Raw genomic sequence first — 71,578 nt, 5'->3', positions numbered from 1 at the left:
TGAGAGCGGTACAGTAAAATTGATTAGTAAGGTGCCTTGCCTGTCAAACAATCAGAAAGAAACAAGTGGTAGACAAGAACTAATGTGCAATTTCTTTGAAAGATTTCAAAAGCGAAGGAAGTGTTACAAATACCAACTCAGTATTACTTGTGTTACGTAGGGCAGAGGAAGCTCTTTACTAGTCAGTGTTTGCTAGCAGGTCATGTTCTGATTGGTTTTTGCTGTGACTACCTCACTTGAGTCAAAAAAACTCTTCAGTGAGTGTTGACAGATCCCAAGGAGGAGTGGCAGCAGGCTTGGTATGCAGAAGGGAAGGTGCGGATGTTAACCAAAGATGTACTGGTCTCATTTCCATGCATTTGCTTTGTACTCCTGCTTATTGCACATCAAACACATTTACATATCCAGGGATGGAGGAAGGAGGGTAGAAACAAGTTTACTAATTACAGGACTGGTTTTACTTCTATAACTGTGTGAGGATAAATCATGCAAAGCTTTATTGTCATTGATAAAAAAGTAGTAGTGGGTGTTTCATCATTACTCTTTTACCTCTTCCCAAATTAGCTTCATTTAGATGCAGTTCAATGGACAACAGCAGTTGATCAGTTTTACTGTTGCCAAGTTCTGGCATTCTGAATCTGTTCAGGGTTGTAAGTGTGACTAAAAACCCATAAACACCTGAGCTCCTGTAGAGCCATCTCTTACTTTGTTTGCTAATACAAAAGGAAAACAGCCTTAGCTAGAACTTAAGAGGGTGCAGTGTACTTGTACTAATGCACCCCTTTCACCTTATAGTGAAATTGTGCATGTGATAGAAAGGAAGTGAGAAAACAGCTATTCCAATTTTACTGGTGTTTCATCTTCTGTCCCTTGGCATGGTTAAGCCCCCTTTGCTCTCTAAGCCCTACACAGTTACAGGCTTTGGCTGTAAACAGCTGCTTAATACAGAAGCCTTTAGGAACACAGGACAGATTACTTTGAAAATTGAAACTATGGCTTTACTGATGTTGCTCTAGGAAATAAACATTTTGTGCTCTGTATATAAATATTTGTTAATATTCAACTAGATCTTAGTAGGGGAAATCTGGAGCTTGATAATGGAACTTTGATAAAATTGTGAGAAATAGAAGTGGTTATTTTTTTCAGGGGTTTGTACTTCTTCAGCATAACAAATGCATGGCATTAGCACCATCAGTCAATGCTGCATAGACAACTGGAGGACAAATGGCTTTCATCACAGCATGCAACATACAACTGGAACTATTAAACCAAATTAATGAAACAACTGCAGCACAAACTGGTACACTTTCACAGCAGGAGTAATTAAACTTGTGCTTTGACAGAACAGTGGCAATACCCATATTGGTAATTTGTGTGCTCTCTGGCTCTGGTCAAACAAAACAGGAAACATCTGATTAACAAGAAGGCTGGAGGAGGCAAACACTGATGTTCAAATTAATCATTGTCCATTTCTAACCACTGGCAAGTAAAGGCCTGGTGGTATGTTTGGAAATGAGGTCCACAGAGCCCTGCTGTTCATGCTCCATGACTCCTGGGAAAATGCAGGGTTCACCACGGGAGGGCAACATCTGCCCATCACTGCCATAGCAGACTGCATCTGGGTTTCTTAAAAGTGAGCTGAGGCAGCCAGCAGGTCTTTCCCAACATCACTGGCACGGCACACATGTCAGCAATAAGACATGAATCTTTACAACTTCCCCTCAAGGGCTCAGTTACTTCGGGTAATTTTGTGACTAAGTTCCATGTGTCCTTTTAGATCCAAGTTTTACATCTTCCTAGGACTCTTAACCTGGCCCTGCCTGTGTGTCCTGCTACTTTTAGTTCCTCTGTTACCAGCTGCCTTTTCCCAGCCTGGTCTGTTGCTCTCCTGCTGCATTCCCGAGCCTGGGCTCCTTTCCTCCTGATCTCACACCTCTGTGTGACACACTTGTCTTTGCCAGGGCACAAGGCAAGGCTGCCAGGAGCACAGCACAGCATACAGGCTCCTCTCACTCCCTCACACTGCAGCAGCTGGGGGAGCTGTGCATTCATGACTGAGCTTTTGACTTCAGATGCATCACAGTCCGGATTTTTTTCAGGAATAGAGTTAAGCAGAGCTGAAGCAATTTTCTCGTTTCTCTACAGACACTTTTTAATACAAATGCATTCTTCCTCTGTTGAGGAAAAAACTCACTTTTTGATCATTTCTGCATACTGAGTGGGAAAAGACGCCTTATAATGGGAACAGTTCCCATCCCAATGATCCAATGTGACCAGTTTAGTGATAGGATCTTAAGTGGAGCAACGAAGCAAGTCAAGCAGGTCTTGCCAATCTGCAGGTCTGTTAGCTCTCCCTCTAATATCAAGACATTTGGATATTAGGATACCTACTTAGCTGATTTACTTGAATGGCTCCAGAACCTACCTGGGCTGTATGTCCTTATGGTAAGACAAGAGGGCACCATGGTAGCTGCTCTACTCTGTGGTAGGATGGCAGGACTATCCCTCACAGTATTAGAAATTGCTGTGACCTAGGCTGTGGGGATGGTTATTACACCCTCTGGTCTCATCATCATCTGAGGAGCAATGATTCTGTTGTGAGGTTTGGGTCTGCCGTTGTTGGTCCTCCCAGTGCAGAAGTACCTCTCCATGTCATGTCTTGGAGGGTTTCCCAGGAACTCTGCTGGGGAACATCTCTCGCCATGTTAAAGAGCTAATTAAGTGGGCTGACAGTGTTTGCTTTATAAGCAGCTCCTCTCTCTGACACAAGAGAGACACTTTGCTAAACTCCAATGACTCTGGAGTAAAGCTTTAGTACATGCTCTGTATGACACGGGCGCTGTGATTCCTGTCTGGTGTACATGCACTGGAGTACGTGTGCCTTGTGAAATTCCTCCCTGAGCTATTTGGGACCAGTAGTTCTGTTGTGGTGAGGCTCTTGGCTCACAGCAGCACAGGCATGGAGAGGAAACAGGTCTCTGCCAGCTCTCTGGTGCCTGGGTGCTCACTGAACATGGGAAAATGCTGGGGGTAAGAGAAAGCTGGGGAGAAGCTCTCCCTCTTCTGCTCCAGAGCTGCATTTAAGCTCAGCCCATGCCCTTGCTCCTTGCCTGAACTATGTCTCAGCTATGCCTGTGCCTTGATGATGCTGATGTTGCTTTGACTTTCTGGCTTGTCCTCAGTCCTGCCTTATCAAGTTGCCTAGTGATCTTTCACTGACCCTGGTCACTGTGACTGAACCTGCTCTGCTTTTCTTTGTTTGGGTACATTGAAGCCGAGGAGCTCTGGAAGAGTACAGTGGCCAGAAGTCTGGAAAGAGAATTTCAGACAGCCATTGAAGGAGTTGTTAGTCTTTGGCATGGGTGGCTCTCCTGCAGTGTACAAGCAAGATGGTCTGTTCAAGCAAAAGTAGAGCAAGCAAAGGAAAAATGGGAAACCTTAAGGAAATCAGCACAATCTGATCACAGGGAATGGTAGACACTTGGAACTTTAGTAATGGTAGACACTTGGAACTTTAGTAAGGATGTAAAGAAATATATTAGAATTAGGAAAATGTCAGTATTAGTAATGCTATCATGGACTGCTAAAGACAACAGCTCTGAGGGACGGGATATTAGCAGAAGCACTCTCTCCCTCACAGAAAAGTCATGCAGCTGAGTAACACAGGATTTTAAACACTTGGTGTGTATTCTCTTTTTCTGTATGAAGTAGGGCCTGTAATGAGATGCATTGGTTTTTGACAAGAAAAGATAATGACTTCAGTATCATCTTCAAAGTATTCCAATACCATGGCTAAAGAAAGCAGCAATGAGGAAGTTCCTCCTCTGCATGAACCAGCTGTGCAGCCAAGGATGATATATTCCCTTCCCTGGACTACAATATGTAGTGTCATTCTCAAATCCATGGGGGAGGAAAAAATCTGCTAAGGACTGCTACACTTAAAGTCTCCACCTATCTACAGACTCCTCCTAAGTCAAAATCTGCTGAAAGCTGGGAAGCGTCTTGGAGGAATTGTGACTATATGCTTGCCCTGTACTCATAAACATTTTTTTAAGAGACAGGATATTGGATTAGGTTAAACCTTTGGTAAAATGTGAAATTATAACTGTTGAAACAAGCTCTTCAAACTTTGTGCTGTGCATAAAACTAGCTGATGTAAAGAGCAAGGAGTAACTGGCCAACACTGGTGAACTGGCAGATTGTTTCTGATTCTCACAAGGCAAATGTCAGAACTTTGAAGCTAAGACTTTTAAAGAGGTATATCTAAGACATTTCGATGTACCTCTTTTCCTGGACCACAGTCCAAAGTTACAGGATGAGTCCATCCTGCCCATACCCTAATTTCTGTGACAAAAATTAACTTTTTTATTTGGGTCAATCTTATACAAGATCAATAACAAAAATAAAACTTTAACTCATTAAAATTTACAAAAATGTCAGTGAAGCAGTGTTTTTCCCTCTTTAAATATTTTGATTAGTTGGATATTAAATGAACAGTCTTGAAAATATTTCCTTGAATGCACATTTAATTTGAAATTATTTGGTTTTAAAAGAAAAATAAATATAACTCAAATAATTTAAAATCTGGTTTGAATTTAAAGATTTTGTAATTTCTGATGCAGTCTGGTGCCTTTTTATAACGTGAAGAAAATCATCTGTTTCTCTAAAACTCACAAGTAACCAAGCTGATTCCTAAAAAAGTCATTTATCTTCTCACTCCAGATCATGAGGGAGTGGTTTCCCTGCTGGCACAAACAGAGCCCATGTACTCAGGGAACTATCTAGTGTCACCTCAGCTGCTCTGATCTCAGGGCATCAGGGTCTCACACTGTCTCAGTTTCAAGATTTGATTTATGTGCCTTATGGCACCTAGTTCTCAGAGTATCATTAAAAAACTGCCCAACATTAAAATTGCTGAGTTCCCACTCTCTAAACTGGACTGTCTCGTGGTGAAATTCTCTACCAGCTGCTCGTACTCATCACTCACTGACCATTCTCATCACCCAGCTCATAAGTGAGAAGTCCTCTGCAATCTCCAGACCATTCCCCCACATGTGGACCACTAAGTCCCCAGCTGCCTGCTGCCAGGTGTGTGTACCCAAAACCCACCAGCAGGAGCTGATGGTCCCCATCCTTAGCTGGCTTTTCCAATGAAAATAATGCTTCTCCAAGGACCTTTGAACCATGTCTTGATGTGCTCGCCCCCAGTCGTCATGGATTCTCCCTGCTCTCTGCTGCTCTGAATTTGAGTCTTGCTCTGAGCTGACATTAGCTGGTTTCTGTTTTCCACATCCAGCTACTGTGCTGGCTGGCATTTTGCAAGTGCCTTGACTAGACAGTTAGATATGAGGTCTTCTCATTAACGCGTCCGCTGTAACTGGAAGAAGGCCAAAGGCTGGGAAAGGCAAGTGTCCAGCACTGCCTTTGATTTAAGGGCAGCACTAATAGTTAAGGTTAAGTGAGTGCAAGTGCTAGTGACTGGGAGTGAGCACAGAGGGACAGAAGGTGATGTATGGTGAGCAGTGGGAAAGAAGGAGTGACTGAAATGACTGAAAATCCACTTAGGAAACATCCTTCGCTAAGTAACTTCAATATAAGGTGGCAGTGGTGTATCTTCTTAACACTCACTATGCTGCCTTGCTTTTCAGCTACCTTGATTCACTCCTAAGAAAATCTACTGCTACAAATCCCATGGGAGGTCCATTTCTGACTCCTCAGGATCTGGGTCAAGCTCTCTGTCTTGCAATTTCATGCAGGGATCATGTGAGATCATGCCCAGGAGATGGACAGATCATCACAGCCTTGCCTTCTTTTCCTTGACAAAGAAAGTTTGCACAATTTCTTCTCTTTTGCTAATATAGAAAGTATGTAACCTCCAGCTCCTGATTGTTTAGGAAGAGCAGAGAACAGAGAATGTATCTAATCCAAAACTGAGCAGTGAATATTAAAGCTTTTGAGTAGAAGTGCAGAAGTTAACAGGGACAACAAATTTCAGAGGCTGTCACAGTGATTTCATTCCTTGGCTGAAACTAAGTATGAGAGAAGATGAAACTCAGTTCTGGAGGGAGCACTTTAGAGCTGGTGGAAAACAGGTCATGTTACGAAGTCCCAGGCAAATCTGGATTCCTGAGGCAGGAGTTATAGTGGGTATGAGTGTTTGAATCCTTGGCACCCCCCCAGCACTGGAAGCTTCAGCTACTGCAATGCAGCAGTGCGAGCATCCAAGGGACTGAGATGTGGCAGTGAGAATTCCTGTAGTGAAGCAGTCCCTTTAAGGTAATGCAAAAAGCAGATCCTGCCTCACTCCAAGAAATTACTCTGCAGATGAGGCAGAATGGGGACAGGACCACACACCATCAGTAGTTGGTGTGGGAGTCTAATCCTTTCTTCCAGGTCTGAGTTGCAGTCTCAGCTCCAGCTCATTGAAAGAAGTCAGGCCAGCTCCTGTGAGAGTTTAAGTAGCATCACAGATGAGGTAGCAGAGGTCTGGTTGAGCACAGGGAGGGTAATTCAGTGGATCTGGTGTCCTGACTGTCCACAGCAGAGATCTGGTCCTGTTGGCTTCTGCTCTGTGTGCCAGGATTTCTGTGGAAGTCAGGACCTGAGTGACCAGTAACAGTGCACACACAGGCTGTGCTCCATCAAGGAGGAGGGATACAGAAAGGGTGTGCAGGAAATCATTTACACATACCCCAGTTTACATGCTACCACAGTTTACCAGCTTCTAATCTAATGCTGAATTTATCTAGGGTTCAATTTTCTCACCTATAGTGAACATGTACATTTTTCCTCTCTACATACTTACATAACTAAATCTTGGGGCAAAACTGTAGGCCTGAAAATTGAGAAGGTTTGAGAAGGCTGTAAATCCCTTTCTCAGCAACTATTCTCAGTTATTCCCTTATCACTAGCCTAGTGACAGCACTACAGGGAACGAAAATGTGTGAGGGTGAAGAAAATCCAATAAATTCTTCTTCTCTGAGGCTGTGAAGTCTGTCTCAAGACGTGTATTGCCTTCTTTTCTGTTTTTAAATGCTTCTTTTCAGCCCCATGACACAGGCAAGAAATTGTCTGCTTTAGTGACTGCTCATATATGACAGGTGTGCTGATGCTTGCCTGACAAGCTATACAGAAGGGCGAGATTTACTCCTCTAATCTAAGCAGTATGTGTCTTCATAAGCTCTTCCCGTGTCTGCAGCATGCCAGGTAGTAGCCCTTGCCTCCTAATTGCAAGAAAATTATCTGTCAATGAAATGGTGACCAGATTCATCTCTGAAGTAAATACATGTTCAAATCACAAAGACAATGAAGCTAAGGCTAATGAGGGAGATTTACAAAGCAACAGCTTTGTGGACAGAATGGAGATTTCTTCCAGTATCCCAGGAGACCCCAGAATAAAGGGAAGAGCCAGAAAAAAGAGCAGAACAGTATCCAACTTCAAGTGAGCCAGCTTTGCAAATGCTCTGGTTTTGCTCTTGGTAAGGAAATATTCCTCTCCTCTAGCAAAGAGTTGCTAATTTATCTTTATTTTTCTTTAGCATCTAATTAGCATTACCTATGGGAAAATAGTTTCCCCGTGCCATTTTCCTCAAATCTTAAGAAGAAGCTGAAAATTTAGAAGCTGGAATGAGAAATCCAACGTAATCCAATCTGAGCATTGGTCCTGACCTGTTACTCTCTGCTGCAGAACTCTAACATAAGGATGATACCCAGCCATCCTCCCCTTGCTAGCAAGTTGAAAACAGTCCCAAGAGCCACTGAAGAACAACAAAATCTTTATCAGAGCTTAGGAAAATGAGTAGCCATGCCAAGAACTGGAAACACAGGAAACAGGACCTGGGTCTATACAGACATTATTGCCCGTACTTTCCCTAACATGAGGTAGGAAGGGAATGATTGGAAAGGAAAATGAGCAGTCAGGGTCAGGACTAGTAATTCTCTGCCTAACTCTGGAAGAACAGTGATATGCCTAATGATTAATGACAGCTGAAGTCAGGATTACTAAAATATTTTTTCCAGCCTGATGAGTGACCCACATTGCTTTGCTTTGTATCCTAAGTACTTATCAGCAAGGTTTCTACTCATTGAACCAAACAGATCTGTGGTGGTGGTGGCAAGCTACCCTCTTGAGGTGCCACCATTCCTTCCACCAGTGCCACTTGGCAGCCCCCACACACCACATGCCATAAACTCATCTCTCTCCTGTCACAGAGAGAAAGGACACGACAGGGGCATCCTGTTACAGCCAGGTCTCTGCCAGCCCTATCCAGTTCCTGACATGCCCTTGTGTAGCCAGGAACCAGTGGGAGGGTGGCAGGCTGCGCAGGGGTAGGGCAGAAGGGCTGCCTATCATGGCTCCCCCTTTATCCCCAGATTTCCATTATGGAGCAGTACAGAAAAGACCAATCAGTTCAGCAGTTCCTGGGGCAGCCCAGCAACAGTAAACTCAAACAGAGATTGGCAATGGATGCCTTCAAAAACATGCAGAGAATCACCAGGAGGTCCAGCTTCCCTCCGCACTCACCTCCTCCGGTGCTGGGAATAGAAGCCGCCCAAATTGCCTGCTGATGTCCCCTCCTACCCCACTACCAGCAGTACCCAAACAGCAGCTGCTCTTTGTGCAAGTGTCCTCTTATGTTTCCAGCTGAGGGATAAACAGTCCTGACAGAATAAAGGCACTGCAGCCTCCTCTGAAGCACTATGAACAGTATGGATATAAGAGAGGGGACTCTGAGGACACAAGTGCTGCTGCTACTGAGTGCATGCTGCTGCTTGCTACAGTCCCCAGATGAGTGGGGCAAGGAGGTGATCTGATCCAAATGAGTGGCACCTCTCCCAAATCAGGGAAAGGAACCACTGAGTTGTACAGTGAGTGCCCTGTGTTGCTTCTTGAGAATATAAAATTTTCCAGGTTTTGGTATAAAGGGATATTTCTTTTGCATCAGGATGACCCCAGCAAGGGGGAAATGCGGATGGGCAAATGATGCAGAAACAGGGCTGAAAGAGAGAGAAAGATTGAAAAAAAATGCAAGAAAGGGAGAGCAACTAAACTGCAGCACAGAAGGAAAATCCCTGAAAGTTCCTCAGAGCTGAAGGAGGAAAAGGGTCCCTGGTAACTTGCTTTCTTTCAGTGTAAGAGATGTTAGTCCACAGCAGTGTGAGCACTGTAACTTTACCAAAGCCTCATATCCATGGAGCAGCTCTCACCACTCCCCTGGGATAATCTGTACTTCTGAGGACAGCACAGCTATTCCTCTCATGCCTCCACGACACTCGTGTGGCTGTACACAGCAGTGCTGAGTCCTGGACTAGGACAGGCATGTGTCTGTCTGTAGTTTGATTCATCATGTAAATCTGGTGTATTGTGAAATTCCTGCACTTAATCTGTATTGTTCAGTCCAAAGGCATGGAGGTCTACCATTTGCTCATCTTGCTCACTTCCAGGGCTTTGGACAGGTAAACAAATCCACACCTCAGGGAATTGACCTGTAGGCAACAAAGGGCTTATCAATCATAAAGGTATGAACAATTAAATATCTTTTGGTTTCTTCCAAGAGGGCTCAGCAGCCAAAAGTCATGAAGCAACTGCAGAAAGGGGTGCAGGGTAAAGCAGAGAGAGGATCTGCTGAAGGAATTGTCAGGAGTTAAGCGTGACTAGGATCCCCTGGGGAAGCAATTGTGAGTTAGCTCTGCATTTAGCAATCTCTGTGAGATTTACTGTCCTGAAGAGGAAGATAAAATAATATCTCAAAGCAAATGTCAGCTGCAACAGCTGTTAGTGACAAAACAAGGGGATGTGAAAGCTGCCACTTTTTCTCTAACAGGATTTGGAAAGAGCAGATTCAGCAGATGTCAACCAATGCCTGGAGGTCTCAGTCCTTGCTCTGCTTCCATCACCTACTCCACCAGTGGAAGGGAAGACAACCAGCTGTGCCAGGCACTGGGCAACACTGGGGTCAAGGACACAGGACTGTTCAAGCAGTGTTTTGAAGACATCTGCACCACCTCTAATCATGGTAGCATGACTGCTTTGCTTGAAGCCAGCTCTGTACAGCTAGATGTCAGATGCACACTTAAAAAAACTAGTCTTTTACCCCTTAAGATAAATTTTCTCCCAGCACCTCACTTAAATATATCTGTTCAGTCATGAACATGCTGTCCCCTAAGAAATATGTCAGCAAAGTACAGGTGGAAGTTGCACTCTGAGTTAGCACACAGAAGGTGGCTACCAAGGAAGCCTTGTGTGAGTCTACCCTGAGACAGTGGTGCCAGCCAGAGACACGAGTCCTTGGTGGGGGCCAGCTTGTAAAAAGCAAAGAGGGTTAGAAGTGCAATTAGTCTGTGTGACAGCCGTGACTGCCTTCTGTCACCACCCTGGGCCAGGCCAAATCCCCTTTCCTCCCTCTCTTGCACAAAGCTGAGCCAAGGCTCAGGGCTTATAAACATGCCCAGCTGCCTATCAGCCCAGGGGAAAGAAAACAAATGCACCACAGCAACAGGCAGACCTGTATATGGGCAAGCCCAGGTTATTGGCTGGTGTGCCTGGCTGTCAGACCTCAGAGCACCCTAAGTAGGGAAGTCTAGCATGCTGGCTGATACTGGCCATTAGGGGATTTAGTAGTGGTCACTTCTCTTCTTGTGGTCAGCAGCAACACAGCACAACACAAGGAGAACTAAAATTAAAGTACGGGTACTAAGGTAGTGTGCAAGCTACAGGTTGTGAAAAACATGAGGCAGTTCCTTTGATCTTCTTGTCTGAGGTATTCCCCAATGGTTTCTGCATCTCCACCCAAAGATGCAGGATAGAAGCAAAAAAAGGCTAAAAGCTGAAACTCCAAGTCAGGGACTAGGTATCTTGTGCTCCAGTTCCTTTCAATCCTGCAACTCTTTGGCATGACAATGGCACTTTATTTCTCATGGCTTCTCAGCTACAGGCAGCTCTAGAAGACATCAGCTGGGTTGCAGTTGTCACCAGCATGCCCCTACAAGAGTAAGAATGCAAGGTTAAAAATGCCACCATTTTTATTCCTTAGTTACTTTTTATTCCCATCCCTGTGCTCAGAAGGAGAGTTGCTCAGAACACAGCTATCTTTTATGGCTTTTAACAAAGCTCTGGACTGCTTTGTCTTTGAAGTGAAAGTCAAAACTCAAGAACAAGCAGTGTGGGAAGAGTTAGGCTCACACATCATGCAGTCTTGAATCTGCCCTATCATATTCCCTGGCCTCAGATGGTTTCCCCCACTCATTTTTGGTAACTGGTGCTCAGTCCTTTTGCAGTCTCAAGCCCTGACATTTGCATGCAGAGTGGGAAAAGTCACACAAGGTGGTCAGCATTGTGGTCTCGCTCAGGGAATGCTGGGGAATACCAACCTTCCTAAGAAACTGATTCAGTCACAGTAATCATACTTAAAGGGCTTTAAGTGGGAAGAGATGGAAGTAAGATAGTGTTGGAGTTGACAAGGCAGAAGGAAAGTTATATGCAAGCTTCCAGAAATTACTCCAGAGCCCTAACTGCTAAATCCCTAAAGGCTAGGTCTCTACCCTGCCTTTAATCACTGCTCTAGCTTCCAATACAGTGACTTCCATTTTCCTCCTGTAGAAAGAGGAGATGACATTGACCCCACTATGCAATTTGGTCCTACCCTGCCTTTTATGTCCTGAGTCCAGCCAGTGTAACAAAACAGTCTCTGTGCTGGGGACACTGCTGACCTGTGGTTAGCCCAAATAATTTGCCTAAAGGCAATCTTTAGCATTCAGTATTTCAATTCTCAGATGAGTCATCTGGGGCACTGTTTAACCATTTTCATGACTTAGGTCATCACTTTCAAATCTGCCTGAATTTTCGCATCTCTGTCTCGCAAACAGCCTTCACTCCCACTTCTTCCTTATAACACTTCTAACTGGGAGAAGAGTTACAATCAAACTATCTGTTCAGTTAACAGATCCAGGCTCAATCCATCACCCTTCCACCTGCAGTGCTGGCCCGTACCTTCCCTACACCCTGAAGTGATCTGCACCACATTCCCTGGGCTGCTGCTGAGTCTAACTATTGAGGAGCCATGTGGACTGTACAGTGCAGAAGTGGAAACAGAATCCACAATGAGGTGCACGAGGGGATCCAGAAATATAGAGGATACATCCCATCAAAAGCCATGGGATCCATGCTCCCAGCCTGTGCATGCAGTGTTGTCACCGTCATATTTTCTGAAAAACCCCTTCGCCAGGATTTCTTCTCCTGGGAAGCTGAGAAGCCTCAGAGAAAAATGAAAACAATAATTATCTGATTCGCTTCTCCTGTGTTTTCCTGCTTTGGAATGTGGTTGGGACATTATTTACCAACTGGTCATTGTTTCATTGGTTTCATGTGAATTTTTTTAACTTAATGACCAATCACTGTCAAGCTGTGTCAGACTCTGAGGAGAGAGTCACGAGTTTTTCATTAGTCTCTTTTACTCTTCGGTCTGTATCCTTTCTGTATTCTTTAGTATAGTTTAGTACAGTATTCTTTAATATAATATAGATAATAAAATAATAAATTAGCCTTCTAAGAACATGGAGACAGATTCATCATTTCCTCCCTATGACGAGGGACCCAGAAAATACCACACAGTGTGCTGCAGGCATCAGGGCACCAGGGCCTGGATTCACACTTCTTGGACTGACCTGCAGCCAGAACTCACAAGGTGTGGTGAGCTTGGTAATTACCCGATTTATCTCTTCATTCCATCCCAGAGAGGAGCAAAGTACCACACTTTTCCCTCCTCTTCAGAGCCACCTGATGCTCCTTTGGGGATGACACTGGATCCACCCCATCCCTTGTGCCTACATTAGCTGAAGTGTTGCCCTTTACAGTGCTGGGCACCTGGCCAGCCCTCCTGCAGCCAGAGGCTGCGCGTGCAAAGGGCCGGCGTGCTTGCACACAGCTCCCTTCCATTCAGCCTCTCCCAACAGCTGCTCTGGGGGTGATGGGGCAACAAGATCCTTTTCCAGATCCCCTGGGGATAGTCTTTGCCAGGTCTGTTTATTCATTGATTTAAGAATTCCAGCTGCAATTATGAACAAGCTACTGAGAAAAGAAGCCTGAGTTGAGGACTTGGCTCAGAGCAGGGTTCTTTGCCACTGTGCTCAAACCTGTGCTTGCTTCATTGCAGCCCTGTCCCCACCACCATCACATGCATGACACAGTCATAGTGCTGATTTCATCCCTTCACTATACACCACACAGCTTTCTGGCAGCAGAAACCCCTCCTACCAAAGTCTCAAGGCTCCGTGACAAAGGAGACAGAGAAACAACAGTGGTCATTGCCACTTCTCACTGCCATTAGCCTGTCACATTGCCTTTGTCAGACAGCACAGAATCCTGGATCCTCATTGGCATAATTGGCTCCTGCAAAAAATACCAGCCTGTGTCCTAATGGCATGGAGCAGCTTGATCTGTTTCCCCAAAGATGTCAATTTTCCATCGGTTCAGATTTACTTTAAATTGGAATAAATCCTAAAATCTTGCTAGCCCTTTCTTGTCAAGCCTTCTTTGCATTTGCCACACAGCTTTGCTGAGACCATGCTGAGCAATTCCAAGGGAGAAGATATGTTGGAGCCCTAAACATCCTTAGCTGCAACACAGAGTGTCTTCGAAATAAAAAATGTTGTGGAATCACAGCATGGTTGATGCCTCACAGGACATATGAAGATTGCTTACATGAAGCTCCTTTTCAAAAGAGAGACAACTGGAGAAAGTTTACCAGAGCCTTATCCAATCGTCCTTTGAACATCTCCAAATCCATAGACACAAAACCAATGTTACAAAGTTTGGCCACCATCATCATAAAGCCATTTTTCTGTTGTTTAAATGCCTCCCCTCTCTCTATTAATACTTGTGCCTGGAAGTATAAAGAGATATAAGATCCACCCTGACTCTTCTCCTCTCCAGGCTGAACATTCCCATTCTCTCAGCCTCTGCTCATATGATGGTTTCCTTCAGTAAGCAAGAACCTCACTACTGGAGTGTTTGGCTTCAGCCTCTCATAGTTGTTCTTGGATCATTCTCAAATTAACATAGGCCATTAGTAGGTGGTATTTTCCTCTCAGTACTCTGTACCAATAACAATCAATTCATTATCTAGTCTTCCTATGTTAGTTATTTTCACTTGTCATTTTCTTTAAGACTTTCTTACAGCCTTAAACCGCAGTCCCACATGTTTTTTCCTGAGCTGTCTCCAGTTTTCCAGCTTGCCTGTAAGTGTGGCACCATACCCAGGATTTCCCCATGATGGCTCACTCCTACTTCCCACTCATATTTATTTCCCACTCCTACTTCCCTACTCATATTTAGGCCAGCAGGAATCTGGTTAACTGTTTTTGCTGAAGATTTGACCATCCTTACTCTCTACCCCTCCTTAGCCATGCAAGGAGCCCATTTGCCTTTTTTAACAGGACAACACAGTAAGAACTCATGTAATCTTGTGTGTCCTCTGTGACTTGGCAAGTTTTTAGGGATCCTTTTGTAAGGATGCCTTTTATTCTTACGTGTTCCTACCTAATTGTGTTTCTCCTGCCTGTAAGAAAATGTATTTTGTTTGAATATACTTATCCAGTTATCTAGATCTCTTTGAGTAGCCTGTTCCTCTTGCAACCACCCTATTCGTGCTTGTGTCATCTGCAGGGTTTTACCTCCTTTGTACTTTCCTTAAAATCATGGTTGGAAATGTTAACCAGTTTTCGTTTAACAACTGATCCCTGCAGAAACCAAAAAAAATCGAGCATTCCAAGCAGACAATTATCTCTTCTGCCTATCGAAAGTTCTCAATCCACTTAATCTATATTTTATGGACTTTGCATCTTCTGAATCAATACAACATATCATAATTCTCTTTTTATTGATAGGTCATGCCTTACAAAAACTCTGTACCATAACACTATGAATTTACTATATCAAACACGACTTTATTATAAAATTGAATGTCTCATTCCAAAAAGCCACATTCCTATTCCGTAATTCTCCATTAGCTAACATCTGTAACAAATGCTTTTTCCATTATTTTTCACTGGACACTTGCCAGCTACCTGGCCTTTAGATCCATTTGTCTTAAGGCTTCTCCGCTTTAAATGCAGGAACCATGTTGGCATCTTAACATTTCTCTGCTATTCCTATAGTAATTAAAAGAGTAATTAAAGCCAAATCTCAGCAGGCTGGAGTTGAGCAGCATTTATTATGCTTTCAAGTAATGAAAAATTCTAAGAGATGGAAGTAAGCAGAAGAAAACTGTATCTTGGACAGTGTGAGCATAATGCTATTTGGTAAGGTAGGTTGGCGAGTTGGAAGACTCAAGACATAAGTGATGTACAGAACAGGAGCAGCACAAAATAGTAGTACAGAGGTGATGTTGCTGAGAGAGGAGTGAGCAAAAGGTGTTTACCAGGAGATGGGCAGTGTTAGTAGAAAAGTTAAGTAATGCTAAAATGCCAGTGGGCGAGAAGAAGCTGGAAAAAAAAAGCTGCAGGTTAGGGAAGCATAGAAGAAAGACTGTGTACAGGAAAGGGTCTGACATGAAAAAAAAGCTGAAATGCTAGAAAGTATTGTGCTGGGACACTGCATTTTTAGAAGTTATGAAGCCCCTGAAAGTGAAAAACAAGCTGTGAATGTTTCCAGCAAAAGACCAGGTTAAGTGCAGGAAGGGATTATTACCCAGCAAAATCCTGGGGATTGAAAAGAGGTAGAAAAGTAAAAATGGCTACTAACCCCTAATTCCCTCTTTGCTACTACTTTTCAGGATTAAAATGCGCACCTAGGAGGATATTGGGGCATTAGGAGAGGTGTGTGTCTAAGGAAGGGTTAAAGAAGTGATAGGAAAGGGGAAAAGAAAGGTCTTGTAAAGGGGCAGCCAGGCATTTAAAGGAGCATGAAGGACACTGTCTTAGGACCTGAAGGCAGTACAAGAGAAGACATGTGCTTGGGCTGGCATGAGATAACCATGAACGTTACCCAGCCATCATCCATGGCCACATGCTGGGGTCTCCCCAGCCCCTCCACCCCGAAGCCACCCTCCAGGGGTCCTGGTACAGGCACAGGCAGCATTCAGAAATGGCCCCTGCCTTGGACAGCTTGTCCTGAGACAGCTGCCAATTCTGACATGCTCCCTGCTTTCCAACAGCAAGTGGGTCCCAGCAAGCATTTATTATGAGGGAAAACGAGCCACATACAGAAACACAAAAGTACGTATTTTACATATTTACTTTTTGAGGCACAGCAGGTGCTGCAGCCTAAATAACTCCCTGGAGTTCCCGTGGCTAGGAAACAAGTGGATGCTTCACACGCAGTCATTTCCAAGAGAAAGATGTTTCCAAGCCACAAGGAGGCTGCACTGGGCAGCACTGAGTCCTGGGGTGAGGGCCATCCTGTGGGGAAGGAGCTTGGCTTTGTGCTGCAGGTACAGTGCTGCAGAGAAGTTGCTCTCTAGGCCACCACAGCCTCTCACAGCCAGGCCACCATGGTGCCCAAATCCTGAAGCCCCTTGCAGGCTGCGACCCTCCTTCCCTCCTTCCTGCCATGGGGAGCAGGCCCTAGGACTTCACGGCAGCCTCCTCACCACGCCCACCCTCCAGCCTCCAAGGGCAGCTGACGTAGCGCAGCACTGCGCTGACCGGGCCGCGCTTGGCGGGATCCAGAGCCAGCAGGCTCCGCAGCATGCCGGCAGCCTCGGCCGTCAGGCGCCTCCAGTGCCGGGGCACGTCCTTCTCCAGGCCTGTTTCCTGCCACTGCATGAAGTCCTCAAAGAAAGGGTCCTCTGGCAGGCTCTGCTCCCAAGGGAAGTAGCCGGTCAGCAGGCAGAAAAGCAGCACCCCGAAGGCCCAGGCATCCATGCTGGTGTCGATGGGCACCCCCTGGGCATCAGCAGTGTTGCTCAGCTCGGGGGCGGTGTAGGGGATTACCCCGGCCACCAGCTTGAGCTTGGTGCCCTTGGGCCTCGTGAGGCCGAAGTCAGTGAGTTTGACGAGCCGGCAGTCGGGATCAAAAAGCAGCACGTTCTCAGGCTTGATGTCGCGGTACACCAGCCCCCGGCTGTGGATGAACTCCAGCGCACTCACCAGCTGCTTGGCACACTGCTTTGCAGCCGGCTCAGGGATCCCATCCTGGGCAGGGAGAGAGACAGGCAGGATGGCACGCGTGGGGCACCTCAGCAGCCCTGTCAGATGGGCTCTCACCAGAATGCTCTGCACTGGGAAAGATCTTTGGATTTCTCACCTTGCAAGCCCAAGGCTGCTTCAGTGCTGCAGACCCCAGATAGATCCACAGCCATTGCCTTTATCTCCCTCCCTCTGACCCAGCCAGCCTCCAGAGGGGCCAAATGCTACAGCCCAGTCCCCATGGCCTTGTGGCAACACTCACGCGGGGTTTGATGATCGAGATGAGGTCTTTGTGCAGTGCTGGTTCATAGAGGAAGCCATAGTACTGGCTGGACTCAATGGCAATTCCAAACATGCCGATGATGGCTGGGTGGGTGGCGAGGGACAGCGCTACACAATACTCATACAGGAACGTGTGCAGCTTGGTACTGGCTTTGGGTAGCAGCTTGAGAGCCATAGGAGTCCCTGGGAATGGGAAGAGTGAGTTTGACTCCTCTGGAAGTGACACCAAGGCAAGACAGAGCAGCCACAGATCTAGGCAGTCACAGCCACAGGGAGGTCTCTGTTCCAAAGCTTGCATGGGTATATCCTGTGAACACTAGGTCTGGGAACAGGCACTGCTGCTGGTGTGAGTTTTGAGCCCTGGGCAGAGTAGGGACATTCAGGATAAATGGGCCCATCAGTCTGAACTGGGACTACTGGGGAAGATCAGTGTCAGGGCACTCATAGAGCCAAGCCAGGACCTCCATTCACACCCTCTGTCCATGGGCCTTAGGGCACCACTTCCGATCAGGCCTGGGGCTCCTTGACTGAGCCCTGTAGTGGGACTGCTGTTTCCATCTATATCACATGCATGTTGGTGCATATCTGTGAATTCTCTTGATCCTGTCTTGTGGATTAACTTCCCAGCTTGACCTTGGACCTGTCTTATCAGTATAACTTTGCCAGATAATCTGGGCTGCCCCCTGACATCCCCTGTCTCCTGGCTGGATGTCATGGGATGGTCCCTAGGTGGGGAGGTCCCCATCCTGCTGGTCTCCCTGGGGATCCTCCCTGCCATGCCTGGTGTCTGTCCCCAACATGCCACCAGCCCATCTCATGCCACCACTGCCCTGGTGAGCGGAGAGGAGACAAGGCACAGTAGTTCTCAGGGCACAGTCAGCTCCTTACCTCTCTGCCTGTGAGTCACTAGCATCACATGGCCATACTTGCCCCTGCCCAGCTCCCGAACAACCTCATAGTGCTCAGCCACCTCGGCGCGCACCAGGCTCTGAGCGGTGATCTCCAGGAGCTCCTCCAGCTTGGTGGGTGCTGCTCTCTCTGGCACTGCTGCGGTCACAGCTGAGCTCTCGGCCATCGCTGAGTGCTGCAGGAACACCACAGCCAGAGTCAGGAACATCACAGCATGCACAGAGAAAGTCAGATCAAACATGCAACACAAACCATGCCATGGCAGGGCACATTTCTGCCACTTGGAGCCCGAGCACTCTTGCTGCTGTGCTAGAATTGAATTTGCACTTTTATACAGCACATCTCTGGGCAAAGCCTCTCATCATAGAAAAGGTCTCTGTACCTCCTCCAGCCCCCTAATCCTTTTGCCTAACATTAGACAACAGGAAAAACATTAGCAGAGTCCCAGATTTTCAAGTGTGACCCAGTCATCCCCCCTTGCACTCCTTAGCCTACTGCAGCAAGACCTCATCTCTCTACTCAGTATTCCACCTCTACTGTTTACTGGAGAAAGTCCTTGAGGCAGCAGATGAGACAGACATGTCCCTTAGGCACAGGCACGTGACAAAAGGCAGAGTGCCCTGGGGAAGCCAAAGGGAGCTCAGTACCTCACATGCCTGATGACATTTCTGACCAAAAGTCATGCCTCTGTGCAGCCAAGTAACTTATACAGGAAGTAACCTAGGACATCAATGGCATTTTGAGCTCTAGCCAGCTGCTTCAGACCCATTTCAGAGAAGTGTTTTTTCTTTTTTCCCAGCCAGCTACAAGGCATCATTTTAAGGCCTCTGTGGCAGCACTCCCTGTCTACATCCCTGTGCTCTGAACAAGGCACTTTGGGCCTGGGACTTCCTCCTGGCCTTGGAGCAAGGTCACAGAACCAGAGTCACAGGATTGTGAATTCCAGAAGGTATTTCTGGAGACCTCTTACTGCAACATCCTGCACAGAGGAGGTTTATCTACAGCAGGTTGTCTGGTGCTTAGCCCAGTTTTAAATATCTACAAGGATGGGGACTCCACAGCTGCTGTGGGTAACCTGTTTCAGTGTTCAATCACCTTTGTGGTAGAAAAGATTTTAACTTATGCTTAAATAGAAATTGTGTTTCAGGCCCACTGCCTCTAGTTCTGTCACTCAGTATCATTTGATACTGTGATACACCTGGTTGTGTGTTTTTGCAGGTATTCATATGCATCAATCAGATGATCCCCTCAATCCTTCTGTTCTTGAGGCTGATGAAGTCCCAGCTCTGTTACCCTCTCCTCCTATGAGAGATGGTCCCATATCCTAACTGTCTTCACAGTCTGGCTTTGTTCCAGTATGTCCACATCTCTCTTCTGCAAAGGAACCCCACTGCTGCTAAATCCAGCCATTCTTCAAACTAAATTTGAAAAAAAAGGAATTATTTAGACCTGGGATATCTACAAGGCTGAATTTCTATAGGAGCCTGGGACTATTTGTGGGAAAGTTCCTCTTCTCTTCCCTTCCCTCCCTCCTAGACTGCCTTTCTAAATCTTATCCACTTCAGAAGTGCCAAGTAATTGGCCCTACTTTTCTGCAAGAGCAGAGTAATAAAGTGAATGAGCCATCTTGGAAGAACAGATCATCCAGAGGATATGGGTAGAGTTTCTTGAGGGCCTGTGACCTGCGGGTCTGATCAGGGCTCCTTATGAAGGAAGGCCCAGCTGCAGTCACTCCAGAACAGTTTGCAGACTTTGGCCCTTGCTGCCCTTGGAGTCATTAACTACAAGAGAAAGTCCATACTTGAGAAAATAGCTGACATTTTCAGGTCTTTCTTTGAGATGCTGCTGTGATTAGCTAGGAAGGTAAGTGAGGATCAAATTTGGGTCACTGCTGAGTAGAGTGTGTCTGGGTGCTCTGCACCTACTGGCGATACCTTCTAAAGTGTCGTTTTCCCTTTGCAGATTGGCGAGCACTGAAGAGGAGGTCACCAAGGCCCTGGCCATGATGCATTCACCATTTGGCTGTGCTGTACTGAAGGCAGCAGGCAGAGTCCTATTCAAACCTGTTCTTTGCTCCACTATCCTTTCCATGCTTCATCCCTGCTAAAGCTCTTGTTTCCAGGCTGCTGACTGTGAGAAACTGTAATTCCTCAAAAGAATCTCTAATTACAGCACAAAAAGCTCACATCCTTTTCACCATCACAAGATACTTCTGAACCATCTGAGAAGCTGAGGGGGATCTAACCTATGGAGATACAATGTCTTAGTCCAGGTAATGTTATTCTGGTTCTTCAACCGAAATGATTAATATATTTAGTGCAGAGAAACACTTCATACATGTCAAAAGCCAAAGACAGTGTGATCTTTGTGTAACAGAGGCAGTGCTATGATAACAGAGTACAGAGGTGTTTAGCTTGGAAGGGACCTCTTGAGATCATCTAATCCAAGTCCCCTGCTCAAGCTGCAGCAACTGAAGCAGGTTGTCCAGGAAGGTGCTCAGACAGGTCTTAAATATCTCCGTAGATGGACACTCCCATCAATGATCACTGCTTAGAAAAGTCTGGCTCCCTTTTCTTCATTACCTCTCATCAGATATTTATATACACCAATAAGATCCCCTCTGAGCCCTCTCTTTTTCAAGCTGAAGAGTTTCAGCTGTTTCAGCCTCTTCTCATATCAAAGATACTCTATTAAAAATGGCCTTGAGCATATGACATGTGGGGTCCACTGTCTTGTCTGACCTTCTACAGGGCCTTAACACAAACCAAATAACATATCATTTGGGGCATCTCTTTCAAAAAGTCATTCAGGCTTGATCCAAAGACAGTTGGTCAATTATAAATGCCAGTGTGAACATTCTTGCTGTTAGGTATTTATATGATAACCTAATCTGAATTTACCTAACCTGCTGCTGAAGTTTCTCAGATAGAGAAATGAGGTTTCTAATACCTGTTAAATTTCTCCAGACTCTTGCAGGGTTTATATGCACTGTGGTCAGAGGTATGACCACAGGCTATGAGAACATATTTTCAATTAATTAGGTTGTGTTAAACTACCAGACTTGAAGCTCAGGCTATCCATTTAACTGATGCTTTACTTAGGCTTCACAAAGCATCTGTCATGCTGTGCTTCTGTAGTGCCTGCATCATTTACTTAAAAAACAGATGTGATGCTGCCACAAAATGTGGTCACATTTTGAACTGAGAATAAGCATCTTTATGCTCTCTGATGAAAACACCTCTCAGCCTTCTTATTGGTTCAATGCCTTCCAGTAACTTTCTAATTGTCAAACCAAGCTCTGCGATTGTCCAGCCTGCTTGTCCAGCTCTCAGATCTGTTTCATGGCTCTTTTCTAAAGTCTCATCATTTTTGTCCTCCAATCCCACACGTTAAAACCCCAGCTCTCTTGGGGGGAATGCCTCCCATCACACATTCAGCTAGAATTCCCCCTGCCTCATGCTGTGGCCTCAAGATCTCTTTGCAGGACTGACACACAGGCTGCACTACCTTATATGTCCATTATGAGTCCAGAGTTCTGCCAAATTACTGGGGAATGTTGGGGGGAAAAATAACTGCCTCTTCATGTCCCTTTATGGATGCTGCCTACCTGGTTTCTACGTGAATATTTTTGCACCATGTTTAGTAAAGCACATTTTGCTCAAATGGATTTAGTGCACCAAGTAATTCAGATCACTTCACCCAGTTGTTATCAGACTTCTGCTTCAGGGCTGTGTAAGGACCCCACCTGCAGGCACCTCCCACCAATCTCTAAATTGTTGGTTTGAAGCAGTTCTCATCCTGGTATTGGTTCATACAGCAGCTGCCAGAAATGTCCCATTCACTGGTCATTTCCTGAAAGTTAGCTGTACAAATTCACCCTCACATTGGTCTAAACCAAGAAGCCACACATTTTTAATTAATTATTTAAAAGCCCAGTATATAGTGGAAAATACCATATTTTATGGTTGTTCTCACCCCACACAATTAATTTTTTTCAATCCTAACTCTGTTATAATACTTTTACCTTTGTCAATTATGTAGAAGAAAACACTGAAATAATCCAGAAAATATTTGCAAATGGCACAAAAAGGGTTTGGGTAGGCAATGTGTTGCTTGGTAAAACGAGTGCATGCACATACACAGATACAAAAGCATTCAAAATGACCAAAGAAGTCAGGATTTTAGTCTGGCATTGAATGGGTGATAGGGGAAAAAAAACCAAAAAAGGTCATATTTATCAGACACCTCACACATCTAGGTTCTTCATGCTGCTTAATGGGCACTATGTAAATCCAGAAATGCAGATTTGGAATAGCCTCACTACCTTTGCAGGCCTTAAAACATTGGATGATACAGAATTGCAGTAGAAATAATCTACAGTGATATAGATACACATCTTAATGTTACAGATACAAGTCTAAGAGCATAACAGATCAAGGGTTACTGATGTTACAGATTCCACTTTTGCATTCACTCTGCTAAAGAGAATGCTTGAAAAGATTCAGATGCAGGAAACATCAGAAGTGAGAGGCAAACTAACATTTTCCAGATGCTAAATTAAGAAAGTAAGCTTCACTGTAAACAAAACAAACAAGAAAAAAAAGCAGAGACAGCTGTTCAGTTTCACGTAGGCTGAGATGATTGTAACAAAAGAAGAGATCTGTTCTGAGGCCATGTGCCTCTTACAGTGAACTCCAGTTTCTGCAGAGGTTCCTACATACAGATGCAATGAGACAGTCTGAAATTTAATCTCCAAAAATCAGCTGAGTTAGGGAAGCTGTATTTCTGAAGAGCTGACCACCTGTTAACAGCTTCTGCACAACTGAGAATATCACACCAGTGGAATTTGTACTTTTATAATAAATTTATTTTTCCATTTGCTCTGCTTTGTATTCTTTTTTTATCTACCTTTTATGATGTTTCTTGAAATGTTAAAAATACATTGATATGAAGAAAGCCTGGGTAAATTTCCTGAACTCTTCTGGAGACTGATAGATCAACAGAACCAGTTACTGGATGTTTTCTATCTTTTTAATGAGATTGGTGAGCCCACAGTTCAGCAAGCTACCTCTGGTGTCCCCAGTTTGACAGAAAAAGGACAAGAGAAATGCATGGCAATGGCAAGAGGGCTGAAAATTACAGGGGAAACTTCCAGGGGTGCTTTATAACTTATCAAACAGAGAGTGAAGAAGTTACTCTATCATCTGTATACACCTTTCTGAGTACTAGAATTTCACTAAAAAGGGCTCTCCCGGTTAGGCAGAATCATTATTATAAAACCAATAGATGAAGTTGAAGCGAGGCCATTTCAGACCTCCGCTATGGCGCAGATTCTGTGAAGAAGGATATTTGCCCCTAAAAATCTCATCAAACTTGTGGAAGAATATCCTTCCATCTTTGTAACTTTTGGTGCAAGAATGGCATCTTTTTTTCCCTAAAAGGTCCACTCTGGTGCAAACCATGTTTAATACAACAAGCAGTAAGAACAGATTACCACAACGTTTGCTTGTGGCCTTATTGCTGGTAGATTTATGAGCTTCTTTCTAAAACTGGTCAGCAGGCTAGTGCTTAATCTCGCTGCAGAGAACGGCAGGGCTGTGCCCGTAGCAGAGCTGCTGCTCTGGGCAGAGACATCCAGCAGTGTCCCCGGAGAGCCCCGCAAGCCTCTCCGCAGCACGCAGCACACCACGGGCTCCGCACAGGAGCCTCCTGGGACAGAAACCGGGAGCAATCTCACTGGGACCAAGCCACATCACACCTTTCTCCCAACCAACCCGCCAGGAGCACAGCACCATCCCACCGAATGCAAGTGGACACAAAGCGACCTTCCAGGGCAAAGCCACCAAGGAGTTCTCCATCAGCCCTCTGGGGGAAGCGGGTGCGCTCCGCATTGTGCCGCCACACCACGCTCGAGTCTCCAAAATCTGTTTGAGAGGGGTGGGTGCCCCTTTTACATGCCTGTCCAGTGTCTTTCATCCTGCCACTGCTGTAACTTCCCTTCCCAGGCTCCCTTCCGCCTGCAGTAAGCCTCTCACCTTGTCCAGCGGCGCAGGACAGCCAGCCAGCCGCGCCTGCCTCGCTCCCCTCGCCGCAGCCGCCGGGCTCAGCCTGCGCCAGCAGCCGGAGGGGGCTGCCAGGAGCTGCGGGGCTAAGCGTGACGCTCCGCCCCGTCCCCATGGCTCTGGGCCTGGGGGCACACTGCCTCCCTGCTGAAGGTGACCTCCCGGAGCGAAGGAAAGAGGGGGAAAGGGAGAAGGAAAGGACTATCCCTCTACCCCTTAATGGAGGGGGATGTGTTTCAGGAGTCGGGATGGGATTGTTTCTGCTCTAGCCATAGCATTATAAACCCCCGGGGAGCCACTGGCAGACCCACCTTGTTCAGCCCTTTGCTCCAGCTTGGGCTCTTGTTACAGCTGAAGGAGCAAAGCAGCTCCCTGGGCTGGAACAAGGTCCTTGCTCCAGGGCTGTGCCAAGTAGGAGTGTGTTCCTGATGGCCGGGATCAGAACGACCATGGGCTGCCAGTGCTTCTCCTTGGCCACCAAAGGTGCCTGTGCCAGTGAGCATCAGAGACCAGGCACAAACCATGGCTGGCTCAAAACCCCTCTTGGGACCCAGTGGGTCAGGGTCCTCACACACACCGGTACTGCAGAGCATGGTGGTAGAGCTGAAATTATTAATGATTACTGTGATGACTTGTGAAGATTTTACCTATTCTCAGTACCTGCCCCCAGAGTATACTCCTGTGCCAAGGTCTTCCTTCCTCCACTTGAGCATGGAGATGAAAACAGCTCCTGGGTGCATGGACACAATGCAGGCCCTGCATATTGGCTCTTAAACCCTGATTTTTTTTTCTCAAGGAAGTGGATCAGTTTGTGTATCTGTCAGCAGCGGTGACATGAATGTGTCACAGGACTGGCCTCCCTGTTCCCTAGAGCCAGAGCCATACTGGGCACTTGTAGTGATGAGCCTTGGCACTCCCTGGGGTCAGAGAATTGTGAGGAAGGCTGGGAGAGGTGAAAGACAGCCTAAGAGAAAAAAGCATCCCCCAGAAATACTCTGGGTCTCCAGCACAGGACTGAACCTTCTCACCTGATCTCAGAAGAGAGAATAATTATGCCAAGGGCTTGTCACTCAGTGTCTGCCCTCACAGAGGGGCAACAAGGTGAGATGCACTGGACTACTGGCACAGGCCTGTGAAGAGCCAGTCTGCTACCACTCAAAGGAGGTGCAAATCAGAGGGCAAGAGGAGTAGCACAGTCAGGCTCCCAGCTGTCCCTCTGCTTCTGGATAAGAGGTGGGGAGTGAGATTGTTTTGCTGATGACCTAAAGGTCTTGTGCCATTCAAGCCTGTGCCTTCACACACATTCTGAAAGGTGTGATTGGGAACAGCCTTCAACATGCAAAGTCCATATAAGCAGGAACATTACAGCTAGGGGTGATGTGAGTGTACCAAAGAAACCTATCCAATATCCCAGAACTCAGCACTGGGATAAATGGTGTAGTGTAACCACTCCTCTCCAGGAACAGGGACCCTGTATAATCTAGTCTTCCGGTGGAAAGTGTGAGACGGTTGGCTCTACTTGAGAGACAAGTCAGAACTGAAAAATGTCCCCGGGGACTTGCTATAATTTACAGTAACAACACAGTGCTGGGAAAGCAGCCCAGGTTCCCTGACTCCCCCAGTCCCTCTCTCCTTCTCTGCAATCACTATCTTAAATATGCTTCCAGATATAGGAACAAAATACAGTAGTCGTCCTTATTTTCCAGTTAATTTTTCGAGAGACAGAATCCCTACATTATCCATTCCTATTGAGATAGGCATCTGCTGAGGTGTTTGGTTTAGAGAAGAGACCTCTTCCACAGCCTTACCTGGAGTGCACTGAGAAGTAGCAATCTCACTGAGGGCTTGCTCCTGACCTGCCATTCATCCACAGGGCTTGTCCTGCATTCCTCATTACCAGGGAATATGTCACGTACTGTGTATCACATGCATGTTTGAGAATCCCTGACCTCCACTCCCTGAGCACTGGGCACAGGACAGCTGTTGGAGGCCCCAGAGCTGCTGCACTACTAATGAAGTCCACACTAGTGCATTTCAGGACCTCCGTAATTTAACACCTACACCTCTCTCACCCACACTCTACACATTTTGTCCAGCTGGCAAACAAGATGTTGGTCAAAGTCAACACTGAGAGAACATGGAAACATGATGTAACCAAAATTGCCTTAGTGTCTTGGAAAGTTTGGTCCCAGGCTGTGGAGAAGGTAGAGTTAGGAAGGATAGGGGGTTGTGGGGAAGGTGTTTTTTGAGGTCTAATTTTACTTCTCACGATCCTGCTCTGGTTTTTGTTAGCAATAAATTCAATTAATATCTCTCATTCAAGCATGTTTTGCCTGTGACAGTATTGGTGAGTGATCTGTCCTGGTCCTTATTTAAACTCATGAACCCTTCACTATATTTTCTCTCCCCTGTCCAGCAGTGGAGGAGGAGTAATAGAGGAGTTTTGGTGGGTGTCTGACATCCAGCCAGGGTCAACCCACTACAGTGACACACACAAGCATTGGGGATGGCCTATGAAATGTAACAAACACTATAAAAATGCTTATTTGTATGTAATGTATAAAAATGCGTCATTTTCCTCCTCTGAATTATGGTTGGTTTAGCATGATGAATATCCTGTCTCCTGCATGTCTAGCTCAGAATAGGCAGTACAACCAAAAGTAATAGAGCATGAAAATTTCCAAGAGCCAGACATGGCAGCCAGTGTCACACAGTCATAGCAGTGGCAACTGCTTGAGGAACAGCTGGACTAAAGCAACTACAGTAAAGGGACCTAGTAAAGAAGGGCTCTCCTTTTCATCCTTCTGTCGCTCCCCTTATTGCTCATCCTCAGCATACACACAGCAGGCTGTTTCACTCACACCAGAACAGCAGCAGTTCTTCAAGCACAGGCATACACAGCTCTGAAGGATCGGGTCTGATCTCCTAACAGAGAGTGCTCTGTAGTCAGATGATGCCAGATGTATGGTTGCAAAAGAATACTGCCCTTCCAAAGAGAAATCCACCATGTTCCAGCAAGTACCCTAAGAAACACAGAGGGAACTAGCTCTCTCAACACACTTTCAGCAGAACACTCAGTTTCTCAAGTGTCGGCTTTAGTGTGAACCCTTTTTCACAATGTCCCTGGCTAATGATTCTGACCATTTCCACAGCAGCTGGGTGAGGAGGTCTGTACTCCTGTTTCAGGGTTACCCAGCCCCACACAGGTCTTTACTTCCCATTCTATATTATCAGAGGCACCAAAGGATTTAGGGGCAGGAAGATTTGATGCCATTTGGACCCAACAGAGCACTCTTTGAAGGTGTGGAGGCTTATCAGCAGGGGTATGTGTGAAATTGCTGAAATATGAATGCCAGGCTCTTTTACCTAAAGGGCCTAAAATGGCACTGCTCTTTTAATATAGTAGTCTATGTCAATGTTCAGTTTGTCTCTCTATTTTCAAACTGACCACAAGCATTTACTCAGAACATCTGTGATAGCAGCTTTTCAGAGCCGTCACAATCCCTTCATTTCCAGTGCTAAATTTTGCTCAGCTTTTTCAGATCCAGTTCTGTGCCTGATGCTGGGGAACCACTCTTTGACTTTCCCTATTGCCCTTTTGCTTCTTCTGTTAATAATTCTGTGAGCTGCCAGCACTTTCCTCCTGCCCAGCCTCAGCAGGCAGGCCAGTCTGCAAGGTACTACAAGGTGTGGGCTGCCTCCCAGGAGAGCTGGGGCCCTGCACTCTCCCTGGCACAGGCAGGGTGCTCAGAGGAGTCCACCAGCTGCACAGGCCATTTGTGCTCTGAGGTCATTCAGTGCTACCCCATCACTGAGGAATCTGCTGGCCGCCTTCCTGACAATGCCGTACAATGTCCCACCTCGCTTCCCAGCTAACACAACAGTCACACTGAGCCTGGGCCCTGCTCCCCAGAAGTGCTTCCCAGCTATGCTCCCCATCTTCGTCAAAACCCCTCACATCTGAAACCTCTGGTCACCCACTGAACACCACACCTGCTTCAAAGCATTCTGCTCTGTCCCACTTCACCCTACTCCCTTCATGTTGCTGTTAGGTGCATTGGGTGCAGAATGACTGCAAGAGGCAGTGCTAATCCAATAGAATCCATGAGCACTGCTCCCAGTGCCTCAGAGCAATGCTGGAGCAGTGCCCTTCCAGCCCAGCACAGGGACAGGGATCCACAATTGCTGTATTTTTAACCTTTTCTGTCTCTCCCAGCCTGTCCTCCAGTGCTTAAAGCAATATAAAATATCCTGTACCCATGGTGTACATCAGCCTTCTCCCTGAAAATCAATGGTTTATTTGTCACCACAGTTACAGGTAGGGACTGTTCAGGAGGCAACTCAGCTTGCAGCTCCCACCCTGGTTTGGTAAGGTGGTGCCACACCAGGAGGCTGAGTTGGCTGGGGCTCCAGGTGGTTTAATGACAGATACTGTGTTGTCAACTTATTTCAAAAGTTCCATGCCTTCTCGATGATTTCTCATATGCAGCTCCTCACAGCACTGACTCCACCATCTTCACAGCACAAACAACAAACTCCAGCTCTCTCTCCACCCAGCTAACCCACTCTTTTGTAGCACTCGTCTTCTTATTGGACACACCTGTGGCCTATTAAGGGCAGGCCTGTTCCTAATCTTTGGTGATTAGCACAGCTGCAACACCTCAGGTGTGAGACTACCTTCTGCACTATTTTCTTACATTCTATTCCTCCACAATACTGGGAAGGGAAGAGTTGTAGTGAGGTCTTGTGGGAAAAAAAGGACAGACTTGCAGAAGAAGTGGACTTGGGTGGTGGGCCAGGGACAACATGTTTTACTGGGAAAGTTTTCTTCTGTCAGGACAGAGAGATGGGACAACTGCTCCTAAGCATCTGGGATCCAGGACACAACGGAGAAAAGGCTGGCAGGACAAAGTCTCTCCAGCCAAGTCTTGTCCAAGTTTCCTACAAGGAGCATGCAGGCCCAGGGATGGACTTGGGTTCAACTGAGAGTCCAGATCATCAGGCGAGCTTGTGGTGGCAAAACAGGTCCAAGGTCTAGGTGAGAAGTTGGTTTGTAGGTCAGTATCACTCCTGGTGGTGGCAGTCAGTGCCAGTCCAGTGATTGCCAGGCAGGTATGAGGTCAAGCCAGGAAGTCTGTTCAGTTGCCAGGGTCAGATGAACAGTGAATAGCCATGCATAGCTGGGAAAGATAGACCACATTACAGCTCAGGCAGGGACTAAAAGCCCAAGGCTGAGATGAAATGGTTTTCCTGGTCCCATGGGAAGATGTTGCAGTGGGAGATCCAGGAGAGGCTGGTCAGGGCCATCAAAACTTATCAGTACCCTTGAAGCAAGGCAAAATGATGGTTCCTGCCTACCTCTCAACTCCTTGGCAGCTTCTTGCCTGCCTCTAGTAATGATCTGGAAGGCAAAGGCTCCCATTCCCTGAGGAAGGCTGACTCCTTCTGCACTAACCCTACCTCATTTCTACAGCTTCGTCTGCACAGAGAAGAAGGCCAGCACCCTGCAAAACATCTTCCACCAACCAGCTCCTAGGGACAACTGCTGCTGCTGGGACACTGTTCCAAGTGCTGCTCTCTGTCTAATGTCAAGGCATTGCACTTGTCTCCTCTGGGGCTGTCCAAAAGATTGCAAGGAAGGGAGGCAGGGAGTTCAGTCACTCCCCTAGGTCATCCACAAAGCTGCTGAATAAAACCACTCCTAAGAGTAATACATGAGCTATCCTTGGAGGAAAAACTGACTGCTCTCTTGAGGTTCCTGTGGAGGGGAAGTGAAGGGGGAGGGCCTGATCTCTTCTTCCGTGGTTCCAGTGGCAGGACAGTTCAAAGGTGTGCAAGGTTAGGTTCAAACTGGGCATGAAGAAGATTTTCTTTACCAAGAGGGTGGTAAACCACTGGAACAGGTTCCTAGAGAAGTGGCCACTGCCACCAAGCCTGTCAGTGTTTAAGAGGTATTTGGACAATGCCCTTAATAACATGCTTTAACTTTGACCTTGACGTGGTCAGGCAGTTGGACTGGATAATCCTTCTTCTCCTCTCCTCTCCTCTCCTCTCCTCTCCTCTCCTCTCCTCTCCTCTCCTCTCCTCTCTTCTCCTCTCTTCTCCTCTCTTCTCCTCTCTTCTCCTCTCTTCTCCTCTCTTTTCCTTCCCCACCCACTCCATGGAGAAGTATGCCATGCTCCCTTTTTGATTCTTGTCCTTCACTCAGCCTTCATTCCATGAAAGGACGTTTCCTCCAACCCTCTAGTAACTTTCTGTGCTTATTGAGGCCCTCACAGAAACCAGCATGGCAATGATGTGGGATTTCCTTTTAGAGGAGCCACACTGGATCTTTCTCACAAGATTGTCACCAAGATCATTCTTCAGTCTTACCCTTTATAATAGACACCTGTCTCTTACTATGAATGGAAGTCAGACTCACCAGTAATTTTTTGTAGCAAATGGGTTACACCAGCAACCTATCAGTGCTCAGGCACAGAGATACTAATGACAGACAGGTTATGCAGCTCGGCCGGCAGCTCGCAGTTTCACATTGGAATTCCTTCAGGACTTTCAGGCAAATGTCATGCAGTCCAAGTGACTTATTAACATTCAAAGTATCTGTCTGGTCTTACTTCCAACTAAGTTGTTCCCTCTGACCTATCTACTACAAATATGACATCAGGAGTGAAATTGTTCCCACTGAACATTGCACTCCACTGCTGGAAGGTAGATTCTGTATCTACCTTCTTCTACAACTGTATCACTGTCTGTATGTAGCTGGATGTCCGATTTCCAGACTGACCTAAAAGAAAGCTTTAAAAATTCCTCAACTCCTTGAGATAAACATTTAAAGTCTGATGTCTTGACAAATTCACAACTTGAGCTAAATACACCTTTGTCACTTTCCCAGGACCATGGCTGCTGGCATGTCTCTTGCTACATCTGCAAGGTTACTGGGGGGAAGAGGTAAGAAATCAAGACTGGTTTGGAAAAATATAACAGTGGAAACTGGACTCAAATGGCACTAGGGTGTGGCATTAAACTAAAGAAAAGCACATTAATTGAACAGATTAATTTATCCACTTTGAAATTCCGTTCCACAGAAGAGACCTGTTACATTCAAGACTTTCAAGACTTCATTTTTCTGAATGAGGGACTTCTAGAGTTTCAGCTTCAGCTTCCCTTGCCACTGCGGTCCAATGATTGATCTCTGGTGTGAGTTAACACTAAGTGAATATCTAGATACATGAATGTCTGAGCACCTGGGACAACCAGGCAGACATACAGACAGACATACAGGTGATGCCTTGTGAAGGCTGACCAAGAGCAGAGCCTAGACAGAGCTAAGGAATAAAGCAGGTACTTATTAGAAGGCCTCAGTGGATCCATGTTGGGCAGCCCAAGAACCCAACCAGGGCTACACCCAAAATGAACCCGAAAGGGTCACAAAATGGATGACCAGTCACAGGGTCTCACACTTTTATAAATTCTGGTCCATTTGCATACTGGAGTTAATTGTCCAGTTATAGCTTTAGCTTATGAAATCCCATCCTTCTTGTTTTTCTCTCTTCAGTCCACATTGTTTATGCTCTTGGGCCTGAAATTTGGATCAGTTGTCCTTGGTCCCAAGCTGGAAAAGGAATTGGTTTGTCTAGCTACTCTGTGAAGAGAGCTTACCAACACTTAACATGAAGCTCAGAACCATGCAAAAAAGCAGTACAGAATCTGAAAAATATAAAAGCTAAAACCTAAGGCATCACAGGCAGAATCTAAAGAGGCAGAAAAATCTCCTTAACCTGGATGGACACACATGGCAGGGGTAGGGATTTCAAGTTCAACATCCCTGCAAACCACAATTCTCCTCCACAGAAACAAGGAGGCAGGACAGCTGTGGCTGACTTGGGGACAACTGTGACCTCTGCTAGCTTGGGCTTGCCTTCTTATTATTCTACCCTCTAGGAGCTGTAGGATCTGTCAGTTGCTGTGGGCTCTGGAGACTTTAGGTTGCATAGCCCATCCAGGGAACTGCCTTCTGAGAGATGATCTCTAGACATGACACAAGCGAGGTTACCCAGCTGTACTTCGTTCCTAGGGGAGCCCAGATACAGTTTAAGTCTTCCAAAGAGAGAGTTTAAGTCTTCCAAAGAGATTTCATCAGCCTCGCTGATCACATGGAAACAGGCTCAAGGGAGGCTGAGAGCCTTCCATCATTAGAGCGCTAAAGAGAGCCAGTGGTGTGGAGGTGTTAACAGGGATTGTTCCAGAGATGGAAGGAGCCCCCAAAAAAACCCAAAAGGGCTTTTGACCTTGAGTCATATCTTGTCCATCAATCCATAGTAATTCCACAAACTACAACACAATTGCTTCAACTTGTGGCGTATTTTGGCTCAAATTGTACTTATATCCCAAAGGAGAAAAGTTCAGAATTATTCCAGTGAAATTATGTGTAGTATGAAGAGAAGCTAGACCTAGTATAGCAAAAAAACCACAACACATAAAAACAAAATCAAGCAAAACAAACCAGCCAACCAAAAAAACCCACAACCAATGCAAATTAGTAAGACCTGGAATTCACAGTTAACTTCTTAAAGGATCTTATTTCCTGGACAATTCTAAAGACATGTTTTCAAAAACTGGGGGGTCTGGGGGTCCGGGGGTGAGAGGGGAGCAAGGAGGGGAGCAGGAGAGCAGTGTGCTCAGACTTTCTAAAACCACAGATGTCAGTAATTCCTGGAGGAGCCCAGAGCACCTAGATTGACTGTGTATCATTGCCCAACCATCTAGTTTCCTGAGATGCTAGAGTTCAGTACCAGCTCACTTCTACTGTAAAACCTCATAGCACAGCTGAGCTAGCAGAGATCTCAGGGTTGTACTACAGGACACTTGTCTTCCCATGTGGGCACATCTATATAAATTAATTTAAGGCATCACTATCAGCATCAGTCTTCTGTTCAGATGAAATTCAAAGTGATTTTCTGCACAGCCCCTGATTTAGATTTGTGACCATGGCCAGCTGTCAGTGACAAATCAGGACAAGAAGTAGATAATTTGCTTCATTAGGAAAGACACAGATCAAAGCCTCTTCTATAACAACCACATAAACTCCTTAAAAACCATCTCTTGGTATTCCTGCACTATACTCTGCTATTTCCTTAGAGGAGGAAATGTCTGGGGTATTTGTGATGATCTGGCTGTTCCATGAGTGCTGCCTGTGCAGTGTTGTCCAGTGGCTCTCCACCACAGCTTGGAAAGATGAACATTCACCAGCTAATGAGTTATTTTATTTCAGTGATCTCATGTTTAAAGCATCATTTCCTTAGTCTTAGGCTCTCCCACGGGGTCAGTAAATTCCACATTCAAAGAAGATTTTAATTCCTTGGTGAGTGACAAGCTGGAATGGCAATTTGAGCCCTAATCCCTCTTTTGAGTGGTGACTGAAGCATCTTGTCATTAGTACATCAGACAGATGCTATCAGAGATATCATGGGAATAGCAAACACCATCAATCTGAGCCAGCTGGAAAGCAATAAGGCTTGGAATGGTACCTTCTCCACCCCATCAGCCTGCAGAGAGCTGCCAAGCCCTCCCCACCTCCCTCTTACTGGTATAGCATGAACCAATAGAGACATCTTTCTTTTCCTTTCTCTTCCAGCTCTTTTCCTGACTTCAGACTCACCATTCCCTAATTTACATGGGGGAAAGAAATAATTAACTGTTCCTCTTTATTAATTTCTGATTTACCTCTTGCTTTGAATTGCTTACCTTGACTTTCTACCAAAACATCCTGACATGTTTCTCTTCAGTACCCTTTGCATGCACCACTTGGCATCAGCCCAGCAGAAAAAGTACATTTGGAGAGTCAGTGAAACTAGGGTTCAGGAAGGGAAAGGTGTGGGTGAGAAAAATCCCAGGTGGCAATTTTTCTCCAAGAAGCTTTTGTCTTACTGAGGAGTAACTTCCATCATCTCACCAATTTCGCTTCCTGGCATTATCTTGGGTTGAGCAATTCCTGGGAATTTAACTTTGAACTTTGGCATACAATCTACAAATCACCCAGCAACAGCCATGAAGCAACAGAAGGCCACCTGTCTTCTACAGTGCCATTGCTCACAGTGTGATGGAGAAAGGCTTAGTGACAGCAAGAAGTGTTTATCTCCTCAAATCTCTTGGGCACCCAGCAATAGAAATATGCCCTGCTTTGCCTCTCCAGTGCTGACTCACTGCCTCTCCTTTGAAGCAGATCTCCCTTTATCTCTCTCCACAGGGAGGCTCTATCTCCACTTAGTACAGCTAAATTTTTGCTCCTCTTTAATGGAGACATCTCTGCTAACATTATATAGTGTTCAGTCAGGGCTGATTCCTGGTTTAAGTCGGGAAAGTGGAGCAGAGGCATGGGATACCTGTGACTATCAGGAGACACCATCACTGCCAGTGTTTTTCCCCATCTGAACATCCCACATCTGCATTTCCTGCCTAACCTCTCCCTTTTGCTTTTCTATTTTCTTTTCTATACCATCTTTTATTTTCCTACTTTTCATCTGGCTGTCCTTGCAGGGACAGATTCTTAGTAAAGAAAACCAACAGAGGTAGGATGAACACGGACTAGTGATCTTCAAGGGTCAGACTCAGGTCTCCTTTTCTACTGTTCACAGTGTCACTTCTGCTTCAATCTGAAGTTCTGGAACACTCTACTTTTGCCACAAGTCTGATTTTAAACAACCAACACCACTCTCTGCTCTCTTCAGTGCCTACCTCCCACACTTTTCCTTTTCACAGCCAACTATGCGCTCCCTCCTCTACCCACCAGGTAACTCTTCACTTTTTGTCTGTTCCAGCTTGGTCAGGCTCTTCCTGCTTCCTCCTTCCCAGGCCTGCTGGAAAGATCCTAAAACTCTTCTTGTTCTGTGATCTCTGCTGCTCCACAAGGAGTCACTGGAGTCACTTTGGTAGCCACAGGTAGCTGCTCACAATATTTGATCTGCAAAAGCGACAAATGTGTGAGAGCGAGATGTTATGCATACAGATAGTTAGGTCTGGGCCTCAGCAGTGTTTTGCAGCGGCAAAAAAGACAGAACTTTATGCCCTCTAGCCCTGCTGCCAGTCACTGCAGTACAAGCCCAGTCCCACTTTGCTATGAATAATGATTCCAAGCTGATATAATCTGCTAAGATTGTTTAAGCAAAGCACCCATCTGACAAGGCTATGCAGCTTTAGCTCAGCTCAGGCTGTGAGCAGAACAAGTTCATGGTTTTTTGCAGCAGCCTTGAGACAGCCAGGCACAGCAGTGCTACCCTCTGCCTTGCTGTTACATAGCAAAGGGGCATCAGCAAAGGGTGGGCTGGAAAGGAGCAGCAACAAATAATGTTGCTGCAGGACATTGTTACTTCCCATTTTGGCAGCTTAGAGGGATTTTAATGATGTGATTTCACAGTTATATCAGCAAATAAAGTTCCACCATTTTATTTATTTAGTTTTTCTAGCACTATTTGTTATATGCCACTATAAAGAGAGAACATTTATTCTGGTTATCACATCTGAAAACACAGGTGTGATATACAGCCTGCACATATCAGGAGCACCCCTGAGCAGGAGGCCACCTCTACTCTACTTTGCCTGTGGAGCCAGAAGTTTGTTTCATCTTTAGTAGATAGCACACATGAGTGAGTCTGTCCCTTTAATTTTCACCCAGGGTATATCTGTGTCTCAGAAAGAAAAATTCTGAGTGATTTTAGAGCTAAACCAGCTGGGTGAGGAAAACAGGGGAAGGGCAGGACAATATCAAGCACTCAGTCTATTCAAGCAATCCGACAGGATCAACTTACCTTGCGCTGCTAACCTACCCTGAGCTGCTATCTCACTGCTGTCCTGCTGACAGGGAGAGCTTTCCCAGCTCACTGCTCTCACTGCTCTCCAAAGCAGCATCAGAGAGCATTGCAAACTACAGTTCTTGCAAATATATACAACAGGCAAGCTTATCCCTTCCCCCCACATCTCTTTCTTCTTGCAAACACCCATCCCTAAGAATTACCTTCTGCTTTTTGCTCAAAGGAGTCAGAGGAAAAAGAAAGGTTTTTTCTTTACTGAAGGACATAGTTTTTTTACTTTGGCTTAGCCACCCATCTGAAATTTCACAGCAATTTTCTTAATTTTCTAAGGATTCTGAGGAATAAAAAAAGAACTTTAAAGAAATCGTCAACAATCTATAAGCTCAACACCTGGAAGTAAAACTGAAGAACAGTTTATTAGTGCAGTTGGAATAAGTTGCAATCCCCCTAACAAATAACATTAGGATAGCTTTGCTGAAGTTCTGGGCAAACTACCAGCCCAGATGTGAAATTTCCTCACAAGCTCTTAATACAGCAGTTGCAAGAAAGGAAGGAAAGGAAATGTATTGCCACAGGTGTCACCATCTGCTCCACAGATGGTCTGAAAGGGGAATTTTGTTTTGGAGCTTCATTAGCCCATTCCATTCCTCACTTTCTGAAATTTAGCATTCTGTTATTCACTGGGCTTTGATAAACTTCAGTGCCAAACATTAGAAACCACAAAATAAGCAAAGTGTTCTGGAGGTTTCTGAAGGTATAAAGAACTAAATTCCCATTGCTCTTCCCATGGGAGCTCTGACTAAAGTGCCTTCAGTGGGTCTACCTTTATTTTTTTTACCTCAAATAAAATGAAACTAGATTGTTTTGTGTCTCTGTGACAAAACAACCTACCTCAAAAAATTGTGTCTTCAGTGCACCTTTCTAGAGCCTAAGCTACCAGTTCTGGTCTGTGGCAAAACACATTGAAATCTCATTAGTTAAAGGTAGGGAGTCCAGTTTGATCACAACCAGTCCTAAACACCAAACTTAGTGTGCCTGTGAATGTGGCCAAAATGAGTTACAACAAGGCATTCAGATGGACTGGACCTGAATCTGTTAGTGTAGTCATCTCTATCACATCCTCCATCAATTCTCCAAATTCCATCAAGTTCAAATTCTGGTCAGGCTTCTAGCCCTGAAGCCTCACTAATCCAGCATAGCAATCATTCAGCTCCTTCCCTAGGGCCTGCTTTGAAGAAAAAATTAGACAAAAAAGCCCTTTCAAGACCAAGCAGCAGAGTTTCTTGGGTCAGAGTTTGCAGCTGAGGAAGAGCTGCTCCCCACATTGGTGCAGTTGGTGCTGTACAGAGGGACACATTTTTAAAGCAAGTGCACAGTCTCTTATAATGTACCATAAATCAGATATCCTCCTGCCTGCAGGCCAGAAGGTGAAGGGCACCTTTTATACTGACTGAGTGCACATTATTTTATGGGAATATTGGCACTGCTATGTATATATGTCCAGGGGAGATGGGCGAGGGGAGGGCTGAGGGGAGCAGGAGTGCCTTTCTTTGCTGACTATGGCCTCTACACTAAAAGCCCATTCCAATTTAGGAGTCAAAGAAGCTGAGAAAAATTAACGAGATAAAAGAGTGGCTATCTTGTTTAGGCACCACAGTAAAAAAAAACCCACAACAACAATAAATGTGAACTTGACAAAGAGCAATGCAGAAAAAGGAACAGAGTTGAAGAGGCATTTTGTGGAGTAAAAACTGTTGTCATAAATATTTAACTGAAACCCAGAAAAAAGCTCCCATTCAGCATGTAAAAAAGTAAGCAAATTGGAGTAGAAGTTAAGCCAGTGTGATATTAAACTGATTAAAGATAACAGATGGTACCAAAATGCTTGTGTCAGTATTGAGTTTTCTGAGTCTCATCTTAGACAGTGTATTTTACAGAATCACAAAATCACTGCTAAGGTTAGAAGAGACCACAGTGGGTCATCTGGTCCAACCTCCTTGCTCAAGCAGAGTCATCCTGGATGTACAGGATTGCATCCAGACAGTTCTGGAATACTTTCAGCGAGGGAGACTCCACAGCTGCTCTGGGCAATCTGCTCTAGTCCATGGTCACCTGCACAGTAAAGAAGTTCTTCCCCATATTCAGGTGCAACTTCCCATGCATCACTTTTTGCCCACTGCCTCTTCTCCTATTGCTTGGCACCACCAAGAAGAGCCTGGCTCTGTCCTCTTGACCCCTTCCCTGCAGATACTTAAAGACACAAATGAGATCCCCTCTCAGTCATCACTTCTTGAGGCTGAACAGGCCCAGTTGTCCCAGCCTCTCCTTGTAAGAGAGATGTTCCAGTCCCCTCATCATCTTTATTGCCCTCTGCTGGACCTGCTTCAGGAGCTTCATGTCTCTCTTGTACACAGGAGTCCAGAATTGGACGCAGCATTCCGGATGTGGCCTCACCAGAACTGAGTAGAGGAGCAAGATAACCTCCCGTGACCTGCTGGCAATGACCTTTTCTTATGCACCCATTTTTGGTTTTTTCCTATAAAAACAAATATATAATAAAATGTAACATCTGTCCTACATCAAGAGACTGAATTCTCCAAGGAAAATGAATTTTGCCAAATACTCTTCAGTTTTAGTCTTTCTCCATCTCAGGGAAAATTTGGCAACATTTAGCCCTATTTTCTAAGACATCTGTTCAGTCACATAAAAAACCAAGCTGGACAGGTTTGCCAACCAAGACATTACCTTCAGAGAAACCAAGGCTCTTTTATTTAAAATCCACATGAGAAAATCGTTGTGGAGAGTTTAGTTTCATCATCTCTCTCTGTTCTCATAGCAACCCTGATAAACTGGGCATGAATCCAGAGCTGGGAATTGAGTTTACACTTTACAGATTACCTGAACCACAAACCTACATTGCTCCCTTCCAGGCAGGTTTGTGCATTGTTATGTTCCCAATCCCTAGAGCTGGGCAGGCACACACCTCAGATGTGCCCGTGCCAGTGCATGGAGTGTCTGCAGTTCTCTCCTGGGAAACTGTTCCTCTTCTCCCTACTGAGAACAGAACCATGCCAGGACTGGCAGGAAGCACAGAAGTCACTGTCTGGCTTTTCCCTCTGTCTATAAGTCACTGGGAATCTGCACAGATTGAGCACAAGGGCAGGATCAGGGGAGGCATCATGGAACTTCTCCAGTGTGGAGGGACTATTTCTTCCAGCATGACTGATGGCAACAATGCCCTGCAGACCTGAAGAGGTTTTCCCTGCACTGGCTGGACCCAGTAAGAACTGAAGGCTCATCTCTCCTGAAATCATTGAGCAAGGAGATGGAAACACAATGTGCAGTGTCCAAACCACAGAACAGCAATAACTATAATAAAGCCTCGATCTTGGCCTTATTATTGAGCAATGTAAGGATGGTCTGGGAGCCCAGTCCCTCAGGGAGACAGAGTGCCCGAATACCCAGTTAGCTCATGGCCGTCACCACAGGCTACCCTTTAGCCAGCTTGGTGATTGTCAGCTCTTTAGTGATTATCAGCTCTCTTAGGATCTCAGCTCTTTGCTTGCTAGGTAGGGTGTCCTTGGCTGAGGCTGGAGCAGACGCGAGAGAGGAGAAGGAGAAGGCCTGGGGGTTCCACAGCGATGGTTTATTGGGGAGTTTGTGAAGGGTTCCAGCGACAGCTCTTCTTCTGTCGAATGGGCTAAAACAGCCCCTTTTTATAGGGTATAGGGGATCCAAACTTGTCCAATAGTAAGGGTTAGGGAGAATGACCTATGAGGTTACAAAGATAAGGCTAAGGCGCGGGGGGTCGGAGACAGGAGCTTATTTTGCTGTCTCATCCTGACTCAGCAGTTCCTACTGTTAAGTCTCAATCCTCCATGCAGCTCTCACAAGCTCTATGGAGTCAGCTACAAATAACCACTGACCAAGGGCATGAACCAAGGAGCAAAGGAAGATTTTGCACTTTTGCCTCAGAGGTTTGCATGAAATCTTTTTGAAAGATAGGAGATTTTCTTTAATATCAACCAGTGTGCTGCAGAGACAACTATTTTCTCATGGGACATACAAAGTGCATTGCAGGAAGGAAGGAGTGATGTGAAGAAGGGGGTTGAAATGGAGGGATGGTTGAAGCGCTGCTGGGAATCTGGGACCTGAGGTGGGACCCACATGGTGGGAGACTCTGAAGAGACACTGTGGAGTTCAGACACACATGCAGCTACAATTCCACCACAGACTACTTAGGCCCCCAGCTAGGAAAGAGCCAGACGGAATGTGACCTCCTGAGAGAGCTGTCAGGCATGGCTGGCAGCAGCAAACTCAAAAAGAAAAAATGTTGTTGGGCAATGGAAACCTTGGAGAGGCTGCAACTAGAAAGGCAATATTCCTTGAAAGCTCCCTGGGCTCACACATATTTATTTCCCTGAGAGGAAGATGGGCAATGTTCAGTACAATATTTTAGCCACATCTATTTCCTCAGTATCACAAATACAGGCAAGACCTCACCACATGGTTTTTGGGAATTACACTGGGAGGGTCCAAAGGAGCTGAAACAGGGTAATGTTCCCCCAGCCACTAGGAATGGGCTGTACCTTACCAATAACAATACTCAATTAAATCACAGCAGAGAGAAAACTGATAATAAAGGAACAATTTGTAGAGGTGAGGAGGTAACGTTGAAGATTGGTTTAGCTCAAAATCTGAATTAGGTTCAGTAGGTAGGGCAACTGCCTGAAACCATGAGAGATGAAGGATTTGCATCAAGACAATGGTGAAATGATGTGATTTCCTCTAATTTCTTTACTTTACTCATGGTTCCCAACTTTCTGCAGCTCCCTTTCTGTTCACATACATTTCTTTCCATTGTCTTTCCTCTTCTCTTTTCTAGCTCTCTTTTCATGAATTCTGAAGAGGATATTCTATTTCCAAGAAAATCTCCCAGTCTTACAACCCAGAACTAAAGAATAATAACAATAATAATAATAATAATAAGAAGAAGAAGAAGAAGAAGAAGAAGAAGAAGAAGAAGAAGAAGAATAGCAATGATGATAATAATTATATATATATATATATGATAGACCTAATATAGTTTAGGTAAACAATATTTACCTAAAATCTTGGAGCTGAAAATCTCACAGTTAAACAACGGTAAACACAGCCTTAAGGAGATAACTTCTCAAGCGTGGGCAGAGTTTCAATTATTTTTAATTATGTTGACATTGATATAAAAAAATTAAACTCTCAGGTGCCAGAAAAGATGCCATATAAAATTCCAATAATTTTAAGATATACAAGACCAGTGTTAAAAACCTTCTTTAGATTTATACCTTTCAGCACTTGGAAAGCCATTTCTAAGCCCCTAATTAGAAGGTAAGTGCAAATAAGTAGTGTTATTGCAGAAGAGTTTTACAAAATATTTTTACAGTTGTAAGAACATTTTAAGCAATATAGTCTATTATTTTCTGATTTCCTACAACAATTGATTTTGTTTATTGGCATTAATTTAACCTAAATATATTTATTCAGCCAGTTGATCATATCCTTTCTTCCTTCCTCAATAAAAGGTTTATCCTGAGGATTGATATCTTCTCTTTTGCGATGCACAAACCCATGTGTCTGTCCAGGGTAAATTTTAACTTCATAATCAACTTTACAGTTTTGTTTAAGCTTCTGCTCCAGCAAGGTGACCTGTAACACAGAACATTCTATGTTGGCTGAGTACAAAGTTAACACATTCTATATTTACAGTCCCAAAGCTGTCCTCATTTTTTACTTTTCTGAAAGACAGACATAATTTATCCTTGCCACTGCTTTCTCTTCTACTAATTTTATACCTAAATGCATTTCTGTTACTGCACTTGCTTTATTTAACTAGGCTTTTTTTTCCCCAGTAAAATACCAGCATGTGACTGCATAAAATGTGTAAAAATATTACATGGATTACTATTAACACCTGTAAAGGTAAAAAAACCTACTGCTCAGCATCATAAGATTATCACGTAGTGAACACTGTATGAGTTGCTGCTGATAGACCACACATTAAAAGAATTGGGGCAAGAGTTTGAATTAGAAGTTGAGGGAGGAGGGGCAGAGAAAAAATCAGCCGTTAAAAGTGACTGGAATTTTTGCTAGGAAAGTTAAAGCCAACATCACTCAATAAAAATGTGTTTTCCTTTGATCCCCTTGGCAGATAAACATCTTTCTCCAACCAGTCTCCACTGAGGCTCCAGAAAAAGGCTGTTGACAGAGTAACAGAAAGGAGAATCTATGCAGGACAGGGGGAAAAGGAAAAGGATAGACACAGGATCTTTTTAGTTCTCCTACAACAAGTGATTCCAGTGGAACAGGCAGATTTTATGGACCATTGGTAACACTAGAAAGGGTCTCCTATCTTAAACTTGACAGAAGGCTTTCTTTGGATTCTTGCTCTTTTCCTAGGAACTGAAAATCACCCAAATTTTCAAACAGGAACAGAAAATGCTTTTAGTGTCATGGTAAAACTTTTTGATTTGGGGATAAACAACAAAAATTTGTGTAGAAGTACTCTAAGAGTTAGTAAAAGAGAAAGAGAAGTACAAATTCTTTTTCTACTTTGTGTTCATTAAAACCAAATTATAAAACAAGCCCGAAAAGCATTAAAAAGACAAATATCTGTGATGGGAAACTCACTTGCTCCAATGGAATAATGTTATCCTTCTCACCAAAAATGAAGAAGGTAGGATGCAGCAAACTGTGTTTGTCCTCAAAACGGCTGATCACTCCTAAGGAAGAAGAAAACATACATTCAAGAAGTTATGCCACCTAAAGTAGCTAAAACACTACAAAATTTACACAGTGAAACTTCAGGACATTTTAATCAGTTACAGCTGATCAGTTTGTAGTGGAATTTAACACACTTTGCTTTAAAGTCCCTTTTGTTGTGAAATGCCATTAAAGATAACATCCATTGTGTGAAATCAAGACCAGAGATCAGTTCTGTGGGAAAAATCAGGAAAGAACTGTTACACTTTCTCCATTTTCGCAGGTTGCTTTAAGCAACTGCTTCTGACCACTGTTAGAGACAGGGTTCTGTGAAAGATGGACTCTTTGGGACTGCTCACCTCTGGCTTGGGAAGATAATTTTTAAGATAATTGTGAATCTTGATCATTCCACATACATGGTTACAATTTCAGTGTATATATATTTACACTGATATGATTTCGTAACAACTAGACATAGTAATTTTGACTGTTCAAATGCATTTGAATAAAAGTTACAGAAGAACTAACCAGCTGCCACCCTGGCTACTCTTTTCATTCCTGAGATTATTACAACAAAAAAGTAAAATATAAGCAAGTAACACTGATGAATGGACTCAACTGATCAGCATATCAGCGCGGCAAAACAATCTAAATAATCTTTATGGAAAAATATCTTCAAATTGCTTTCACCTCTAATTAATATAAGTTGGTCTGGGTTCTGTAGAAGTACAGAGGTTAATAAGAAAAATATCAAAGACAGCATAAATGCATTGAGTAATGTGTGAGACTACAGGGTTAAAACAGAGAGCTGAAAATGGGTCCCATTAGTAATGAGGGACCACTGTCTAAAAGATGCAAAAGATGCGCCTAGAAGCCCTTTTGTCATCGCCATAAAATGAATGAGGCCATGGCGTTTGGCACTATGTTCACAGATGTGATCCTCATTATGCCACTCTTTAAATACATAGATCTTTCTGAGTACACTTGAGTGTAAAAATGTGAGTGTGCAAAATCAAATCACTCATAGATTTATAATAAAATCACCTTGTTCCACTAGAAGTCACACTGAATTTTGTTACAGCAATAGCCCTAAAGAATTGCTTCCTGCACTGGTATTCTGCTCAGAATGCAGCAGGTATTTCAGGCTCACCATAGAGGGACACTCCAGTCTTTACATGGGGATTTTTCAGCATCAAATGTTGCACTGCTGCTCCACCCCAGCAAAACCCAATGACACCAATCTTCTCGGCACCACATTGGTCCTTTAGGTACTTGAGGACGACATCAACTTCTCTGAGACATGCAAATGAAAGTGAGTTACAGCTCTACCCTGTTTCTCTGCCTCTTTGGCGGCTGCTGCTCAAAGTCTGGGTGGGCATCAGTCTGCTTCTGGGACAAAGTGACTGTCTTTGCATCACTCCTGGTTTTTCTCTTTCCCTTACTTATCAAATTGTCTTTATCTCAACCCATGAGTTTTCTTGCTTTGTTTCCCATATTCTCCCCCCTGTTCCTCTCATGGCACCAACTGAGTGATAGTCCAGGTTGTTGGCTGCTGGTTGGGGTCAACCCACAACACTACTTTACTATTATTCATTTCTAAAATACAAGGCAAACTCCAGGGGAGAAGACAAAGGAGAAAATCAGTCTTCCTAGATCATTGTTACTAGGACATGAGGTGATTTTATGAACAGCAGTCCAATTATTTTCACAAATAGCAGTAGTTATCATGTAGAGGAACACAAATAAAAGTTTGAGACCCACAGCCAGTCAAGAGCATCCTGTTATCACAAATGTGACTTATGTGCAGAACATCTCTCACAAGAATGAAAAATATTTTATAAAATTATGGAAGCAAATTTCAGACTATTTTTTCTAAATCAGCAGGTACTTTATGCAATCAAGCTACGTGTCAGATAAAAATGGGAAAACACAAAAAAGTGGGAAAGCAGTATGCTTTGAACTAGCTGTGATCTGATGGGGAGCAGAAGAAATGTTCCCTCACTGCATAGTGTTTGCATTTGCACCCTATCTTAAATCCATGGAATTTGTGCCTTCCTGAGGGATCCAAGTGGCAGAGTGAGCTGCATTTTCTAGCCTTTGCTGGCTTTTTTCATTCATTCATTTTGCTTCTACTTTCTGCACAGACAAACACTGGGAACTTTTATGCTTCAAATGTCTACTTTTATCTGTAAAGCACCACTCACATAACCGTGAGCTTGTCCCATGAGCTGCATGAACTTTCTATTTGTGGACATCCAGCTATATTTGACCCACTAATAATTTAGGATCTAATTTTACATTTTTACTGAGGTGAAAATTCCTATGAAATAGGGATGTCCCCTTGGTGGATGAGGAACAATGGCTGTACTTGTCTATTTTGCCGGCATCTCGTGTTTTCACCCAGTCATTGAAAGATGCCCAGTCATTAGAAGGTTTCCAAGCTTCTTGTCCCACAAAAAAATCTGGGCAGATGGCTCTGCAAGAAAAACGAGAATATTTTATGTCCATGAAATAATACTGGAAAGGGATTAAAGGGAAGGCCATATGAACTACACAACAAATTCATTTGCTGAATACATAGTACTTAGCCCACACCAAAGCAGTATACCACCAACCCTCAAAAATTTTCTACATCTAATAAGGAGATTAGTATAATTTCCAGTTACATTTTACCTTGTTAAAATTCATTACTTAATTTGATAAATAGTTAAATGTAACTGAAAATCCTTGGTGGTTTCCTATCAAACTTAAAAAAGAAATTTAAAACCAAACCAAAGAAACTACAATTTACACGGTACATATGTTTAGCCTGGAAGGAACACTAACCCAGTAATACAGGAAAGAGGATACTCAATACACTTTTCACATATTTGAGAATTTGTTTCTCTATTTGGCACAAGCTGGTACACTTTCCCTTTCTAGAAAAAGCTTCAGCATCTTTGGAATTTTTACCATAACAGCCAAGTTGCACAGAGGAAGGGAGGAAGCAGGCTGCTAGAGGCTCATGAAGATGAAAGACGCAGAACAAAATTTTCTGTTTCTCCCCTCTTCTTCTGTGCTTACCTACTAACTCGTTATGGTAAGACTACTCAATTATTTTAGATTTCTTTCATTGTTTTACCAGAAAGCTCCTTAGAGAAAGGGGTAAAGAAAGACTGTGAAATTATTTGTGTTTGTATGGTTTATATGAAAAAAGGGAAACAGTTGGTTCAACAAACTTTCTTATTAAAAAGACATTTCGAAAACAGTAATATTTCTTACATGTATCCATTAGTTGTTAGCATATCAGCAATATATCTGGTGTTTGGGAGTTGCCACCCAAATATGTCGTGAATCACAATGACAGCTTTGTCGGTGTTGGCAGAAGGTTTGCAGATGTACGCCTTGATGTGCCCAACTTGCACCTCCTGCCCACGGCCTCCATAGTCAAACCTGTCCCCAATATCACAGGGGCAGGGCCTTGATTCATTGGCCATGGGTGATACTAAGGAAAAAAAAACATGCAGTAGTGAATACCAAAGCGTGCCACACTGAAAAATGTCAGCAGTATCATCAGCTATTGAATTTTTTAATCATTACAGTAATAGGATGAACATGCTCATTACTGTTTGATCTAAAATGAAGCATTACTCAAAAAGCCCACTGGGTTATTTAATACAAATAAGTTTATTGTTAGAGTTTCTTATGTTATGAAGTCCTCAGCAGGGACCTGGTACATGCTAGGATTTCCATGCCCTACAGTGAGTAGTACAGTAAAAATAAAGTTAGGAGCAAGCAGCAAGGCAACCATCACAAACTATTTACATAGTGATGAAGCCAGTCCTTCCACTCTTCATCATGTGTATTTCCTGCCAAGAATGCATAGCTTTCTTTAGTAGACAGTAAAGGCTTAATACAAGACTCAGCATTTTAAAGAAAAAAACCGACAACTACTGTGTAGAAAGATATAATAACACAGATTAAGCGTTATCTTTTCATCCAGGACTTAAAATATTACATAGCTGAAATTTTCAGTGTCAATAAATCCTTTTTCTACACAGCTTTAGCCTCAAGATTTGCAGACTTTTGAAGAAGAATACTGAGGAAAGATGGAAAAAAAAATGTACCTGCACTGAACATAAAAAACCAAATTCCTAAAGTTGAGCCAAATCTTTTATCAAGAAGGTAAGAGTAGGGTATGGTTAATTTTTTTCAAACTATTGCTTAAATGAAAATAAACAAGTAATTCACAAAGGTCAAAAAGTACCAGCAGAATCTAAGACACCTGTAGGTAGCTCCTTGGACTCAAGTTAATAATTTTCTGCCATCAAGCTTAAATTAACCAACTGAGTGAACAAACCTGAATAATTCCTTTGAATATTCACAGAGCATCTACAAATGATTCAAGAACATGGAAAGAATTTAGATAAAGCCTTATCCAAGCTCTCTACAGATAAATCATGTGTATTACCATAGAAACTTTGCTAGTAAAGAAACAAGGATCTTCAAACCCAAATCTGTCAAAAATACAGACAGAAATAGTAAAAAGCAGATTACTGAACTGTCCCTGGACATGTGGGACTTAAAGATTTGTGGCAGTCAAGGGACAGCTTTAGGAAAGCCAACAAACAACTTGGCAGCCAGAAAATTTGGACACAATTCTAGAGGCCAATATATTCTGGATTTGCAGACTTTAAAATTCAGAATCTTCCAAGCAGCATCACCAAGCTAGATTGCAGATACCAGGAGATGTCATTTTTGCAGATCAGTTCAGATCAGTTGTGTATATTTGAAAGCTGTATTATCTCTGGGCACACACCTATACAAGTATTCTACCTTTTCTTTTTTAGATAAGCCACACCCATAAGTGTACTTTTTTCTCTACAGGTTGTGGTCTCACATACAGGACTTCTAATTTAAAATATGTTTACCAGGAAAAAATGAATTAATAAATGATCATATAAGGCAAAACATAGTCAAATGTATAACAACAAGAAGTTCATAACTAATTTTCCATTCACAAACTGCTTCCTCTTGATTAGACTAAATCAGACAATAAAAGAAAACCAGGGATTAAATATTAAAGACACATATACTTCAGAAGTCCAGAAACAAATACAATGGCCTTACTGGTATATCCTCAAAAGCTTTAATTGAAAACATTTCATACTATCTGATAAAATGTAAAGCAACATATAGAACATGAAATATTTCAAGATGTAAATATATTCACCGATGAAAACATCTCCAGATGCAAGACTCTGAGGGATAGCATTGGCTTGTATGGTTTACAAGCCATGTACACTTGCAAGCTCTGTAGCATAGGCAAGACACTTCAGTGTTTCTGCCCCTGCTGTAGTACATACAAACAGTATCTCTTTCCATTCCTAAGATGCTACTGAAACATTGCTTAAAAATTAATTTCCCCCTCTTACATTTATCAAAGCTATTATTTTAGGAGGATCTGAAAACCCACAGCCTTGGTGTACCACCATTTCCACCTGCAAGCACTTGAGAATTTACTGGAAGACCAAACAAGAATTGATTTTCAGATACTTGAATCTACAAATGTAAAGATATTGCTGTGTGGCACTATCACTTTAAACACACTCTCCTGAGTCTTCCTCCTCAGAGGTCTTCCCCACCTCTGGAGGGAAAAATAACAGGTTTCTGAACCATCATCTCAAAAAGAAAAAAAAAGGAAAAAAAAAAAAAAAAAGGGAATAAAGTAACCCCCAATTGCATTTAAATGAGCCTGCACTCTGCCTGCAAATAAAATGAAAGTCTCCCGAACATGCTGAGTCACACCTCGCAAGCGCTTGTTCTACGTTTCTGAGGGGAAAAGAAGAAAAAAAAGCCACGACTTAAAAAAACAACCCAACCAAACCCGCACATACCTGTAGCGCTGCAGGTGTGCGGGGCTGCAGAAACAGGATGCAGGAGCCCGGCGTGGCTGAAGTGGATCCCCAAACAAAGCGCTCACTCCCAAAACGAAAGGGGAGAGCGCAAGGACCGGGTGCCTTTAACAGAGAGTTACATAACTTCCTGCCTTTATCTTGGTGCCCGGCCGAGGGACGAAGGCCGCTCTTTTTAAAGCTGCTCATTTCACTGCCACCGTGGGCGGGGTGTGCTGCCATCGCTGGGCAACGAGCTTTCTTTTGAACTTGCATGAAATGGTATTCACCCCCGGAGGGCTTTTTCTTTCATGTTTCCAGAACATGTTGATTTAGCTGAACAATCCAGTTAGAAAAAACCCTTTTTTTTTTTTAAGGTTGGGGTCGGTCCACTTTTAAACACTACATTGGCATAATTAATTCTCGAGACTATTTATCCATGGGTAAAAGGCATATTTGTACTCATCAGCAGGGTGAGGTAGTGAAGTAGAAATATCATTTCAAAGCTTTATACTAGACAAAGGTTATACACTACAGGAAAAATATTTTCTCTTCAGAATGAAAATAAGTAGCATGTAAGAAAGTAATAACTTTCTAGATTGCTGTACCTCCATGCTTTTTAATAACTTTCAAATAGAGACATTTTTATCCTACCACAGGATACTTTATGCATTTTGTTTTCTTTTTCATTTTTATTTTCTGGCTGACCCTTGTATCCTTCCCATTCTCCCGATTTTCTTTTTATGGGATTATTAGGATTATTTTGTAAAGGCCTTTAGCTAAACATATTAGCAATCCAAAATTCCCTGTTTCCTCAGAAGTGCATCTATGAAATAGACTAAATGTTCACTAGTCTAACACACTTTTGTCTTACAGTTTAGTCCTCATATATAAGGTGTTTCCTCATATTTTAAGTAACTTCATTAGTGCTTTTTGTTTGCAATCCCTAAAATAAAGTTAGACAAATGAAAAAAAAAAGCCCATCCATTATTTCCTTTCATAAGGCTCAAACCCCAATTCTTTTGTTTTATGGTTTTTGGCTCTTCCCGTTGTGTGCCACAAATTACAGTACACAAGGACATTAGGTACTCCATATCAACTTTAGAGAACAGCAGTCAAATAAATGAGAGAACAATTGTGAGTTTTCATCATTCCCAGAGAACAAAAATGGCAGCAATGCTTGCAGAACCTTCTCTCCACTTGAGCTGTTTAACCACATTTCCACTTTCTTAGTCATGTGGAAATATGTAAGACTATTCCACTTTACCTTAAAATTAAGGTTAAACTTTGGAAACTGTTTTTGATTTCCTGTTGTTTCATGTTCCTTGATAGGCAATCCATGCTGATTTTTCACTTAGAAGTCAAAACTTAATTCAATGCATCCACAATCTCTGTACATGCATTTGGCTGCACTTCACAATGTAAACACTTGCCTCTCTCAGATCTCACATTTCCAGCTCCTACTCAGAGACTTACAGTTTTATCATGAATATTTGGCTGTACTTGTAGGAACTATAATAATATATGTTATATATATTATACATATATAAAAAATACACATATATAAAATACACATTTATGTTCAGTAGCTGTCTACCCTTTCATTTCACAAAAATACTGCATGTCAGTTTGTTTTTTTTCTTTTTGCTTAGTCACAGTGTTAGTGTTGCAGTTCACATGCCATTCCAGAATTTATGAATGACTGCTGTTCTCTAAATAGATGTCCTGATCGTCCTCTCCCACATTAACAAACCTTCTAACACTAATGGAACACCATTAATGTGGAGTTATCCATGTTTGACACTGGGGCAAATTAAGGCACAATACACTTCCAGATTTCTGCATTCTTCTCCTGGAAAATAAGTGTTATGACAGCTGTATCACCCAGGAAACAGCTGCATTTATATATTACATATAGGTGGTGTCACACAAAAAACAACATTAATCAGCAGTTTCAGGTCAGAATTCTCTGAGGATCTCCCCATGAGAAAGATGGAGGGACATTAGCAGCATATAAAGTAGGAACACCTTAACAATCCCATTAAGAGAAATACAGGTCATTAGAACTGTTGACTATCTTTATGTGAGAGACACCACAATAAATATTTCTCTGATGGTGTATTTAATTGGAGAGACTGTCATTAGTAAAATTAAGACTTCCCTAAATTACATTTTCTCCCCATTTAAATGATATGCAGCCATTCTCTGTAGCACTGAAAAGGTGAAAAGGGTCATAGATACACTCAGGTTTGGTTTTCTAATAGCTTTAGGAGTGCCTGATGAAGATATGAGGCAGCTGGGTTCAAACTAATGATCACGAGCTTTTCTCCCTCTTTAATTATGAGGCATAATTAAACCATAGAAGTCACAGTCACAAGGTGAGCTAGAGCTCAGCAGCTCTAGCAAGTTCCAAAAGGGTCTGGCAAATCCACAGACTCTTGGTCCACCAGTGGCCATTTGACACAGCTGCAGGAGTGGCATTAGAAACTTCTAGCTCAGAAATCCCCTGAAGCACAGGTTGCCAGGATGTTTAGCAAGGGGGCATATTCCTTACTGCTGGCCACAAATGGAGGATGGGTGCTGAGGAGGATACAGTCTTGAGCTGATGAGACATGGAGAATTGTGTCATATCACTGACAGAAAAACTAATGGACAAGATACATCATGCAAAAACATGGATTGTTTTTGAAATGTGAGATTTCTTTTTCAGGGAGCAGCCATGGTTGTAAGCCTCACATTGAAATGTCCTGTCTGCACATTGCAATGCACACTTCAATTCCTGAACTGGTCAGTTTAGGAATCTACGGTGTTTCACTGGACCACAGGGAATCCAAGAAAGTAGAACCCCCTCTGAATAACTTTAGCCACAAATTTTGAAAGATGTGTGCTCCCTTACATCACCTGCTAAACACAACTCTGCCACCAGGCTACAAGTCAAAAAAGCTTCATCTCTCTAAATGAGCTTCACCAAGCAATGTGTTTGTGTTCCTAAATTTTGGGCTTGTGATTTGTTTGGAACATAGATGAACAAGGGCCATACTACACAGATTAATTTACCTTTAGTCTGACTTCAAACACTAATATGAATCTCAAGGAACTGGAGAGTATTTCAAAGCATGTTAAAGCATGGCAACCACTTTTGCATTCAGGTTCTAAAAAAGTTGCTAAAAGGAGGCCTCCCAATTGCAAAGACATGGACATAACAAAGGTATTTCCTATGTGAAATATATGGCAGTGCCACATACACTATAACTGAACAAGAAGCCTCTAACAGGCACGTTTGGATGCAATTTATCACATCCTACATGGTTTATGGGTTCCTAGACCAGTAGAAAAAAATGTCATACAGTAAAGGATAGGTCCCTGAGTAGAGTACTCCAAAACAGCAGTGGAATTCTTACAAAACTTTTCTGCTTGGGTTAGTAACCATACTTTTAGAAAAGAGAGAGACTTAAAAAAAAAAATATATATATATATATATATATTATTCTTTGCCTAGGTTACATTAGCCCTTCTATGTCTAGTTCTATTTTTCTTCTTGGTTTTTTTGACCTTCATGCACTATTAGGAGGCTGAGTTTTAACTCACAATTTAGGATGGAAATTAAAACATGCAGAAATCAAGATGATGGAGGCTATTAGCATATTTGATGAAGGGGAATTAAGTCATCTTTTGCATCAAAAATGAAAGATTTAGGGTTCATGTGGTTGAATATATCATCAAAATCTTTGATTAGTCCTAGAAAGCATGAAAACAAAATCTCCAATTGACATTTTAGGGGAAATACAGACTCAAATAGAGCATTCTGCTTCTGCAATGAGAAATTTTCGTATCTCGCATAATATGTAGCCATACATACTAGCTTTATTTTCAGGCTACTGGTATCATGGCTCCTCAAAAGATACATTTCTAGAATAAAACTCTATTTAAGGCAGTTTCTTAGTATAGACAGAATATCTGAATTCAAACTCCAAAGATATCTTCTGTGCATACAAGCTTGAGTTCTTTCAAAATGCCTGGGAAAAACAATGTTTAATAAGCGGTCCAAAATGTACATTCTGAGAACATCAGGAAAGGGCAGCTCAGCTATCCCAGCTTCTTGAGCAGAGCACAAAAGGAAAGCTGTTGTTAAAATAAAGGAAAGCTGTTGTTAAAATAACTGCAGTCCAACTTTACAGAGCAGCTACAACAAAAAAACCACTCTCTGCTCCTGGGTGAAGTTCTGACTCTGCAGTATGCAGGGCACTAGTAAACAGGAAAAAGGAAGCTAAATTGGGAAAGTGACCCAAGGACAACATGTAGGTCTGTCCAGATCCAAATTAAGGACATGTCTGCTATGACCCTTCCAAAACTAGGAACGAATATCCTCACCACCCTCTTCTTTGCATAGTATCCTTCCAACTCTGCTAAAAATATCTCTCTTCATCAGGTGATAGCCTCATTTGAAAAAATGATGCTGCACCAAGTGTTTAGGCTACACAACATGCTTATGCATGTGTACCTGCTTGTAGGACACATTCCTGGATTTACCTACCATAGAGAGATGCACCGGCCTTTAATTCCAAGTGTGTGATCACCAGGTGACCTACATCAGCACCACCCACTGAAAAACCAATGCCCCTAGTTTCTTTGCACCACACTGCTCCCTCAGGTGTTTGAGGGCAGCATCAACTTCTCTGGGACATGTAAGGAAATGCAAATCGAGCAGCCATAGTAAAACCAGTATCTGAAAATAGGAAAATCCAGAGGTGCAAATGTGACTGTCAATATTGTGCTGCTACTATATTTTCTTTTGCATACTTTAAAAAATTAATTATTTCAGGTAAATGTTAGAGGTTGCTAATATGATATCATCAGAAAGATAAAAAAGATATCTCAATGGGATTCAATAAAAAAAAGCAACATAACTACATCCAAGAAAACCTAATAGGATGGATTGGAAAAGGATGGATATTGATTACACACCTACCTAAGAGTTAAAAAAGCTTGCCATTCTGGGAGAAGCTGGACCAGTTTTTGCTTTGCAAATTTTGATAGAAAAGTAGTAAAAACCTCTCTAGAAAATACCACTTATTGGCCAGTGAAAGTGCTGACGGTAACTGTAAGTTGTCATCTGGGATATTTGTTGCAGGGAAGTCAATGTAACAAACATGGTAGGTGTTTTCAGAACCTACAAGGTAGCCTGAAATATATCTTGCTGAGATGCTGTGCTCTGAAAACACCCGTTTACTCCTGTAGCATGTGTCACCATGCAGAGACAGTAAAGAGAAAGTATTGCTGGGAGCTGGGTGGCAGTTCAGGCTTTTATATCACCCCCAGGCTGTTCCCAGCCCCAGTTCCTCACCCCCTTGGGCACCAGTGAAATTCCCCAATAAACCAGCCTGGAAAACACAGCGTTATCTGCCAACATACAAACACACACAACAAGCAAAGTGCCAAGAAATTCCTTCCTGACTGAAGCTGACACTTGAAACGTGTGAATTGCCTGTAAGAAATGCCAAGCAGCGCCCAACCCTGTCTTCCCATTGCAGCAGACAGGGGGCAGATTCCAAGCTAAAAAGTTTCCAAGAGAACTGACCCCTGTGAGACAGAAGCACTCTGGAAATGGTCCAGTTATGTCTCCCATAACCTTCTCACCAAATACCCAAGCTCAGCAACGTTCGATGCAGCTACTCCCAATAATCCAAGATATTTGCTCTCCCAGGAAAGTTAATTAGTTTGGCCTCTAATTAGTCTGACCCCTTCTCAGGGTTGTCTTGCCAGCAGCTTCCCTCTCTGTTATTAAGGCAGCAGAGCCTGCTAGTGACAAGTCTTGGCTGATAAATGCGCAGGCAGTGCTGCACACAGGAGGGGTGTGATACTGCTCCTGGCTCCCAGCTCCATGTTCCTAGGGAGCCACTGGCCCTCACTCTGCCTGGTGATGCAGCCATCACCTCCCTGGGGGCAATTACACGATGCTGGGAAAGTTCTCTGGCACAATCAATAACTCCTTTCTTCTTTCCACACAACACCTTAAAGGATCAGTCTGTTAAACTCAGTGAGACATCAGATCAGAATTATGGTTTCTCATTATTTGAGTCAATGAGCACTTTTAAACTGGGCTTTTTGAAGCAGAGGAAGCAACTTTTGTCAGCAGCAGATGACAAAAATTCTTCACCAAGCCACTACTAAGAAAGTTGTCCTTGAATTCTCTTCAAGGCAAATCATTGATTCCATCCGCTTCTAGGAAATAATTTCAAAAGGCCACTTTTGCTAGTGTAGCTAAAATAGCTGCATCCAATCTCAAAGAAAACAAAACCAAAAGAAAGCCCAAACCAAACCAAAAACAAACCGAACAAAAAAAGTGGGAAAAGGCAGTTCCTGACAGCAGCAGGCAATGTGATATCCAGCTCCCTGACATTTTACTTGGTATTTTCCTGCCATCTCAAGTTTTCAGCCAATCCTCAAATTCAGATCACACATCAGAAAGCGTCTAAACTTCTCTTCCTCAAAACAGTCTGGGCAGCTGGCTCTGCACATATAGACACAAAAATCAAAATTGAATTAATTAATCAAACACTGAGATTTTTTGGGCCCTTCATTGCATGGAAGATTTCTATCCAGACATAGTCTTGATCTCTTTTTTCCTGAGAAAGTAATGTTTTTAAATAACATTGTTACCTATTCCACAGAAATACCTATGAGCAATAGAAAACATTTAAATGTATCTATAAATGCTTTTTTCAATGATTAAACCACAAAATACATTCTGTGATACAAATCTGGAAAATATTAATACTCTTATCTGTAGTATTTAACCTGTTCTTCCTGGGTTTGAGTACATAATTTGAAACTATACACAGTAAAACAACGCATGATCTTGTAAAAGATGATAAAACTCTGTCCTGATTACAAAAAATTTACATTTTGCATACAGCATATAGCATTTAACCTAAATCCATCATTGATGGGTTCCATGTAAACCAAGACAATTGCATAAAATAGTTGTTTACTACATGGCACGTGGTGAGGCTTACTTATGAGCTAGGAAAAAACCAAAACAACAGATGCCTGATGGACTGAGGTCAGCAAAGAACAAGTGAAGGGGAACTGTGTGGGAAGAAGGGCAGCAGTGTTTTACTCATCTGGTGACTGGAAAAAGGGAAGTGCAGTAAGAGTCCACTTAGTACTGAGTTCCTGCATCACAGGATGCAAACCCCAGCTCAGGATGACCTTGGCTGAAATGTGTCTCATGACCAGCAGCAGCTGTGACTTACTAGTGGAGGACAGAGTTTCCTGGTGCAGAAGGGACTCTGGAGGCTGCCATCACTAGGCCACCACCAGGTGTTGCTGTGTGTTCTCCCAAGCCCATCCCAGTTGGAAGCAGTGGGATCCCTGGGAAACAGCAATCATCTTTCACTAAATAAAATGTCTTTGGCTCTCTCCGTCCCCAGACGCACCTCATGGATGTTATTGAACATGGTGAAAGGACTGGATCAGTTGGGCCTAAATCAGACTGAAGTATGTTGCAATCATTTATTTTTCTTCACCTTGTTTGATAATTTCTATAATTTCTATTAAAAAAAATCAACAATGACACCCAGAGCATAAATGTATTTGGAAATGTATAGGCAAAACTGTGCAGCCTTTGCATAAGAATCTGTCAGAAACACTTAGTGCTTTGAAAGTGAACCTTCCCAAACCCATGCAGAAGAACAGTTTTTCCCACTCAAACTGATCTAATAAGGCAATAGTAGCCATCAGACTTAATATGGTCTCTGAAATGGAGTTCCCATAGCTCCTCACCCCATGCTGCACTAGGAAGAATCTGTCTGTTTTCCTCTCAGTAAGCACTGATGCTCCAGTTCAGCAGCATCTTGGAAGATACATACAACTTCTCTTCATTCAGACGCTGCTGACTGAAAACGCTCAGTTCTCCTGAAGCCTTCTTCCCTTGACTACCACATTCTTAATGGTTTGGGTGGAGGGAAAGGAGGTATCCCAAAAACAAGTATGGCAGAGCACGAATCATAGGGAAAATTTGCAAGGTAGTATAGAAAAATACCGATTGATCAGACACTGGGCACTTTTGACAGAGCAGACTCTTGCTGTAACAAAGCAGAACATTGTCATAGCAGTGATTTGCACAGCATGAAGGGCGTGTGTCCGGTCTCACGTTGACAATACTTGCATTCCAAACATGGAGCAGAATAGGGGACATCAGGAAAGACAGGGAGCAGACAATAGACCCTTGCATTGTTCCAGTGTATCAGTAAAACCCTAATGCTTGCAAAGGTAGAGACCTTTTCTCCAGAGACAGTATCTCCTCCTTGCAGTGCCACAGACAGATCTCAGCCACACCACACCTGTCTGGTGACATCTGGCTTCCCTCATGCTCCATCGGCTCAGGGCATTAAAGGCACCCTCTCTCCAAACTAGACTTCTACAGAGTCATGTGGAGGTTTGCCTTTTGCCTGTTCAAAGCCCATATGAATGTCTGTAATGTATAAAGCAAATGGAGTACATTGCACCATGTCCAGTTATTGCAAGATTTTTTTATTGAAAATGAATGAGAAAGCTTTGAAGGGGGTAGGAGATTGTATATAATATCCATGTGTGCATATGGACAATTCATATGCACATATTCAATATCATATTCAAAATGTATGACATTCATTCATATTTCTGCTGATGGAAATTTTTAAAAATCCCATCATATAACTCAGATTGAATGACTTTATTTTAAAAAGGCTTGCAAAACCAGAACACATACGTGTGTTTCAGAGCACGCTATTTTTAAAAGCCATCTTGCTTTGCTGGGAAAATGAGCAAAATCAGGTTTTCCTGCATTGTGTTTTCAATATTCTACACATTCTACGTGTGCAGCCACTTCTTCTGTAATCAGCAAAGAATGAAGGAAGCATGCTGTACTCTGCCACACTACACAGCAATGTTTCTCTTTGGGTCTGTATTATGGAAATATATTGCTCAAACTGGCCTGGTAATAGCTTCCTTTCACATATAACAGTTCTAATGTAAGGCTAGAAATCAGAAAGAGTGGGATTTCTTGGAAAATAAAAGATTTCTTACATGTATCCATTAGTTGTTAGCATATCAGCCATGTATCTAGTGTTTGGGAGGTGCCATCCAAATATATCATGAATCACAATCACAGATTTGCCTGTGCTGGCAGGTGGTTTGCAAATGTACACCTTGATGTGCTCAACTTGTACTTCCTGCCCCACAACCCTCATAGTCAAATCTGCCTCCAGTATCACACGGGCAGGGCCTCATTCATCAGCCATCTAGGAATCTGCAGGAAAGCAGAAATGCAAACCAGTTGTTATCTGCAACAAGAGCTGTGATTATGAGTCAATCTTCATGCAGTCCTCCCCAGCCCCCTCCAGACACCTAATGATATCCACTTGGTATGGCAAGGTTGGAAGGGAAATTCCAGGTATTTATTGTAAACAGGCTGTTGACATGTTTATGACATAAATATTCATAAAGTTCAGGTCAGTCAGCATACCCATGAAAGTGTTAAGGGCAGAGGAAGGGTTCATGTCAGCCCACCACTCCTAGCTTTGTGCCTGGAGCAATTCAGCATGTGATAGCTACATTTCCATGTGATGTCCCCACATACTGCTTCATAACCACTCCTCTCATGTGGTCTTACAGTTCCTCTTCACACACTGGCACCTGGTAACCTCTTGCTGTAACTCCTGTGGGATCCCACTGTTATAATGCTGTTTTTCCCTTCAAGATTTCATTCTGTATGTCCCCTTTCCCTTCCTCTTTAGGGACTCCAAAGCTGCTGCTTCCTACGTGCACTTTTCTGGTCTCTTGTATCCCTTCCATACACAATCCTTTCCCAGGGAACCCATCATTAACTGGCATCTCTAAAGGTTCTAATAAGTCAGCTTGAAAAAGGTAAATCAGCAGAGGGTTTATTTGCAAAGTTATAAACTGTGCAATCTGAGCTGAGAGTGGTCAGAAGAATAGAGACATACACCAGTGCTGTGCATAAAACACATCCTCATACAGCACAGATACATAACTTCACAGGTATGCATTTTAAAGGACAAGCTGGAAACTAGTCCATTTCTCCTCAAGTGAAGAAAGGCTTCTATAGAGTTTATGACCTAGGAAGACTTCTCAAATGAAACCTTCAAGCTCAGTTTAGTTTCTCGTATTTTTCAACAGGAGACAGGCCACTGAGCATCTTTTTAACCAAACTAGCATTTGGTGATCCCTCCTCTTCCCCTTCACAGGCATTAGGCAGTCATACAGAGAGCATTTATTTTATCCTAGTCTGAGAAGCTGTTTAAAACCTTGCTCTGCTGCCACTCTTAACTGATCAAAATGGAACTGTTTGCTTACTCCCATGTAAATGCATGTACTGGAGCAATATTCCTTGGTCTGGCTGGTCCTCTTGCTAAAGTGAAATGCAGCATGCTGGCAATAAAAATCAAATGTGCTCTTCGATGCTGAACTGGTTTTTATTCAGAATATATCTTAGTTACTTATCCCATTCTAGATTTTCTAACTAATTAAAAGACACTAAATAAGACCTCTAATACACTTCCAATAATCCCTCTTCAATTTCTCTGCTACAATTATAATGCAGTAAATGGTATTAGAAACAGTTTCAAGATTAATTTATCACATAAATCCTCTCTATAAAATAAAACCAAATAGCAAAACAATTTGGGTAAGACCCAGTTTGGGCAGAGTCTTATCTGTGAACTCCTAATATTGCAGCCAGAGCATAACAGCATCTGTGCTGTTCTCCCACCCACAGCAATGAGCCTGGGGCTATAGCATCAACACAGAAATAGGTAACAAGACTCCAAACAGCACTAGTTTGAAATGCTTCTCTGCCTCCTCCTTCATCCATCTATTTATTCTTCCCATTACTCATCAGTCCTTGTCCAGTTTTATTCTATGTCATGTCATCAAGGTGGCTACTCCCCACTTTCTCATGCAGCACAGGAGTGCCAAACAGTAATCGGTCTCCACAATACTTCATTCTGTAGCTGAGGTTTCTCTTACCTGAGCACTGGTGATGTTTGGATGGCAGAAATTCAGATTTACCAGCTGCTATTATTTGAATGCTACTTTTGCAGTGATAAATATTTGGGCTGCCCTTCTCAATTGAGTTCTAGTTTGCCGAGGAGTTTTAAAGTGATTTTGCACTATTTGGCCAATTAAGTTTAACAGAGACTTGCAAGGAGATTAACTCAGCATTTTGGAATTAATACTGATGGCCACAGTTAAAATTCCTTTAAGCAGCTTAGTGTAACTCTATTTATACTTGCTTATGTTTGAAAAAGAAAGGTCTGGCTCATGATGAGCAAGCATAAAAAGAATACCCTTGGGTTAAAATTCAAATCATGCTTCTTCCAACTTATTAGCTTATCAAGCTCTAATGATATCCCAAAGTAATTTGATTTTGCTACACAGAGGAGATAAACTGATAAATATTCAGTAGTGTGATGATGCTGTATGACAAACCAGGGTTTTCTCTGAATAACTACAGACTCCCAACAAGCAGATGACATTCTGCCTTTTATCACACCCCAGCAGGCTGGTGCCTTGCTGCACGCAGAGACTACATTCAACAGCTTTGCTTGCTACAGCTTCCACTTACTAGGAAGCCAGGTTTCCTCTGACACTGGTGTACTTTTACTGCAGGATTTGACAGGGACCATTTCGAGTGTTGATTACTGTAATTAGAGCCAAAGTCCCTAAAAGTCTTCTTGGTGGCTGTCAAGGAAAGGGGCCCCATCTTGTGGACATTTCCTGGAGCAAGTGTGGCCTGGCTGTGAAGCTGTTAACCACGGTGCTGTTAATGCAGCGCTGAAAACAAGCTGTGATAACCAGCTGCAGCAGATCTCGCCTAAACCGGAGTTATGTCTGGGCTGAGAAGTGCAAAGATGACCTCGTTTCCTTCTTTTAAGGCAAACCATCCTCCAGTTTTCTGTAAGTATGAGGCATCCTGCCTCAATACAGCTTTTAAAGGAAGACCTGAAGGGCACTTCTACGTACTACATGCAAACTCTTTACCTGCTCACTGAAGAACGGCAATGAGAAAAGAGAAGGGTGAGTAGACATGAGATCAGGGCGTGCACCACCAGTGAGATCAACCAACCAACCCAAGGAACAATTTCTCGGGCACCCCAGAGGCCATGGCACATGTGGCCACATACTGTGAGCAGCAGGAGAGCCTGGATGTCCAGAATAGCTGGAGACAGACGCCGTGTGCCAGCCCTGATGACCCATGTCTAGGTGCCTTTGAAGAAGAGTACAAGCAGGCTTTCATGTCTCTCCTATAAAATCTGTTTACACAATATCCAGCTGCATCCCACACATGCTATCCCACACCCACGACACCTGGATCATAGGGACAAGTGTCACCTAAAGAGGCTCCCCACTGAATGCTATTTTTTAAGAAGATGAGTAGTATTTGGGAAAACAGTTTCTATCCCACTTCAAACAGATTTTAACACCAACAATGCAACCAGCATTTTTCACTTCAGGACAAACTACGGCAGACACTGATTTTACAGCTCCCTCAAATTGCTATTTTCAAGACCTTCATCACCCTTGTCTCTTGTCTCCTACAAAAATGACGTAGTGTTTGATGCTGCCTTCACAAAGCCAGGACACTTGGAGAGTTTTTCTGAGTTTATGTAGGCACAGGAGTGGTGCCAAGGGCCTGGAGCTCTCCTTGGCACACATGGAAACATTGTGGGACTGGAGCCTCAATGTTTGGCAACATAAGATACAGTTGTGGGGATAGCATCTGGGGACCCAGAGATACCTTCTGGGGACATGGTAACAGACTTGTACTGAAAGCACCAGGTCAGGTCATCATGGGGATTTTAGGGATCAGGAGAGGTTGGAGGTTGAAGGTGACGTTGGAACTCACCTTGTCCAATCTCTCGTGGGCCAGGACAAGACTACACCATTCAAAGCTTCACTCAGCCTGAAGGTCTTGAACCTCTCCGAAGAGGGAGATTCTGTCATTTCTCTGGGCAGGTTGCCCTAGAGAAGTTGTGAAACATGTCAGAGCTCCATGGTTCATTAGTGCCTGCTGCCTCCTCACCTTCCCCTGTGCCCTCCCAATATGACCTTCTCCTCTGCACCCATGGAGGGTGAAGATGGAGGCAGCCCCCCAGGCCAAACAACCCCAACTCTCTCACCCTGTCTCCACAGGAAAGGTGCTCCAGCCCTCTTACCATCTTGGTGGTCCCAAGGTTATTTTGGCCTACAACCTGCTTCTGATGCCTTCCTTCATTCCTGAGAACCATGAAGGAAGCCATTGGCTAGGTCTAATAAATTATTTATTTGTATCAACACACTGCCAGCCAGCATCTTCCCAGGGCAAGTCAGGAGCATTTCAGGACCTGTGTGTCCTTTTTGCAGCAAATTAGGCTTGCTTAGTCCTACGACTGTGATCTAGGCATACCTGCATGCACCTCAGGCACATTCATCTCCTTTGCCTTTGGAAAACATTCTGTTCCTAGTTTGTCTGGAAAATTGGTGCATCCATTTTCTATGCTGTCCCTAAGAGTTAAAAAGCAAAAGCCAAAATGCTTGAATGTAGTGATTCTAAAGGAAGACAAATCTAACAATCCCCGGCATGACTAGGGACTGTCTAAGTGCAAGTATTACATAAATAATTAATGTCTTCAGTCCTAAATCTTCGTCATGCACAACAAGCCAGTAGACCAGGCTTATTTACTGGTACTGGAAGAACAAAGGAGTCTCAGTTCCAGCATTTTTTGGATGGCAAATAGCAGCAAGTCACACTGATGATACATGTATTGTATTGTACCTTACGGTCTACATTTTAATGTACAGCAGTGACCTTGATTGTGTAATTTTGTCAGTCCTTGAGTTTAAGAGATAACCACTTGTCTCATGGATTTCAAGGTCCCCAGTACAACTGAAAAGAAAAATGACTGTGTTCATATACTTTAAAATGCCCTTATTTACACACACACACACAAAAATCCTTTCTTCTTCCACCTGAAAACTCATTGACTACAAAGCTGTCCCTCAGACTTGGAAAATAAGCAGCACAGAATCCCCTATTAGTTAAAATCCACGGATATAAATATTTTCTGTCTGAAGTGGGGTCACAATATAATTTTTATGACTGTGGCTCACAGTTGCCCAGAGATGGCTCACCATCTTCACCAAAGATGAAGGCAGCAAATAGTCTTAAGAGACAGTTCCCTGGCAAGGCAGGGCAGGGCAGGGCAGGGCAAGGCAAGGCAACTGCTGCCGAATCCAAGCTTTCACTGTCAGGGTTCTACTCCATAAAGAGACAAGGTCCTCCAGATTCTTATGGCACAGTAGTGGTATTTCTTTACACACCCACACAAGATGATTGCATATGGATCAGACTGTGTTTGGGTGTCTGGGTAATAGAAGGTGCAAGGAGAAAGGGTACTGCAATGTCAGCTTTTTTGCAAGCAAGAGTGTGAGAAGAACTCCTGCTCATGTCAGAAGGAATAATTATCAAAAATTCCAATCTCACAAACACAAATGGCACCTTTCCTGTAATTAAAGAGGACCAACTACTGACATATTGAATAAGGACTCTAAAATATTTAAATGCATTAATACAGCTGGGCATGCAATTGTGAGAGACTGAACACTGCTGGAACTAGGAATGGTAGCTATACTTGTTCTTTTCTATATCTTTGTTGTCTTTGTCTCTTTCTTCTTCTAATTCCTTCTTCTTGGAGTTTTGAATAATTTAAGATTAGAGGGGTTTGTAGTTTGATAAGTTGAATAGACAAGTGAATAACACTTTGTGAGATGTTTTATGTTGATAGAATGCTGCTCTAAACCTTTGGCCAAAGTTCTTTGATTTTCTATAGCTGCTAGTGAAGTTGGGTTTTTTTTATTTTGGCCTCTTGGTATTCTTTTTGGTATTTCTCCCATGCATCTAACTCAGAGTACATAAAAAAGCCCTTTTAGGAGGCACATCAAGCAAGTATTGTTTAACATAGTCGGTGTTTTGAGGTGTGTGGACAGCCAGCATGCCGTGACCATATAGTTACACTGACAGGATAACAGTGTGTGAAACTGCCAGACTGCCTGATATCAAAGGGAAAGTCATATTAATGTAGCTATCTAGCCTTAACTTATGGCAACATTAACAAGGTGACAGGGTGAGAAACTGACGGATGTAGAAAATAAAAAGGGCGATGGGTTCCTTAGAGACTCTCTGACTAAACTCTAATTGCCAAGTCATTACCAAGGCAATGAAATTCAAAGAACACACAAGGGCAGAGTGTAAATGGGAATGCTTTTTTTTTTTTTAATATTATGTTATTGGGAGGATATGAGGGTGAAAAAGGGGAAGAACTTGAGAGAGGAACAAGGATATAATGTGAAGCAAAAAATATAATCAGGATTGCATGAGCCCTGTGCTGGATCACCACAATTTCACCATGACATAAACTCCACTGTTTCTGCAGTGTTCATGTCTGGATTACTTCTGCAGGAGGGACTGTTTATGTTTTTCCTCGATGGTGATGAAGGAATACCAGAAATACCCTTCTGAATATTGCCAAGGGAATACCTGGAGGGTGTCACCTAACAACATAATTTCTTCCTCACTCTGTAGTATAGCCAAGTGCTTGTTTCATGCATGGGGAATTCTGCCCAGTACAGCTGAGAAAAATACTTGTAGGTACTGAAAGAAAATGTCTGTAATGTCTGCAAAAAAAATGTCTGCAAACCCAGGGTATTTCCATGTGAACACCTATGACCACCAATCATCATACCAAAATAAACCCTGAAATTACTCAAGTAAAGTCATGACGAGGTCATGCTTACTAGCAAAGAAAACTGGATACACACTATCATGAGTATCAAGGTCATAATGTAAAATAATAAAGCAAATAAAAAGCAAGAAAACTTCAAAAGACTTTTTAATGCCTAATCATCCTTTAGTCTGACTTTTATTTCACAATCTTCTGGAAATAATGTCCAAAATAATTTAAAGCTATAAATTAAAATGTTCCTATTTTAGTTTATGACAACTTTCAAAATGAGATAATTTTCCCTTGACTGTTTTCTTCTCTCAAACTAAATCAATCGCTGATCTTGAAGCCTAGCATTTCTTTCTGCTATTGTCAAACAAACATTTTGATCCAATCAATCATATCCCTTCTAGCTTCTTCAATGTAAGGTTTATCATCAGGTTTCATATCTTCTGGCTTCAGTTGTGCAAACCCATGAACTTGCCCAGGATAAACTTTAATTTTATATGGAACTTTACAATACTGTTTCAGCTTGTCCTCCAATAAGAAGATCTGTAAAAAAAAAGCATTTTTTCCGTTATGGGGTTTTTTTAAAGTTTGCCAAATTTACTGTTTCTCATTGAGAAAATGCCTCTTTGTGTGTAAGACTGACACTTTTTTTAAGTATGGGTGAGTCTAAGAACCTCAAGAGTTGCAGCAAAGATGGTTTGGTAAATCTCATTGCCATAAAGGAAAAGGTGTGTTTCTTATCAGACTCTCAGGCTTGTAACCTGCACTTGAAGCTCTGATCTTGAGAACATAGACCGTAAACCTTAGTGACCATCAGTCCAAAACATTTTGATAGGCTTAGTAACAGAGCTTAAGAAAATATGGAGGGCTTTTTTTTTCCTTTTCTTAACTGAACAACAAGAAGACCTGCACAATGTTTTGGTGATTAGTAGGCATACAAAGTACTAACAATGTGTTCATGTACCATATACATTTGCTGGCACAGTTTGTGCTTATTTCAACTAAAAGTCAGAAAATACAATAATGAACACTTATTTTGCCCCAAAAGCTTACTTCTACCCATTGTGCAGATTAGAGAGAATATTGTAATTTATTTCATGTTTTTTTGTTGTTTTGGTTTGGGTTTTTTTATGAAGCACTTTTTTTCAGTACAGAAAACTATGTATTTGAGGGTTGTTTTTTGTTTAATGCAGGAATTTTTACTGATACAGTCTGCACAGAAAGAAAGCTTCAGGAGAAAAGGGAGTGGTTTCAATGTGTAACACATGACAGAAAAAATGCATTTGCCAAAATTGTGCCCCTGGGAGAAAGACATGTTTGCCATAAAATGAGGACAGAGGGTGAAGGATTTGTTTTCCTCCGCAGAGGAGACACATTTGAGGTACAGATTAATATGCTGACTAATGCAGTTAGAAGTAAATATTGAATGACTTCTGCATTCCCAGAGCACATTGCCAGTTCTCCAGTCAGACCCTACCCTAAAAAACAAGCTGTGCTAGAGGTGGTATGTTATCCTTGTCACTGAAGAAAAAGAATTTATGCACAGAAGAGGGCACCAGTTTCCTACCCATATATTTATCCAGCCTCTCACATATGCTTACAAGAAGGGGTTGTATCAGAACATAGATGGCGGCCAGGAGTCAAAACATCTGAATCTATGAGTTGTTGTTGTCTCAGCTAAAGTTCATGCCTGCTCTTTTGACACAGTTCATTTTGTCTTCCTGTAGCAAAAGCAGTTAGTCATGAGACTAACTCATCAGAAACTTCAGTTACTAAGCTGAAAATACTTTTTTTTTTTCCATTCAGTGTCCAAATTCAGTGGTTTAGCTACCTGATTTCTCACCCATAGCAGTAGCATACAAGTTTTTGAGATGCTTGGCTCATACCAAGTTGGATATCCCTGCCCGGTTTCATACTCTGCTTATCTAGCCACTCAGAGACTGATGACTGTTCTTTACTGTATTTCTTACCTCAAAAAAGAAGCTTTGAATAACCTAAACAAGATAGAGGGGAAGTTGAAATATAAACAGAACCGTCCAACATGTCTAATATTTTTGTATGTGAAAATGGTTTCTAACAAGGATTTCTGTGTAGGATAAATGAGCTATGGGAAAAAAAGCCTTTCCAGAAAAACAGCTTACCTGATCCAAAGAAATAGTGTGGTCTTTCTCACCAAAAATGAAAAATGTGGGACTTAGTAAACTGTATCTTTCTTCAGAGTCTCTAACTATTCCTGTAATGTTTTGAGAAATAGTCCATTAGTGAGGTTAGCATTACTGTGAGATAAATGGCAAATTAAAAGAGAACATTTCTATTTAAGTTTACTCATTAGGTACATTACTTAGATCAGGACACTGGCTATGTGGATGGAGAATAAGCATTTGGAAAGCATATTTCCCTGCTCTCCTTAAACAAGGAATGATTTTTTGTTTTTTTGTTTACAGTATCCTTAATATTTTTGCACCAATATAGCTTATGGCTGAAATAACCATAATTAAAATCTGCAACTCACCTTTGAGTTGAGTATTTATAGAAATTGTTACAAAGCAATAAGTAGAATTACAAACAATGCATAGTCATGTGAACCCAAGTAAGTTTGCATGTGTTCTACACTACCATAGAGGGACACCCCAGCGGCTAATTGAGGATTTTTCAGCATCAAGTGATGTACTGCCATTCCACCCCAGGAAAACCCAACGATACCAATCTTCTTTGCACCGCATTGTTCCTTTAGATACTTCAAGACAACATCAGCTTCCCTAAGACATATAAAGAAAAGTAAACTAAGGAATCTATTGCAGAGCCAATAGTTGACAATTTAAGAAGTAAATTAAAAGACATACATGGTATTTTTTCTGTGTCTGCACCTTCAATTTTTTAAAACAGAGATTACTTTAAAAGCACATTTCAGGCTAGAGCAGTGGCTTCTATTATTAAATGAGAGTTAACATCTCTGGTCCTAGTTTAGGGAAGTACGTGTGTAGGCACTTAAATACTTACCTGAATTGTCACCTGCTCCTTTGTTTTCAAAATTAGTAAATTTTTATTTGAATCACTTTGTCTAGGACAGGGCAACTAAAGACAAGACATATCTGCAAGTAGAACAACATCTTGCATTATGGACTGTAGGAATAGATAAGCTTCACTGTACTATCTCTACAGAGTTCACCTATTTAGATAAAGATTTGTCCTGTCATTCCTGTTACATGAGTTAATACTAAAATATCTTACCAAACCTACATGCAAAAATGTTATGCTAAAATAGCGTTTACTCAAATTACATTGTCAGTAACTACAATGTTTAAAAAATAACTTTTGCATGAGGCAATGAAAAAAAACATGAAAAATATTTTTATTGTAGGTAAGAACAAGTAATTTTTTTTAAATTGCTGACTTCTGAGATCTCAATAATTTTATATTCTTCATTAGCTACAGAGTTTTAAATTAAGTTTAAATGCAGAGTTCATAAACTATTAACTGCATTTTCAAACATTAGGTAGAGTTGTATGGTCATTCAGGTTTGGTTAGGCTGACCAAACAAAACCCAGTATGACAATGACATGAAGAGGATGTTGTGTCCTGGGCCTGTGGTCATGCTCTCTCAGGTTTGGTTTGTTTGAAAGGAAACTAAGAAAGCCATGGATATGTTGGGTTCCATGTTCTCTGAAAAAGCAATGGATCTGAACTGGAATGTTCACCTACAAGTGATCCCTCAGAAGACAGCAAAGGCATGTCCTGAGATCTTAATTTTTCAAGACAGTGCCCACATATCTACTCTTCTTTGGAGGGGGATTTTTTACAATTGTTAGTAATTCGTGTCTTAAAAAATTTGGTCACAGCTTCTGGAATTATATTGTCAAAATCTTTGCTGAGAGACATTGAACATAGACTGTGGCTGCTGAATATCTGGACAGGGTCAGATGAATACTTGTGGCTTGCAGGATGGTAGCTGAGTAATAGGGTGTCACCACTGCCTCACTATCATCTGAAATGTTGAGCTGTGGTGAGAGATGCTGAAGAAACATCAATGCCTCCCATAATTCAAGGAAGCCTTGTTATAGGCACTGTTAAGTTATACAGATAATGATCCCTCTCTTTCACAGTGAAAAAAACAGTACAGGTGATCAGATGTTTCTTAGGTTTTGGTCAGTCTAGCAAATTTTTATGTAGTGCTGCTCAGGAGAATCTCATCAGTATGTATCATAATCTGCAAGGCAGAGAGCAAGATGGGCATGTGACAACTGGCAGATAACATCTGCAGTTGTAGAATTTTCCTCTTTATCTTGAGGAACTGTGTGCAGAATCAGCACTTGTGGGTGAGAGTGCTGGGTATTTTGTAGCCTGCGAAACACTGTGAGCCTGCATGGCCAGTCAGAAAAGGGCTCAGGAACACAAGATGGGGACAATAAGCAGAGTGATGGGCAGAGCAGATGATCCTATTCAAATCTCAGACAAGACAGCCCAGAACCACAGAAGAATCACCCAGAACAGGAAACTGTGGTTGTGCAGCCAGCTTGCCCTGCTGTGAGGTGCCATTTCTAACATTTCATATAAATTCTCCTTGTTTGCTAGATGCTTCTTAAAGTTCAAGTACAAATATGTATCTTACTTGTCTACTTTCATAGGATCATGATTTTTCAACCAGTCAGGAAAGTCAGCCCAGTGATCAGTAGATGTCCAGGGTTTTGTCCCCTTGAAGAAGTCTGGGCAGATGGTTCTGTGTGAGATATGGAATTCAGTCAATTTTCATTAAAACTGTCTAAATATCTCTCAATATCTTCTAGTCGAGAGTACACATCTACATGATGACTGTCTGAATCATGTTTTACTCATCCTATTCTGGTAATCAGCGAGCTAAAAGTATATGTCTTTGTATAGAAAAAAAAGACACAAAATGTTTCCTTATTATTTCCTTAATACAAAAATAAAGGGATTAAATATACCTCCTGATTCTATATTAATACATATATACCTCTTTGCTGTTACAAGGCAAAGCAAATGTTCAAAAGATTTGGTTCTGAGAAGCTTATACAAATTAAAATAGATACCAATTTCTCTTTGGACCCCCCATGCTGCTTCATAAGCACAAACACAGGCACTTCAAGACTCCTTGTGCCTTTGTGCTCAGCTAGCCATTTTCCTGAGTCAGTTTTAGCATCTTTGGTGGCTCCATGGAAATATTTTGTCCATTTTCTTTTTTATTTGCTCAGACTGAAGTGGTATAGTTGTCTTATATCTTAGAAACATCATATGCCATGCCTGGCTTTGGGCTTGGTGGTCTATCAGTGCATTTAAGGGGAAGATAAGAAAGAAATTTGCTTACATATATCCATGACCTGCTATCAAATCCACTATGTATCTAATGTCTGGGAACTGCCATCCAAATACATCATGAACCACAATCACAGCTTTGTCCGTGGAAAAAGATGGTCTACAAACATATGCCTTAAGGTAGTCAATTTGCACTTCATGGCCAAGGCACCCATAGTGAGACCTTTCTCCAGTATTATATAGAAAAGGATCAGCCATTTGAAAACCTAAAAAACAAGAAGAACATAGCAAGAATGTAAAAATAATTTGTTAACAAAAATAATTTAGGACAAAAAGGCAAATATGGTCTTCCGAAAGTAGTTTAATAACTTCTGTAAATAACATTGACGTCCTTGTATGAAGAGAGAAAGTAGAAAAAAGCAAAAGCAACATTCCAGTGAAGAATGCCTCTTCATCTATTATGTTATTAAGCTGAGAATAAAGAGAAATACCAAAATCAAAGTGATCAAATTACAAACAACCTGGACATGTAGGTCTTGACACTCATGTCACATTTATTTTGCTGCCATGTGGCTCTGTGAGCACAGGTGTGAAGCACTATGGCTTCCCATGTCACTGTCTCCTGAGGTATGGGGCCACAACCCGTGTCTTCATGGGGAATCCTGTGCTGGTTCCTCTGAACTATTTGCAAGGAGCACAGCACTCAACTGCTGCATTGAAGTGTAGTGTTCAGTGCTTCTCTTGGTGCTGGTGCCTGGTAGCTCATCTGTAGCACCATCACAGCTCTTCTGAGAGCAGGAGGACTGGGCACCGTTAGTGAAGAGCTGCAGGATGGATTTGTAAACTAGGTTCCAATGCCATGTGCCCCTATGCCCTTGAGAGGGATTGCAAAAAAACAAGTTTATGTGCCAGCCTCATTCAGAATATTTGACTGTACATGGTTTTGTCCCTCCTGCAAAAGTAGCAATTAGAGACAATGAGCCAGTAGATGTGCTTGACAGATTAAAGTCAAAAGTTGTTCTGACTCTCTGTGTCAGGAGCTTGGAATGGACTCTGTGCAAAAAGTAGATTGTGATCCTGTAATTAAAAGTGGTGTTACAATGCATCTGTACACGGAATCCAATTAAGTCTGCAGGGGCAGTGATAATAGTAGCACTTCCTAGCCATGAACTGACTTTGTGCTGACTTTGAAACTGTCCTTGGGCATGCAGTACACAGGCACACACACTATGACTGTCTCCACTTCATAATTTCTACATCAACCTATTATTTTAGTTTGTGTTGTAACATATACTTCATAAAACTATGTAATCTTCATGGAAGGGCAGCAAATTCCCCTAAAAATACATGCCTTCCTCAGCCCTCCATTGACTAGAGCAGCAGAGGGCTGCATTTCACGGAGTAATGGGAATTTTTGCCTGGGCAATGCAGACACATTTGGAACCATGGCACGGACAGACTGAAGAAGAGAGAGTTGATGCCACAGAGACTCACCACTTGCTTATGCCCTGCACAACACTCCCCAGTTTACATGATTCACTCTGGCACAATAAAAGGATCCATATTTTATATGCATTTAGATTGCTTCATACCCAAATTTTATATGCATTTAAACTTATTAAATGCTCCTCAATGCATAGTGCAGAGACACTGTTCTTCCCCATCCTCTCCCAAGCCTGGGGCTGCGGTCACCAGATCTGGCAGGGCCAGAACAGAGTTTGAGCAAAGATGCTTGATTA

General features: G+C 42.8%; 3 protein-coding genes across 3 annotated transcripts; all 3 read right to left on the bottom strand.

Moving 5' to 3' along the window:
• Positions 1-16,560: 16,560 nt before the first annotated feature.
• LOC115912540 (serine/threonine-protein kinase SBK2-like) lies at positions 16,561-24,492 on the bottom strand. The gene is given in 5 exon segments (XM_030964140.1): positions 16,561-17,130; positions 17,387-17,589; positions 18,295-18,490; positions 24,351-24,443; positions 24,445-24,492. Coding segments are annotated over 5 exon segments (1,110 nt in total).
• Positions 24,493-41,585: 17,093 nt separating this feature from the next.
• LOC115917588 (carboxymethylenebutenolidase homolog) lies at positions 41,586-48,953 on the bottom strand. The gene is made up of 6 exons (XM_030971746.1): positions 48,799-48,953; positions 46,184-46,406; positions 45,291-45,398; positions 44,073-44,215; positions 42,851-42,942; positions 41,586-41,869 (listed from the first exon to the last, which is right to left on the bottom strand). The coding sequence occupies exons 2-6, from the start codon at positions 46,396-46,398 to the stop codon at positions 41,690-41,692; spliced, it is 738 nt and encodes a 245-aa protein (XP_030827606.1). The 5' UTR covers positions 46,399-46,406; positions 48,799-48,953; the 3' UTR covers positions 41,586-41,689.
• A 15,978-nt stretch (positions 48,954-64,931) lies between these two features.
• LOC115901118 (carboxymethylenebutenolidase homolog) lies at positions 64,932-70,097 on the bottom strand. Its single transcript, XM_030943469.1, has 5 exons — positions 69,892-70,097; positions 69,178-69,285; positions 67,185-67,327; positions 66,710-66,801; positions 64,932-65,111 (listed from the first exon to the last, which is right to left on the bottom strand). Exons 1-5 carry the CDS (start codon positions 70,095-70,097, stop codon positions 64,932-64,934), a joined length of 729 nt encoding a protein of 242 aa, XP_030799329.1.
• Positions 70,098-71,578: the final 1,481 nt, after the last annotated feature.

The sequence above is a fragment of the Camarhynchus parvulus genome, chromosome 2 (genome assembly GCF_901933205.1).
Source record: "Camarhynchus parvulus chromosome 2, STF_HiC, whole genome shotgun sequence".
Taxonomy (NCBI): Eukaryota; Metazoa; Chordata; class Aves; order Passeriformes; family Thraupidae; genus Camarhynchus; species Camarhynchus parvulus.
The sequence above is the reverse complement of the archived record's forward strand: the minus strand, read 5'-3'. Positions and strand labels throughout refer to the sequence as shown.

Excerpts from the sequence above, each read along its gene's own strand:
- LOC115917588 (XM_030971746.1), bottom strand. The coding sequence starts at position 46,398 with ATGGCCAATGAATCAAGGCCCTGCCCCTGTGATATTGGGGACAGGTTT. Across the intron at positions 45,399-46,183 it reads CTAACAACTAATGGATACAT|AGCCATCTGCCCAGATTTTT; the intron begins GTAAGAAATATT and ends TTTTTCTTGCAG. Across the intron at positions 44,216-45,290 it reads GATGCCGGCAAAATAGACAA|AGAAGTTGATGTCGTCCTCA; the intron begins GTACAGCCATTG and ends TGCATGTCTCAG.
- LOC115901118 (XM_030943469.1), bottom strand. The coding sequence starts at position 70,097 with ATGGCTGATCCTTTTCTATATAATACTGGAGAAAGGTCTCACTATGGG. Across the intron at positions 67,328-69,177 it reads GATCCTATGAAAGTAGACAA|GGAAGCTGATGTTGTCTTGA; the intron begins GTAAGATACATA and ends TATATGTCTTAG. Across the intron at positions 65,112-66,709 it reads ACACTATTTCTTTGGATCAG|ATCTTCTTATTGGAGGACAA; the intron begins GTAAGCTGTTTT and ends TTTTTTTTACAG.